Source organism: Misgurnus anguillicaudatus, unplaced genomic scaffold, assembly GCF_027580225.2.
Source record: "Misgurnus anguillicaudatus unplaced genomic scaffold, ASM2758022v2 HiC_scaffold_28, whole genome shotgun sequence".
In the NCBI taxonomy this organism is placed as follows: domain Eukaryota; kingdom Metazoa; phylum Chordata; class Actinopteri; order Cypriniformes; family Cobitidae; genus Misgurnus; species Misgurnus anguillicaudatus.
In genome coordinates this window covers 8,824,594-8,896,682 of record NW_027395278.1, presented here as the reverse complement: position 1 = coordinate 8,896,682, position 72,089 = coordinate 8,824,594, and the positions used below count along the sequence as shown (strand labels likewise).

General features: G+C 40.5%; 2 protein-coding genes across 8 annotated transcripts; one reads left to right on the top strand and one right to left on the bottom strand.

Annotated features, from left to right (window-relative positions):
- Positions 1–15,778: 15,778 nt before the first annotated feature.
- Positions 15,779–42,788, bottom strand: LOC141362596 (kanadaptin-like). The gene is made up of 14 exons (XM_073864885.1): positions 41,964–42,788; positions 38,213–38,414; positions 31,104–31,232; positions 30,960–31,020; positions 30,732–30,871; positions 30,346–30,506; positions 23,216–23,285; positions 22,846–23,038; positions 22,565–22,667; positions 18,934–19,168; positions 18,617–18,721; positions 18,391–18,467; positions 18,094–18,163; positions 15,779–16,540 (listed from the first exon to the last, which is right to left on the bottom strand). The coding sequence occupies exons 1-14, from the start codon at positions 42,786–42,788 to the stop codon at positions 16,491–16,493; spliced, it is 2,421 nt and encodes an 806-aa protein (XP_073720986.1). The 3' UTR covers positions 15,779–16,490.
- Positions 42,661–62,620, top strand: LOC129417159 (STAGA complex 65 subunit gamma). 7 transcript variants are annotated; one of them, XM_055171648.2, is made up of 6 exons: positions 42,661–42,793; positions 43,597–43,710; positions 43,811–44,264; positions 54,134–54,458; positions 56,913–57,129; positions 60,245–62,620. In XM_055171648.2, the coding sequence occupies exons 3-6, from the start codon at positions 43,828–43,830 to the stop codon at positions 60,505–60,507; spliced, it is 1,242 nt and encodes a 413-aa protein (XP_055027623.2). In that variant the 5' UTR covers positions 42,661–42,793; positions 43,597–43,710; positions 43,811–43,827; the 3' UTR covers positions 60,508–62,620. The 7 variants fall into 7 exon arrangements, with proteins under 7 accessions (XP_055027623.2, XP_055027620.2, XP_055027622.2 ...); XM_055171645.2 differs by having other exon boundaries at positions 43,803–44,264; XM_055171647.2 differs by having other exon boundaries at positions 43,791–44,264.
- The last annotated feature ends 9,469 nt before the right edge of the window (positions 62,621–72,089 follow it).

The following is a 72,089-nucleotide window of genomic DNA, read 5'->3' as shown; positions in this document are numbered from 1 at the left end:
GTGGTGGTAGTCTTAAAGGCAGGGTCCATGATCTCTAAAAGCCAATGTTGACCTTATAAATCACCTAAACCAGGGGTAGGCAAGTTCGGTCCTAGAGAGCCGCAGTCCTGCATATTTTAGCCTAAGCACTGATAATCTAACCTGATGTCTACATCCTAAAGACATTGATTAGCTTGTTCAGGTGTGTTTGATTAGGGTTGGAACTAAACTCTGCAGGACTGCGGCTCTGTAGGACCGAACTTGCCTACACCCGACCTAAACAAACACGCCCCTCCTAAACAAACATGCCCCTACCCCAATAGAATTTGGATCTTCTGTTGATAGAACCGCCCCACATATACGCAAACCAGAAAACAATGTTGGTTAGTAGACACAACCTTTCTGCTAAATGGCTACAAGTGTGTTTAACAATCGTGCACTGCGCCTTTAAGTACTGTAGCTCTGTTCTCTCTGCTCTGGGAAGAAAATAGTCATCTGGTATTCTATTTGCGGACTCTTGGACACACACTTTCCACGCTTTCCGCCAGTGGGTCAGTGTGTGAGAGAGGAGCCTACAAGGAAGGACGAGACGTACAAAATCGGTCCATAGAGTAGTGGGTGGTGTGGGCTGTGTGCAGATGGAAAGTCAATGCCATTCAGGAACAATAAGCTCAGAGCGCTTGTGTACAGCAATGAAGGTGTGAAGGTCACAACGCTCCACATGTCATCAGTATTTTTAGTGCATGTTGGTGCAATGGGAATCCACAGAAATATACTGACGTGACGTAGATGCAACAGATTTGTTTGGTGTTGTTGCTATTTATTCGACATGATGACTAATCAAGCTAAAAGTGAAATTTCCTTGCCAAATGGAAAATAAATAATGATATTATATTGTATTTGATCGTTTTGGAATTTTTTTCAGATCACACATTACATTTTTAAAACATTTTATTATTTTAAAACATCATCTATTCAGTTCTGCACATTGTAAAAGCAAATTGTTATTGTTGTGTGGATAAATTGCAAGTGCATTTATGCAGTTGATTATGTACAGTCCAATTGCGTATGTCATTGCCATCAAAATACATTAGATTGGTGTTCTGTTATATTGTCTTACACCTCAAAACATTTGGGAATTAGTTCATCGCATCATAACATGCAAAATGGTTGACCTTTTTCTCATAATGTTTTAAGCATGTTGCTTGGAGCATTTCTTGAATAAATTTCAAAATAAGTAATAAGCTAAATAATAAGTGCATTTCTCAAAACAATTCGTACAAACAGCACAACATCATGGATGTCTGGCAAAAGTGTATAACTTGTTCAAAATCCTTAGTTCATCTCTGAAAAGTACTTTTTTATGTCAGTGAACCTCAATGCCATCCAAATGACATTAAGTCCTCGGGCCCTATCATACACCTGGTGCAATGCAGCGCAAAGTGCGACCCAAGTGTTTTTTGCTAGTATGAGCCCGGCACAGTTGTCATTTTCATGTTCAACACCACCTTGTTTAAATAGCAAATGCATTTGTGCCAATTTTTGTGCCCATGGGTGTTCTGGTCTGAAAATGAGGTGTGTTCAGGCACATTGTTGGTGCATTGCTATTTTGAGGCAACTAAAATAGCCTACACCATTGATCAACTAAAACCTGGTCAATGGCACAATATTGTTTTATATTGTAATATTGCTCTTTAAAAAAAAACAGTACGTTGCGCCTTGCATTTCCAAGCGTTTAAAACACGTTTGGTGTGATTAGCCCCTTATACAATATTTAAAAGTGTGTTTAAACTACACCTGGGGAAACTCACTTGACTCAGTCGCTCCAGCCGAGAGTTCCAGAGCCACCGCGACAGACTCACTGTATGAGCTAAGCTGTTTCTCAATGTCAATGATACTTCCTTGGCAGGACTGGTCCTTACAAGTCACTTCCTTCAGAGGCTAGATGAGGCTCCTCTTAAGCATTCGGAGAACACGTAAATGGAACAGGCTAGCAAGTGTACGTCATTGCGTCTTTACGTCAGTGAAAAAGTGTGCTTTCAGCGCTGCGCACATAGGATTGTGGGTGATTTCAGAGCGCGAAGGCTACACTCATGCTTACTTTGCAGAATATGGAATATTTTTCGAACGAAGGACTCAGTCCTTAGTTGAAATTCCGAAGATCCTCGACATTAGAACAGTCCTTTGACGGATTTCGTTGACGTAACATCCTCGAAATTCTGGCTTCCGAGGATCCTTCCTTGACATTGAGAAACATCTCTAGACTCGATGCGAACACCGTTATACTAATGCTAATGCCGTTCACGCTATGCTAATGTTGTCGCTCACACTTTTTGCCACTCACTGGGTGTAACCGCAGTCACTTTCGCTGAAGGTGCTCTCATGTGCATACCCTCTATAAAGGCATATTCTCTATAAAAATTTAATTTAGTTGAACTTAAACCATATAATCTTTAATACTGCCCAAGTAAGGCCATCTGTATGGTGGCAATGCGTATGGTGGCAAATTTGAATCTGGATCATCTCTAATTGGATGATTTTGAACAGCGTTGCCTGATTGGATGATTCATATGCAGTCAAACACAACAAATATACAAACAAAAGTTTAAAACTTATTTATGTGGTTAAAATTGTCATGATTCTGCCCTCTTGTCCTTTGGTTAATCTAGTCTTGAGGCAGAATCATGACAGACCCATGTTTTGTGTGGGATCACGTGGTCTCAGTATAGTTTTTATTAGACCACGTGTTTCCCTTGTCCTGTCACTTTTACCCCGCTCCCTTGTCATCCTCTCATCCTGATTGTTTTATCATGGTCACCTGTCGTCCTCATTAATTTCTCCCCTATTGATAGTCCTTCTGATTTTGGGTTCATTGCGTGATCGTCTTGCCTTGTTCCTGTCTGTTGCTGTCATTATTCAGTCTAGTTAAGTCAAGTACTGTCTGTATTCTAAAGTCAAGTTTGTATTCTATATTTTGCTTAGTGTTTATTCTAGTCCTGCTTTTTGTTTTGTTACTTCAGTTTATTGTTCAGTCGCTCTTGCATACTCTGCCTTGTTTAGTGCTGTTTTGCCCCCTCGTGGGTTTTGTTTTTCAGTTTTCTGTAAATAAAGTTTCAGTGTTATCCTCACCTGTGTCTGTGCTTCTGTTCGTCTCCTGCACAACCCTGACAAAAATTAGATAATGTTTTTTATTTCAATTATGTTGTTGAAATATCTAATCTATATAATCTTTGTGATGAAAATGAATGTCAAATAATTAATAAAATAAGCATTTATTTGCAAAACAAGACTTTTATTCAATTTTATTTATATAGTGCTTTTCACAATTGTTTAATTCTTCCAAAGCAGCTTTACATTAATAAAAACAAGAGAAAACAGAAAAATCAGCAAACATAGTAAAGTACAGTAGCTAAAATTAAACTAGCAGAGTAATATTGTAACATATAGAAGTAAGTTCTAAGTTAAGCTATGTCAGACACACACACTGTCACGGTGTGTTTAACACCGAATAAAGAAAACTAAAGATGAACCCAAACGCAGACCAGGAGTACAAAAATAAACTATATATTTATTAAAACAGAACAGAAACACCCACGTGGGGGTAAAACAGAATATAAACTAAACACTGTGATGGAACACAAACTACAAACAGGAACAACGGAACAGATCTTCAACACGGAATACATGAACACAGGTCTACAACAATATCGACAACGCACGCACACACGACAGAGAACACGAGGGCATAATAAAGACACCACATCCAGGCCCGGATTGGCCATAGGGAGAACCGGGAGGATTCCCGGTGGGCCGGTCTGTGTTGTCATGCCACCGGGATGACGCGTATTTGCGGGTGAGAGATGTCCCCGCCGCTTTATGCACAAGTTGATTGTGTCCCGAGTCCCGACCACTTATTGGAAGAATTCTTGCATTAGGGTTCATTGACATCTAAAACGCATGGGAAACGCAGGACGTGCCGCTGTCTTCTGGTTTTCAAAGCGCTTACTTGAACACGAGTTTTGTTTCAGACGCGTCTATATTGATTGCGCTTGCCGGCCGCGCGTCTATATTTAAAATAAACTTGAGCGCGTCTTTTGAGTGCGCTTGCCGGCCGAACGTTTATTATAGTTTAAATAAACTTGAGCGCGTCTTTTGAGTGCGCTTGCCGGCCGCGCGTCTATATTTTAAATAAACTTGAGCACGTCTTTTGAGTGCGCTTGCCGGCCGCGCGTCTATTATATTTTAAATAAACTTGAGCGCGTCTTAATACAAAACGGGCTGGCCTCTAAACGTATTTTTTTTATCCAAGTCATAGATGAATTCTCTATGAATAGTCATTATTCATCGTTTATTGCAAGAGGAACAAAAATCTATTTGATGCAAAACTCATTAGTTTCAAAAGTATATCCATGATGTTTTCTTTTTTTTAACACAATGTAGGCCTACGTTATTTAGCAATAGACATGATCTAAGTACTAAAAAAAAAGATACAGATTATTTCCATTTGTTTCCAATGCATAGGCCTACTTGATAAATCTTGCTTGTGTATTGTATATCAGGGGTTTCCAAACGTTATCAACCCAACAGTTAATCTCAAGACTCACCATTTTTTAGAAATAGAAATATAGAGGAAAATACAAACACATTTGTTTCCTTTAGTTTTTGAATAAGTTTACTTTAGTAATATTATGGTCTTATGGTAGGGCTGCATAATTATGGCAAAAATTATAATTGTTTACTGCATTTGCACGGAATATGAAATTATATATTTGAAAAATACAGTGAATTGCAAGGCTGCAGAGAACAGTGCACTACTGCAGACTTATACTACTGAGGGTTTAAAGATATTATTTTAATAGTCAGTCGTGAACTAAAGTGGGCCGGTCTAAGGCATGAAACTCCAGGGCTGAAAATGAGTCCCACTCCGGCCCTGACCACATCAATGGGGAACAGGTGAACATAATTAATTACGTAAGACACGAGCACAATAAGGGAGTAGGGTGAAAGTGACAAGACACTGGGAACACGTGACACAAATACATAATATGAAAACACGTGTTCCCACACAGCACACAATGCTGCCATAATCTTGCCCTCTGAAATAAGACCTGAATCTACACAAAGGTCTGGCAAGACCATGACAGCGACAAGACACTGGGAACACGTGGAAGCCACACATACTATAAGACTCCACATGTTCCCACACAGAACATAGTACTGTCATGGTCTTGCCAGGTACTCAGACCTGAGTCTAGTACAAAAGATCTGGCAAGCCCATGACAGTACCCCCTTCTTTAAAGACGGATACTAGACGTCCAAAAAAAACCAAAAAACATTAAACACGAGGAACGAGAGACTGAACAACAGAAGACACCCATGACAACACAACAATAAACATCAAAGGCAAACAAACATAAGTAACAAAAGGGTTGGGATGGTTCAACAAAAACAATACATGATGAAGGGGTGGTGGGGCAGTAATAGGGGGAACAAAATGTCCAAAGTGATGAGAATGAGTCCCAAATCTCAATGGCTGAGATGCCGAGGGGTGACGTGGTCCGGGTCGCGGCTGCGCAGGCGCTGCGCCGGCAGGTGACGTGTCCGCGGCTGCACCGGCGGGTGACGTGTCCCCGGCTGCACCCGCGGGTGACGTGTCCCCGGCTGCACCGGCGGGTGACGTGTCCCCGGCTGCACCGGCGGGTGACGAGTCTCCGGCTGCGCCGGTTGCAACTGCTGCTCCGACGCCCCCTTCGTCCTCTTCCTCCTCCGTCTGGAGGCTGGGAGTACTGGACGGATCTCTAGTGCGGGCGTGGTCTCCGGTGCCGGAGAGACGGGAGGCGACCTCCCCAGTCTAATAGCCCCAGTCCTAATGCCCCTCGGGCTGGATGGAGTCAGGCGAGATCCGGCAGGCTCAGCTGGTCTCTGAGATTGCTGTTGGTTATCGAGACGGTCAACCAGGTCCCAATATGGAATGTGGAGTAATCCCTCTCTCTCCCTAAACGGTGGAGGCTCGTCCATTCCAGCTACCAAATACGCACTGGCGAGAACCTCCGGGTAACACCCCTTACTTCTCTCCACCGCCCGAGCATAATCCCTGAAGGGAAGACCCCTCTGCGGTGGAAATGGACTACTGCCCGAGAGTGTCTGTTGGGAGATGGATGACCACCACTCTGGGTCTGAAGCACACTTCATAGTCTAGTCCGCTGGGTTCAGTTTGGTGCGTGCGTTATGTCACGGTGTGTTTAACACCGAATAAAGAAAACTAAAGATGAACCCAAACGCAGACCAGGAGTACAAAAATAAACTATATATTTATTAAAACAGAACAGAAACACCCACGTGGGGGTAAAACAGAATATAAACTAAACACTGTGATGGAACACAAACTACAAACAGGAACAACGGAACAGATCTTCAACACGGAATACATGAACACAGGTCTACAACAATATCGACAATGCACGCACACACGACAGAGAACACGAGGGCATAATAAAGACACCACATCAATGGGGAACAGGTGAACATAATTAATTACGTAAGACACGAGCACAATAAGGGAGTAGGGTGAAAGTGACAAGACACTGGGAACACGTGACACAAATACATAATATGAAAACACGTGTTCCCACACAGCACACAATGCTGCCATAATCTTGCCCTCTGAAATAAGACCTGAATCTACACAAAGGTCTGGCAAGACCATGACAGCGACAAGACACTGGGAACACGTGGAAGCCACACATACTATAAGACTCCACATGTTCCCACACAGAACATAGTACTGTCATGGTCTTGCCAGGTACTCAGACCTGAGTCTAGTACAAAAGATCTGGCAAGCCCATGACACACACACGCAGATGAATGAATGCTGTTTTCTGACAGCGGAGGCGATAAAACCTTTGTGTTAAACAGGCAGATATAACCCTCTGTGCACTAACAACCTCTCCAGTGCAAAGAAATCAGTCAGAGCCGCAGGTATTAAGCTGATGTGCAAGGAAGAGTCAGAATCATGTGCATTACAAGTTCAGATAGAAGTACCCCATGCCGCGCAATTTCAGGCCAGGCGCCCCAGACACGCACGCACGCACGCACCCACGCACGCACGCACACACACACACACACACACACACAATGAAATACATTTTTTTTTCTATAAATGACAATATGACTAACAGTGAAATAGTACAACTAAATTATTTTATTTTGTATTAATTTGCACTATGTGTTTAACTTTTTGGTAACATGCAAAAGTAGCTTCCTTCTCTGGCCAACTTTAAGGGGGCGGTGCCCCAGCTGGGTAATTTGAGCTTCTATTTCATCCCTAATGACCGCCATATATGCCGTCAAGAGAAGCTCAAGCCCACCTAAGCCAATCACCGGCAGCGCTGGTGGTGACGCGGACCGGTTCTTCATGTTGGAGGGAGGAGTTGTTGCAGTAGGTGTTCGATGACGTCAAAGTACCGCGAGCGCGAGTTGAGGAATCACACATAGAGGTCTAATTTCGAATCGCTCTCGCTGTACTTTGACATCATCTGTCTGTCGGTTCTTGCAGCGCCGCATGAAGTCAAACACGCGTAAAAACTGACCTCCGAGCACTCGTCTCTGCCCCTCTACATAATGGAGCAGCTGTATTTGCAAATACAAACACACAAAACGAGTTTGCACATCTTGGAAGTGTTCAGGGTAGCAGTCACATGTAAACATAAGTTGCACTTTTGACGTAGGTGCGAGCTCTGGCGCATACTCTGTGACGTTGCCTGCTTAAACATCCGTTTGTCTCAGTTTACATGCAACCGTGCAACCGAAGATTTTCAAGATCTGCACTCTGGCCGGAGTTTTTAGAAACAATCGGTTTCAGAGGCAAGTTATCCATTTGCGTGTAAACGAGGGGCACAAACGAAGGTAAATCTCTCAGTTTTTTAAAATAACAATGTACGTGTAAACAGCGCCTTAATCTTCCGGTGACATCAGAGGATCTGTTCCTTTTCATCTTCTCGCTTCTTCTCGCTTCGTTGTATTTCCGCTCTATAGCCAAAGACTAAAGGATCTTGCTAACTGCTACGTGTTTCATTCATTCCCTACTGAAAAATCCAGCTAAGACCAGCATAAGCTGGTAGCTGGTTTTAGCTGGTATAAGGTGGCAGTAGCTGGTCTAAGCTGGTCCTCCCAGCATTAAAAAGCTGGTCATGCTGGTGGGTCAGCTGGTCTTCCAGCCTGACCAGCTAAGTCCAGCTAGACCAGCTTAAAAAGTGACCAAAACATAGCTAGACCAGCTTGCTACACCAGCAAAACCAGCTTCCTACACCAGCAAAACCAGCTAAAACCAAGCTGGAGACCAGCTAAAACCAGCTCACCAGCTTATGCTGGTCTTAGCTGGAATTTTCAGTAGGGTTGCTGGTGGCCTTGTGACATTTTTTGTCTGAGCTGTGATTTGCTCGCCCTCCAAAGGCCGCAACAGAATCCACAGAGAGGTGAGTAACATACTTTACATATAGCTAGTTGTTAATTTGCTTGACTATTGTTTCGGTGCATTTGTTGGTGACGGCTGTGTTTTCGTTCCCTTTCCCGACGTTTTTAACCTACCGTTTATATTATTGGATTAATCTGCGGGCGCTTGCCATCAATTTATTGTTTATTTCTTGTAACACGGATGTGTTTCTGGTTGATTGTTCAACTGCACTTGTATACTTCGTGCCAACTCGGTTGTGCCGGTTTATTATGTTCAATGTCTTTTTGTGCTTTAACTGTGCTTTGTGTATTTCGTACCAACTTGGTTGTGTCGTTTTTTTGTTAAACGTTCGGCGCTTTAACTGCGCTTGTGTATTTCGTACCAACTCGGATGTGCCGGGTTTTTTTGTTAACCGTTTCGGCGCTTAACTGCGCTTTGTGTATTCGTGCCAACTCGGTTGTGCCGTTTTTTTGTTACTAGCGCTTACCCTTAACTGGCTTCAGAGTATTTGCGGTGACGGTTGAGCTTTCGCTCCCGGAACCTGTACTGCGTTTAGTGTCTTCTTTTCATGGGATAGTTTACCCTTAGCTGATGAAGGCAGTGCTTTCGCTCCCCCTCCCAGCATATTTGTGCCTCAGTGACTAGATTGGTGGCAGCTTGAGGATGACCATGATTTATGTCCCTCATGTCTTGGCTTCAAACATTTAAAAGAGGGTCTTTCTGACGACCCCTGCATGAACTGTGGTATCATGCCTCGGGCAGTGAGGGCAGCTAGGCTGGCTGAGGTGGACCAACTGTTGGGCTCTACATTGTCACCTGGACATATGACCCCAGCCCAGCGACTGGCTCCAGATCAGACTGGGCAGTCTAAACGTCAGGCTGCTGAGACCGCAGGCCCCACTCCTGCAAAAAAGGCTAAGGGGCCCCGGCTTGCCTCCAAAGTGGACCAACTAACAGTGGAGCTTAATACTATGAAGTCCCTCTTCCTGGCCTTCCAGTCCAGGACTGGAGCAGAGCTGTCAGATGATTTTGTTCCTTCGGCAGCCTCCTTGGAATTGGAGGACGATGTGCTTTCCATGACAGCATCAGCTGGCCAGTTTAATGACTATGAGCCAGAGGTACTCCCACATATGGGAGCCTCCCAACCCTCTGTGGCCGGCTCCCGTACTTCAACCCATAGCTCTACTGGTGGTGTTGAGGACTGCTTTATGGGAGCCATCATTTGTATGGCTCTAGCCCGTCTCCAGTTATACGTGCCGCAGACTCAGCCGGCTCCAGCCAGTGCTTTTTTCAGACGTGTCCTAGTGCTCGATTCTTTATGTTCACCTCCCTTTGATCCCTTGGCTCAGGCAGAGTTGAAGTGGGTCTCTATTAAGACTCCCTTTCTTCTCGCTATCACGTCAGCAAAGCGTGTTGGGGAACTTCATGCTCTCTCTGTGAGTGACTCATGTCTGAGGTGGAACTCCAGTGGCTCGGGGGTTACCCTTTGGCCGAACTCCCGAAGGTTCTGTCATCGTCAAACCTTAACCAACCTATCCACCTGGCGCAATTTACTCCCCCAAATAGGGGAGGACAGATTACAACTGCTGTGTCCCGTACGGGCGCTTAGAACCTACGTGGTCGCGACTGCGTATAAGGCAGTCAGACCAGCTCTTCCTCTGCTATGGTGGTTCTAGGAAGGGCTGTGCTCTCTCCAAACAGTGGTTGTCTCATTGGGTGGTGGATGTCATCACCCAGGCATATAAACGAGGTGGTCACCCCCTGCCATCTGGGGTGAGGTGCCACTCTACCAGGGTGGTCTCAACTTCATGGGTGGCCCTGCATGGCGTGCCCCTGGAGCGCATCTGTGAGGCGACATCATGGGCATCACCAAGTACCTTCTCCAGGTTTTACCGGGTGAATTTTGCCACTCCCCATCCAACGGAGGTGGTCCTGTTGCCGGACTCTGCGCTCTCCTCTCAATAAGGTACGTGCTAAATTCCTCGTGACTTTTTTGGTATGAGTCATCCAGTGCTTAAGCACCGCCTCTGGCGGTCAGTAGGGATAAAATAGAACAAGAGTTAAGTATGTTACTACGGTTCTATGAATCCCGGATGACCGCCAGAGCGTTCTGTCACTCAGAATCTCGTGAGAAGATTCTGCAGGAACAGACCCTCTGATGTCACCGGAAGATATAGACTCTCTGTAGTCATCAGGGGTCACAGGTGACTTTGATGGTATAAACACTTGTCCTGCGCATGCGTGAGATGGATCATTTAGTGCTTAAGCACCACCTCTGGCGGTCATCCGGGATTCATAGAACCGTAGTTACATACGTAACTCTCGTTTTAAGTTTCTCATGCGATCCATCCACTGTAGTGGCCGTTTTCGAGCAGAAACTGTCTGCCAAGAATGTAGTATCGGAATATATGCAGAGCCATTCTAGGCATTGCTAGGCATTCTGTCTCCATTGTGGAGTATTTTACCTCTCCAAAAGATTTTACACACCAAAATTGTCATCTTACAAGATTTTCAAAATGTGATAGATCACAAACATGAGGATAAAAAAATCCTACGTTTTGCACCTATATTGTGTGGTGTGCCACACAATATTGGTCTCTCGACTGTGAGTCTCGACTGTGAACACAGGAAATCTCGCAAAATCTTGTGAGACTTCAGAATAAGCATGGCGGTATAGGTGAAGTCACAGAGACAGCAGGAACATGGTTTGTACAAGTTCACTTTGCATCAACTTCACTTTGTGCTGCGCCATGACTGCTTCCGTCTTTGATCATCTCGCTTTCTGATTAGATATTGTTTCGTTTCATGTGATAATCTCAAGAGCGTGCGTGCGTTTGTCCTTGGAGTTCCCCCCACACATCAGGATTTCTGATCGTAAATATTAAACATGTTTAATATGTATGATTCATGATCAGGGCAGCTCCGATGTTCTTCCAATCAGGTTCGGACACAATTCGAACCTGATTAAAAAGGAAAATCTGATAAAATAATCTGTGGAACCATCAAGATAATCGGGACATAGCTAGGATTGTCGGAATGGGGGAAATCCTCCCAAAATCAGCGCGATTATCTTTTGGCGTGTACCCAGCATTACATAGGCTATGGGATGCCTTTTTCCAAGCTCTCTTGGAAACAGCACAGCCCCTAGGCCTGTATTGGAAGCATCAGTCTGTAAAACAAAAAGTTATCTAAAATTTGGACAAGACAGTACTAGATAATTACATAGAGCATTTTTAATGTCCTGGAAGGCATTCTTAGCCTCCACAGTCCACTGAATTTGGATGGGATTGATCTTTCATGTCAAGTCTATCAAGGCTACAGCTCAAACAGCAAAATTGTAAACAAATTGTTTATACCACCCTGCCATACCTAGGAATGCTCTTACTTGAGTAAGAAGGGAGCGTTGATTGCCTGCAGCAGTGGTGGATGCAGAACGTGACATATGGGTGGGCCTGAATCTATGGGTGTCCTAAAATCAAAGCAGTTGTCCCGAATCCAGAGCTGGGTTTCGCGAAACCTTCTTAACGCTAAGTCGTTCGCTATGTTACTGTACCTTATCATATATGTGCATGTGTACATCACTTTTGAATAAGAAACGATAACATATCTATAAAATTCGTCAAAACTTCACGAATCACAAGCTTATTGGTGAGAACACTAATTTAAACAGCACACCCGCAGAGCGGTGCTGTGAGAAGCACTAGCAGAGGAGCTTGCATATCAGACGTGAACACAAAGGGTGTCACGGTTTCAGCTAAACTCATTGAGAACAGAGCACACATGCTGGGCTTGATTTGGTTGTTTTAAAGGTATGTAATTTTTTTTATTAATATGTCCTTTGGGGTTAATATGACCCCAATTGAAAATGGATAGGAAATGCAAAAAATATTTTTTTTCATTTGTCATAAAATAAATATCAATAAATCCAGCATAAATTTGAAAATTTTGACACAGAAATGAAGGCCTGGTACTTGTGCAAAAATGCAATGCAGAAAACACATGCTTACAGAAACACACACACAGATAAAGAGAAACAGAATGACAGAAAGACACACACTCACACACACAGACATACAGTAAAAAGAAAGATAGACACACTCACATAAGCCCTTTTCACACAGACATTCCGTAAAATACACGGGACAGGCATCCTGGATTTTTCCGGAATAGTTAGAGTTTTTGTTCATTCACACTGCCAAGATTACACGGCATCTGATGGTCCCGGAAAGACACGTGACCTGTTGAAAGTCCCGCCCTCTCTTCTACGCAGCATCTGAAGTTTGCAAAGTATTTATTATTCCTCTCTCCAGAAACATCTCGCGTGCATTTTTGTTTATAATAAGACTACAAAGGAGCGTGTGAACGCACAGTTCTATGCTGGTCAATGATTTCAGCTTCAGAGTAGATATTTGACGAGCTCCCTGATCTCTGCTTTAATACAGTTTTCAGACATTTCTCATCGTGATTGTTTATATGCATTTAAAACCCGCATTTTGAGGAACTAAACGATATATCTTGTTGGGATGACGCGCGGGTATTTTCGTTTATTATAGCTCAAATGAGCATGTGACGCGATATTCTTTTATGCTGCTTAATGATCTCCGTTTCAACACAGTAAATGACAAGCTAACTTACCTGATTCTGCTTCAGTCCAGTTTGCTGACATTTCCCGTCGTGAATGTTGTTAATTCCTTATTTTAAAGAGTTGAAACAACTTCATGTTGCCATGACACGCTCGTCCTCACTACGGCACGTGCGTCATTGTTTATGCGTCTCATTTATCATTTCCTGATAACTGCTTCAATCTAGTTTGCAACATTTCTCGTGGTGAATGTTTATATGCATGTTATCTCTCGTTGTAAGGAGCTGAACCATAACTTGTGTTGTGATGCCCATTACGGCATTCTTGCGGCTTCTTGTTCACACAGAGGGTTATCCGTGTATCTGACTAGGCCCTCTTTCCGGCAACGATCCCAGAAGATTAACGGGACGAGTTTGTGTTCACACAGACGCTTGTCTGGCAATTTTACGGGTATTTTCTGGGACCAAAGGTCTGTGTGAATGGGGTTTTACTCACTCACAAAGACAGAAGCCCTTTTCACACAGACATTCCGTAAAATACACGGGACAGGCATCCTGGATTTTTCCGGAATAGTTAGAGTTTTTGTTCATTCACACTGCCAAGATTACACGGCATCTGATGGTCCCGAAAGACATGTGACCTGTTGATATTTTCCACTAGCAGCACAACTAACATGGCAGGGCATCTCTGGGTTCAAGGTCACATAGCATTAGCACATGGCATAGCATTTTTTGCGCTTCATACAATATAATTACCTAACTAAATCTGAGAGAGTGCAAAAACATTAAAACATTTTCCTCCCTAAGATAGACCGGCGGGCAGGGCGCAGATAGGTTACATTTTGGTAGCCCGCCAGGAATTTGCAATAGCCCCAGGATGTCGGGCTAGCGATTTTGCGAGCCCTGCATAGGTTTGTTTTGTAGAAAGTGAATTTCGTTTTGTATAAATTGTATCTTAATTTTAACCAATGTTTAATTAAACAATTGCCTCGATTTTCTAAATAAGAAGCAAACCAAGAACGTCGGGTGTGGATTGAAGTGAACCCACTATATAGTTCCGCGACCTACATCGTTCTCCTTTTAATGCATTACTAGAATCATTCCTTTCCTTCTTTACCACTGTCTGCACATTATCCTTCTCATTGTTCTGTGGCTGTAAGAAATCATTTGCTTTCGTGTCTATGCCTTCTCTGGCCCTACTGCATCTAAAACCTTTTCTTTCTGTGTGGGTACCTCTACAAGCATCAACACAGGATAACAATTAAACATCATGAAATAAATACATGTCTGATATTTATTCTACCATAATTTACTTGATGTGCATAGTGTAAGAACACAAAATAAAAGAGGAAGTAATGACAAGCTAATAATATTTAAAGACAATATTAAAACTTAATAAACAATATTATAATTTCTGGGGGGGAAATGTTGTCTGACTACACCTTTTGGCTGACTGGGCTTACCTTCACTAACCATCTCATCACCTGCAGTAAGATTGTTTGAAGGTCCTTGTTCTATATGTGGCTGTTTCTGGAACAGAGCGTTCAATGTGCTTAATCTTTTAATTCACTGATAGTTTTGCAAGTTTACAAGTATATATACCATTTTAAATGTAAAATGTCACCACGTTCATAATGTTTTGATGCAAAAAACACACAATACACAAACATTGTTTTCTATATTAACATTTAATCTCTAAAGATACGTCTCACACTTTCTGTTTAGTAACTTAGTATGATAAGAACATTTAATCACAGGCTTGGAAACAAGTTGTATCTTGTATATGGAAATAGAGACTATTGTGCAGCAAGTATTTATTTTACAGGCTAGCACTGGCTAAAACGTTGTGTGCAGTGCTTGCCTCACTCAAATAATTTGGTTCTCACCTGCTCTCTTTCCTTCATTTTGTTTTCTTTTTCTCTCCTTTCTCCATCATGTCTTTCCTGATAGCCAGGTTTTTGTTTTGACATCAAAACAGCAACGAGTGGCGCATCTCTCAGAACCGAAACACCCACAAACTTCCCTGGCCCTGTCCCAAATGGCACACTCTGGACTTGTGGTCCTCCTCAGAGTCCGCACTTTGATGACATCATGTAGTGCAGACTTTAGGGACCCTTGATGCGAGTCCATGTGGGTGCACGGCACCAGAGTCTTATTTTGGGACAGACTCAAGCGTCACGTCAGAAGTTGCCCGTCAGTGTGAACTCCTCCCTTCCGTCGTCCGATTGGTCTGATTGCTCTTTCGCAAGGACTTCTGGGTTGGTAATGTGCGCAAAGCCTGCTGCAGCGTAAAAATAATATATGGGACACCCTACGGACTCGTAGACTAAGCGAGCACGCTCAACTTAAGGCCACGAGACCGAAAGTCCACATGAAGTGTGCAATTTGTGACAGGGCCCGTCTCATTCACTCAGTTCACACACTCTACTCTCCATCACAGCCAGTGCACGCTTTGCATTGATTCTAGACAACCAATAAAGTCATGTCCAGTGTGTTCATTGCTGCATGCTTCGCTCAGATATAAAATAATAACATTAATAATTATAAAATTATCGTCAAAGGGCCCCTCACATGCCAGGGCCCTATGTACTCAGTCACCCCCCCACACACTTCTGACGCCCCTGACTGTACTCAACCATGCGTTAAACAACCCCAACACACTAAACAACACATCCTTTTAAGTGTTTAATTAAACTAAGAATACAGATTGAACACATCAAACTTAAGGAGATTTCCAACCACTTAACACAAGACACACACACCAAAAAGTGCATACATGTTTATTTTACAAAAGACAAGTAACAAAATACACAATTTGTATGGAATCCTACTCTCCAGAAAATAGAGAATTAAGGAGCAATAGGTTTTGATAACTAGAGAGACTGGGCTACAGTGACGTATATGGAGGGACAGAATTCTTTCTTAAACACACCTTCACACAAATAACGTTTTTATAGTGAGTCACTCCTCATTAAGTTAAAATAAAATACTAATAGGTAAACTATACACTACGCTCACTCTCTTTTTCCTGAACATACAAAGACTGATTCAATAACAGCTTGCTCCTAACACCTAATCCCAAGCAAGAGTCCAGATTGCTGATAAAGCCCCCTATAAAGAGTTATCGTTAACAGTCAACAAAGGGGAGCTCAGTAGGACCTTGCCATATGGCATGTGGCACCACTGCCAAACTGAGGAGGAAGTCCAGGGTGGCTCTGATAGTGACTCAGAACAGAGCAATAGATGTACACAAAGCTCACTTAAGCATGTTAATTTTTGAGAAGGTAAGTTCAATTCAGAAAACAAACATGCTTAAAACCAGTTTCCATTAACAAGAGCTAGAAACATCTCAAGCTCATCTGAGCAACTTGTAAAAATGTGTTAATGTGAGGTATGAAGATCAATATGATGCATCCTTTCAGGGGTGAGATGAAGAGTTGACCTCCATTTTAGTGATGGGGGCCTTCCCTTTCTAAGCTCAGTAGCCATACTTTTCATTCAGATGTGTCCTACCATCACCAGTCTGATCTGTAAAAATCAGAAAAATATACAAAGGCAAAATTAAGACCGGAACTACAGTGGGCATCAAAATTAGAGAACAATTTTTAAACACCCTTTCTGAAATAATGTTATTCATTGCTCAAAATTCAAAGCAATAGCTGTGGGTACACCAATGTTCTAACTAGCGTGTTTTACAATATAACACATGTGGCCCTCCTCTTTATCTTGTGCAGCCAGCCACGTTTTAATAAGACCACTTTGTCGGAGAAGGTAGTTTATGTTAAAACAATTGCCTTGTTTGATCCATGCAATAGGCTGCAAACCAAATAATAACGGCAATTTAAAGGAATAATTTTTTTGCTGTTTAATATAGTGAAATATGTAGAAAATAACAACATCCCTCTCTCCCCCTCTCTCTCTATATATGTATATATTTTTTTTTTCGGTTCATCTTTATACAGGACCATAATAGTTTTCTAATGCTAACTTAGTCTGACAATGTCAATATGTAGCCTAGAGTATATATTGCAAGATGATATTATCTACTTAAACAGTAAACAAAATATATAATAGCTTAAAAATTTGCCTTATTGTTTGCAGCTTATTATTGCATGGATCACACAAGACTATTGTTTAACATAAATTACCTTCTCCGACATTATGATCATATTAAAACGTGTGTTCTCTACCTAGATTGACTAGAGACGGATTGTGGAACAGAAGATTATGTGTCAATGATTAAATCAAACAACCAATCACAGGTGCAAGGAAACCAGTCATTGTCCCGCCCCCACAGTCCCAAAGTCATCTTGATTTAGCAAGTGCATGTTGTGAGCGAGTGCTCATCCCAGCCTTTGCTCGCATGACTGAGTTTGTACGCACTGAGCAGAGGTGCGCTCTCGAAAGGATGTTTTTCTGCGTGCTATAGTGTTCTGCATGCTCGCGAAGATGCTTTTCCACATGTGGATAGTGCTCAGTGCTCGTATTGCGCGAGTTTCGTGTCTGAATTAACAGCATATAAATCTATTGATCATTTGAAAAATTAGGACCTCCGTGAAAAATTCAAGACTTTGATGTGAAATTCAATACCTTTTAAGGCCTTAATTTGGGAAAATGAAATGTAATACTTTTTTAATACTTTTAAGACTCTGAGGGGACCCTGAATTTAATGTGGGATTTCAGACTGAGATTAAAGGGCAAAGCTGCAAAAAGTGTTTGATTTCTGGGGTATGCTTTAAACTGCAATACATAATAATAATAATAATAATAATTATTATTATTATTAACTCTTTTCTGTAGCACTTTAGATATGAAAGGATGATTCTTCTCAACCACCACCAATGTGCAGCATCCACCTGGATGACAGCAGCCACATTGCTCCAGAACGCCCACCACATATCAGCTTGTTAGTGAAGGAGACAGAGTGATTAGCCAATTAGAATAAATGGGGATGATTAGCAGGCCAATGGACAAATTTGGCCAGTATACCAGGGCCACACCCCTAAACTTGATTTAAAAGATGAGACTCATTAAAATCAGAGCCCTCAGGGTAGCAATGGGCAAATTCCTGCTCAGTTTACCTGCTGGAGGAACCCAGACACAGTAGTCGGGATCATCTTCTGGGTAATCCTTGGACATGGTTGCAGGTGGCTAGAAAAAGGGGTATAAATATATAAAAATCAAGGAACAAGAAAACCTACATCCTGTATCTAGTTCAAATTATTTTTGTAGCACTGTAGCTCGAAATCACAAAGGACTAATTTGTTTGAGCAATCCTATTGACTTATGAACTTGTTTCTATTGCTGCAAGTATATTTTCTATAAATCCTGTATATGTAGAGCCTGTCAAGCACATTGTAGCTCTTAACAGCACTTACCCTGCTTGGGCCAAAGACTGTTTTCTTCATACTTGTCTTTGGACTCTTGACAATAGAACTGCTGTTGTCACATCCTTCTGTATAAGGGATAAATCATATTATCAATGAAGAATCGCATAACATTTTATATAACATTTATTTTATATTACATACATTATCATAGTTATGACTTAAAAAACGCAAGACAACCCAAGAAAGACACAAAAACACTATGTGATTTTTTTACCTTTTGATGGAGAGGCACTTTTGCTGTGAAGATCAAGAGATCTGGCCTTCTGTTTTTCATGAGATGACACTACTTCACCAGTCTGGCCTTCATTGTCTTTCATTTCTGAACACAGAAACAAAAAGGTGTTCAAAAACTACCCTCAAGTCAAAATTCTGTAACCATATCTTAAACGTGAAAAGCAAATTCACATTCTGTATATAAAGAGGCACAATGCTGCCTTCTTGTTTACAGCCATAGAATTACTTTGTGCACAAAATTACAATATCCATCTGCATTAGAGTAGTTGTGGGTAGTTATTTTGTTCAAGATCTAACCGTTAGGGCAGTGTGTGCGAGTTTCGGGGATATTGCCATTGGAGTGTTCTGTGTTGTCCATCTCTGCAGACTGAATAACCTCCATATTATTATCATCAGCGTCTGTGTCCTCTGTCTTCTCATATTTATTTTCTTCTTCCTCTTCCTCCTCCTCCTCCTCTTCTACACCACCAGAGGGAAGTTCCTTCATGTTGAAAAGCTCAGGGGGCAGACTGGCTCGCTTTGGGGGCAAATTCTGTTTTTGTGTGGGTGGGAGAAAAACAAGCCATATGAACCTCATTAATTGTCTAAAATTTGTAGAAAATTAGTAACTGTCGCTAACATGGTAAAGCTTTCTTACTATTGCTTGTGTGATCGTACTAGGTTAATTACTTCAGAAAGCATTCAAAGGGGTCATATGATGTTGCTAAAAAGAACATTACTTTGTATATTTGGTGTAATGCAGGGCTAGTCAAATACTGCCCTCTAATCATCTTTACATGGTCCGCTGGTCATCTTTGTCTAATTTAAAGAGTCACTAATTTGACCACAAAAAAGTTTATACATTTACTGTTGGGGTCTGCTGTGTGATTTAAGGTAAAAAAAAACATTTTTCTCAATGTATACCCCCACAAACGGCCACTAAAACTCTTCATTAAGCATGTATATATAGATGTTTAGTGTCTGTGATGTAAATCTGCTTTATGTCACACTTTAGAGTGAGTAAGAGCACAAGTGCAGCAGTCTAATGATCGTGGGCACTTTTAGTAAGAGAATAAAGGAACCGCATTTTCGGAAAAGCTATGCTTGCTATGTGTACTGAACCGTCTATGTGTAACGTCACCTGTTACTCTCATTCACTGGGTGAAAGTGTGACAGCAAACCATGGTGCAGAATTACTTTTTAATGTTAAACACAGTCGATCTCCAGACACCAAATATCTGCGCTAAAATGAAATACCATACACGCATTCTCCGCAGCCCAGCCCAAACTTTCTTGTAAACGCACTACATTTTTTTCCCGCCTGGGATTTAACACAACATGCAGATATATTTGTGCCTTCTTTTGTTGTACAACATCAAGTTTATTATGAAAGTAGCCAAATACTTTTTTTGGCAAAGGCAGCACAATGAATGCAAAGTAGTATTTTTTTTACTTCTCTTTGTAAAATAACTAGACTTTTCAGAATAATGTACCCACAAGATAATGCTTAAAGTATGTTAAAGATAAACATATAAAGATATAAACATGCATGTATGAAATATGGATCTGGAAAGATTGTTATCAACCAATTCAGCAATATTGCCATGGACAGCACCTGCTAACATCATACATATCAAGAAAGGTAGCATGCTAAGAGACAAGGCTATTGGAAATCGCAGCCTTTATTATAAATGTAAGAAGTCTTATGAGGTTTTAAGTAGCTCTATCTATCTCCACTTACCTCTAAGAATCGCACTTTTACTGCAGCGGCTTTACATGAGTTTCATTCGTTTTATACACCAACAATAGTATTGTTGCTGTTAATGCCGACATTTGCTTATAGAATTAAGAGTTACACAGTTTTAAACAGCGGTTCAGTTTAGTCATACGTTTAATGTGCGCGCACAAACTATTGTGAGGGAGACAATCTATTTTACAGTCTTCTGAAAAGACAAAGTTTACAATGTAACATTGTACTGCATGATTACAAGGTTTGTATGATTTACTGAATTCTGCACGCAACAAGATGTAAATAATAAAAAAATCTATTTGTTATGTTTTCCACAGCATCGCGTTAGTACACAACTCTAGCAATAAATCTACACATAATACTGTACACTAGTTGTGATCCTGAAGCACCAATTTCAACATAGTAGTAACACATCCATCCTTTAGGAGCAAACATTGTACAAGCCTTGAACTCTCCATCATTTAGGAAGCAGTCATCAATAAAATGACGAGAGCATTTCGAGAATAATCACTTGCATGTGCACACATTCCACTGCTTTCATGATCAACATGTGAGGGAGTAATGGCGCGGCGGCTGTAAACAAACATTGATGAGTTTATCACGCTTGTCCCTTGTGTTTCTACTATAATGATTACAAAAACACAAATAAGAGTCCAGACCACAATAGGCAGTTGTTCTTTTGAGCTTTTTACTGCACAAAAGTAAACCTCTCGCTGGCCAACCAAACACTAACCCTGTGTTTATTTTTACGATGGCCAAACAGTACCTTTACCATGATTACTATGGTTTTTAAAGGTATACTTGTGAAATATATAAAAAATATTTAAATAGAAAAAAACTATATTGGCTCATTATGCAACTGTTTTGTTTCCTGAGCTGTCAATCACTGATTATTCAGGAGCTTTACTGCCTCCTGGCATACGGCCTTTCCCACGAAAAATTGTCTTAAGCACTATTCGGACGGGATTAGTTTTCCAAACGACGTTTGAGTTTCAACGTGTCCCCCAGGATGTCTGTGATTCTATGTACCGATTCGGACGGGATTAAAATGATGCAGGCTATTCCAGAGATGGGAGTGTCTGTTTCATGCATTTGGGCGTTGCAGAAGGGCATGTGCTCTGGATACGCGTGTTTGTAATGTTTAATATTTTGCTTTAAATGTAAAATTATGACAGAACATGTAATTTATTAATTTAATTTTTACAAATCAAAATAAAATATACAAATCCTACTAAAGTAACGTTAGCCTCCATGTTTTATATTACTGTCTGCTTACAATAAACACAAAAGAAGAAAATGAGGAAATAATAATTAATGAAAATGTATTATCTTTATTAATTAACATTACCATTCCGGAATTAAACAACTTTGATCTGAGTTTCTTATAACGTTAATGATATTACAGTGGCCAGTCTTAACAGTGTATGATATTCAGCTCGTCTTGATTTAATTATTTTATTTTGCCAAATTCAAAAAAACATTCATATCTGAATGTATGGGACTCATACAATATACGCGCATTAGTAAGACCTTACGGCAGATCACGTTGGCCAAAACACGAAATGAACCGTGTTTTCAAAAGATATTGCGGGCAAACACAGACATTGCATTCGGACGGGATTAAATTTCTCAGAGGACCTCTGAGTTCGGCGAAAAACAGTAGGTAAATTGCCCTGGAATTCTTATGGAGGTCGTCAGAGAAAAACACAGACATGGCCGATTCGGATGGGATTAAAAACACAGAGGACCTCTGAGAAGCAGGATTTTCTCAGAGGTCCCCCTGTAAAACTAATCCTGTCCGAATAGGGCTTAAGAAATTGTAAATCAATATATTTTTTTATGTGAATGAGAAGGCCAAATGATTTTCACATCATTTTGAAGAAAAAAAACTCTATAGACTACTAGATCCTCTTTTAAAAAGTATTGGGAAAACATATTTAGAATGATTTTTGTTGACTTATATCAGTGACTTAAAAATTTTGCTTTTTCAAAAACCACGCAAAAAAAAATTCTCTCAAAAAAACAATTAATATTAATATGTTTTTAAGCAACTGAAAAAAGCACAAATGTCAGTGCATGTCAAAACTTCCCCTGGGCCCTAAAAACCCCTTAGACCCCAGAGGGTTAATCACACCCTGGTTGAGTTTGTCTTAAACGAAATTGTATTTTAAAAAGGAACATAAATAAATTCAGACTTACTCCTATAGTTCCAGTCTTCAATTTGAATCTACCTCCTCCCTTAATAGCTCCAAACATAGGTAAAGATAACTTCTTTACTTTTTCTGCAGACTCACTGCTAGATCTATAAGAGAGATCACAGTCTTACAAAAAATAGTATTAGTTCATTAATAATGCTGAGAATCACTGTTATGATTTTTAATTAGAGCTTTAGAGGTCTTTTGATAAGTTTATTAGTTGAAATTTGCAGAATTTTCAAATGCTAGACTAATTTGTAGAGGTACTTGAATCACTAAGCTCACCCACTGGGCTGCAGTGAAGGCAGTTGGGTAGGTCTGGTCAGCTCCACCAGTTTTCGTAGTCTCTGACCCTCCTTCTTCAGCTCAGCCACATGTAAATGTAGTTTTTTTCTTTCTACACCATCCAGAGCTACCGTGCTACGTACAACACTCATGAACGCATCAAGAGGGTCCTCTAAGGAAGAGCTGGAACTTCCTGACAGTAGAGAATAAACATAATGCAACCTTGTGATCTACTATTTTTTATTTTATTTTACACTGCAACAGGAACATACTGTCAAATTTTGGAATCGGAGTTCAAAATGACTCAGCTCTGGTGAGAAAACCATGTTGTTCCAATGGATTTGGTGTGAACAGGCTCTCTAATGTTTACCTTTATCAGAAGAACTTAGCCTCTTCTCCGTTTCAGCCAGCTCTTTCTCAACCTCAGTCAGTTTGGCCAGCTTAAAAAAACACACATAACATCAGTATAACATTTATATGCACCAAGAAGCTGATTGGAACATGGGTAACAATGCATTCATACGGCAACATTTCGGGAGTGACAACTGCATTTGCTTACTTAAAGGTAGGGTAACAGATTTGATCCTGAAACATTTTTAGTTATGCTGGTTAAAAGTCTCCTCACATCCTGATAGCAATCACTGTGTTAAGTTGTTTAAATGTATTTGTAGAAATGTATGTCATCTGTGAAAGGCGTAGGACCAAAAAATGTTCAACAAATCATAGATTTCGGTCCGAACGGACGTTTCCTTTTTTGTAAGCGTACTTTGAATTCCCACCGCGCAGTGAGTCCACGCAGACACCATACGTCATCGGCGCGTTCACGTGCGCTCACCTCCTGTCTGTAAACAGCGAGAACAGCAAACTTTTCTGCTAAATTGACAACCTACACAGGAGGCACAAAACTAAAGGCATCTTTTATAACAACAACAGTAAAAACTGCCTGGATCAGCAAGAGCAAAAACCCAAATTAACATCGGTAACTTTCCTGCTTTACCACGAGATGCAAACAGCTACAGGAGGCAAAGAGTCTGAAAGGGTCGTTGCACTGTTTATTTTGGTAAGGTAGGTACGCGATATGTTTGTATTGAGATGGATTCAGATATTCTACTTTGATGAAACATTGTGTTGCTTATGAAATTTGTGTTTGTTTACGGATTAGCATAACGATATAGTTACTACGTCTACACAACCGAACGTGTGCTTAAACTAATTCTGATGTAAACCAGTTGTTTATGTTGGTTATTTTGGAAGTGTTATTCACTTTGTACTGCAAAGTTTTCTCACTGTTGAATGAGACATGAGACGTGACCGTCTGATCTGTGCGTGTTCATGTGTTTTGAAAGAAGCGTGACTTTGGATGGCGATTTGACTTGAGGGTGGGATCGGGATTTCATTGCTAGGCGGCTACCATAAGCATTTTTCAAAATGTGTTACCCTACCTTTAAGTGTGAGTCTGAAAATGTCCTGTTCACACAGCAATTTACAGACACAAATAGAATGCTAGGCGGCTGCTGGTGACTTCTCTTCCGAGAAGAGCAAATTTAAAATATGTGTTCGGAATGTCATGTGTGTTGCTCGTCATTTCAAAATATCTGAAGAGTTTGGTTTCAAAATGCAGTAAATGCCATTTTTTTATTAGTAAACATCAAAATCAGTATTGTATCAGGTAAGTATTAAAAGGTAAATTCTAAATTTTACGCAAAATCCGATATCCGCCGTGATAAATCCGCTCAACAAATTACAGAATACTAGTTCCCTTTCAGTCGGTCACTACGACGTCACGTCGTGATCGACGAATTGGGAACTCGCTTAGAGAGACCAATCTGCTTCGTACTCTACTAAAACGCCAATGAACTTGGCATTGAGATATTTGCATAATGCTGGCACCGCCCCGCCAGGTGCGTATATAAGCCACAGGTGCAAATATGGAAATTAGCTTTTTCGCTTCGAAAGCCGGCATTATCTGCTACTGAGAAGCTACTTGCTCTTCTGGGAACGGTTGCTGAAGTTGATTGACAAGCAGTACTGACACAGCAGACGCTCGCAGTATTCCACTGCTCTGCATCTTTTTTGTTTTGAGTTTAGTGTGTGCGTTGTCTCTCCCTGTGCGCATCATCAGCTGAGCACCTAAAGAGTGATTTCCCTAAAGAGTGATACGTGAGAGCTCTGTGTCTTTTTAAAGACAGCCACTCTCTCGTATATTCGGAGATCAGCGTCCTTTTCAGGATAGCTTTTTCTCCGTGCGATCTTGGATGCGAGAAGTACAGGGATTCCAGTGACGGTCATGAGCGCTGTCTTCGTGCTTGGGCATCGAGCACTCCGAGGCTGCGTTCGTGGAGAGCTTTTGTTCTCTCTGTGAGAGCATAACCCTCTTGGATTGCGGAGACGACTGTCGTTTCTACGGGAATGCCGTCCGCGCCTTTGCAGTGCTGAACACCGCCATGGTGCGGCTGTCAAGCGCTCGCGCTACGCTGAGTAGGACGGAGGATGCATCCTTCACCTACCGGCCTTCTCATCCTCAGCCGGTTGAGGCTCCGGTGGAGACTGTAGAGTCGTGTTCTGCGATTTCTGCCGAATCCATTGGACCTCCTTCTGGTCCCGTCACTTCTGCAGCATCAGAGGGGTGCCTATTTTTTCCCTCCGAGGCGGAGTCGTCCCGGAGATGGCGGCCATGCCCGCTCGAGCGGCGGAAACGGTAGAGTTGGAGGGGTTAACCCCTCTCCGCCCGAACCGTCCCGCCCATATGATTGGTATTTCGGAGCTGCCCGGGCCTCTACGGTCCTCACCTCCTGCCTTTCCCGACGGCACGAAGAGCTGACGTGATTTGCGGCCGTCTCGGCCGTTCAGCTTTCACCCCTCACCTCCCTCATCAACGGAGCCGCTAAGGACGGGGATCCCTTCAGTAGAGCGGGGGGTTGCGATGCAGCTGCGTTCCTGGAGGGACCACCCAACCCTTCCCTCCCGTGTTTGTATAGACAGTCGTCCGGTTACGGGCGCTGCCCATCATACATGCAGAGACACGGCTTCAGCCCTGCACGCAATAACGTTGTTGCAGGTTCACCAAGCGAAGGCTTTAGAGATTTACGAGGGAGGCCGCGACCTTCAGTCGTGCGATGTCCACCACAGTGGTTCAAGATCGCCACCTTTGGCTATGTCTGGCTTACATGACGGACGCAGATGAGAACAACTTCCTGAATGCTCCTGTCTCACAGACCGGCCTCTTCGGCAAGCCCGGGGAGTCATACAGCTCCGCTGCGCAGACTGAGGCGATCTCCTAGGTCGTGCCCCGGCGGAAGAGAGCTGCCCTTGGTCCACCAACACCGGCTCCTCAGTCTGCCCTCTCGCCGTCGGCGTCCTGCGGCGGCCACCTCTGTTCCCCTCCTCGGACCCCATCTTGGCAGCGCAGGGGAACCGGTCGTCAGCAGCTCGCCCCTCCCGCTTCGCGTGAAAATCGGGAATTTGTGGCCAGAGACGGGCGACCCGGAGTGGCAGAGGATCACTCTTCAGGAGACGGTGATTCGCTCCTTCCCCCGGTAGAGGGTCGGGTGGAAAATCCTTGGTTTGCATCTGTTCCACCGGCTGTCCAGCCGGTACCCACTTAACCACACATAAGAGTGCATTCCTCTTCCCTCTCCAGGTCTCCGGAGGATTGAGAGAGCCGTGAGCGGGCACACCAGCTCACCCTACCTCTCCTCTATCGCCAGCGGGTGTTTTTCCGGAGTCTGCGCTCTCCGTGCAGGAGACTAGACGACCGTCACCCTCAGCGGGCTCAGGTCAGTGTCACACACACACATACTGTAGATGTTTATGCTGTCACAGCAGACGCACCGGCAGTCCTACCTGTCTCGCTTAGCTGCCCCACCGCGGGTACTTCGGTAGTGTTGTTAATTCTCCTCGTACGGTCCCTGGATGCTTCGCTTCAGTTCCCAGTCCGTCTCGTTGGGTTTTACGCACTATCCGCCTCGGTTACAAAATACAATTACCGGCACTCCCCCAAATTCTCGGGCATTCGTTTCACTATAGTGAAAGCGTCCGATGCACATGTACTGCGTGCAAAAGTCGATGTCCTGCTGGCAAAGGACGTTTCAAGCCGGTCCCTCTTACAGAGATGATGATAGGGTTTTTCCAGCCTTTATCTTATAGTACCCAAAATACGCGGTGGGTTATGACCGATTTATTTACGCACCGGCTCTACAAATGTGATCCTTTAGGATGATACGCCGAGGCTCGTATTTCAATATTCAGATCGGTTTGCAGCCTTAGACATGTAGGCGTGTACTTCATGTGTCCATCTCCCCTCGCCTTAGACCGTTTTTCGCTCTGCGTTCGTGGGGTGGGCATATTAATACTAAGTACACCATTCGAGCTGTCTCTCTCTCCCCGTGCCTCCATGAAAGTGCTAGTCATGGCATTAAAATCTCAGAGAGAGAGAGCGTTGTTCGCATTCTGCTTATATTTATGTCAACTTATATTAGCTCGTTCTTGGCAGACGTGCGTGAACACAGAGATTTAATGCTTCGACATCTCGCTCGTTTAAGTCATCAGGTCAACTGGGAAGAGAGCAACTTTGCCCCGTGCAGAGGATCTTTTTCTCAGTATGGAAATAGACTTGATCGATTTATTGGCGTGTTTTATAAGAGCGCAGACCCAGTCTATTCTGACTTGCCTCGGTTTAGTTAGAGGGAAGAACGCGGTCCCTCTGAAACAATTTCAGAAGCTCCTGGACATATGGCAGCAGCTGCGGCTGTGACACTGCTCGAGTTGCTTCATATGAGACCGCTTCAGCATTGGTTTTACGATCGAGTCTCGAGGAGAGCGTGGCGCAACGGCATACACCGTGTAACCATTACACCTCGTGTCATTTCTATTTTACCCCGTGGTCAGACCCAGCATTTCTGATAGCAAGATATGCCCCTGAGTCGGGTCTCCTGGCATTCTGTAGCACATGCGATGCCCCCAACATGGGATGAGCAAGCACGTATGACGGGCTTGCAGTCTCAGGAGTGTGCATAGCACCCCAACTGCCGCGAGCGGTGCGCTGTATATCTGGGACTTGTACGCTCCGCTATGGAGATGCGAGGGAAGGATGTATTAGGCGACACCGACAACATTGCGACTGTTGCGTTATTTACCGTTAAGGCGGTTTTTGCGCTCTTGTCACCTGTCGCATCTTGCTCGTCATCTCCTCCTTTGGAGTCAGAAGCATCTGAGGTCCCTTCGTGCCATTTACATCCCGGGTACGCTCAATACAGCGGCAGATGCGCTTCCCGAGCTGCGCGCCCCGGCGAATGGCGACTCCACCCCCAGACGGTTCAGCTAATTTGGAAGAAGTTTGGTCGTGCGCAGATATATCTGTTTGCGTCGCCGGACGATACCCACTGTCGCCGGTTTTTATTCACTAACCGAGGGCAGCCTCGGCGTGGATGCGTCGGCACACAGCTGGCCGCGGGGGACGCGCAAATACGCATTCCCTCCAGTGAGCTTTATGGCACAGACGCTGTGTAGGTCAGGCAGGATGAGTAGAGCCTTTTACTGGTCGCGCCTTACCGGACGATCAGGAATTGGTTTCCAGAGTTAATGCTCCTCTCGACAGCCCTCCCTGGCGGATTCCCCTGAGGAAGGACTTTCTTTCTCAAGGAGGGGGCACATTAGGCACCCGCGCCCCGACCGGTGGAATCTCCATGTATGGTCGTTGAGCGCGCGCAAGGTTTAATTGATTTATCGCAAGCGGTATCTAGCACCATCGACGCGCCACGAGCACCGTCCACAAGACGGGCTTACGCGCTTAAATGGAACCTTTTTCGTCACCTGGTGTTCTTCGCAACGCGAGGACCCCCGAGAATTAACATTGTGCTTTCATATCTTCTTCACCGTTTGGAGCGTAGGCTGTCCCTCCACCATTAAAGTTGATATCGCCGCTATTTCTGCTCATCACTCACTTATCAACGGCAGATCAGTGGTCAGCATGATTTGGTTATTAGATTTTAAGAGGCGCTCGCAGGCTAAACCCCTCGCGCCCTCCCTCTATTCCTCTATTTTGGTAGGGATTCCCAATTCGTCGGTCACGACGTGACGTCGTAGTGACCGACTGAAAGGGAACATCTCGGTTTCATATGTAACCCATGTTCCCTGAAGGAAGGGAACGGAGACGTCACGTCCCGTCGCCACAGGGCTGCTCCCTGCTGTTTATCGGCCAGTCACACTTTCCGGCTTTCTCAGCGAAACGAAGCTAATTTCCATATTTGCACCTGTGGCTTATATACGCACCTGGCGGGGGGGCGCCAGCATTATGCAAATATCTCAATGCCAAGTTCATTGGCGTTTTAGTAGAGTACGAGGCAGATTGGTCTCTCTAAGCGAGTTCCCAATTCGTCGGTCATGACGTGACGTCTCCGTTCCCTTCCTTCAGGGAACGTGGGTGACATACGTAACCGAGACGTTTTCCTCATCTACTTTGTACTTCATGATCAACAAACAAAAACTAATAAACTGCATCACTCTTCTGTCATGCTAACACATTGACCCCAGTGTATCTTATGAAAAACTTTCCATTATTTTACTCGAAGTGAACGAAAATCGTGCAGGACCAAAACATTTTACAGCTGATCGCTGACAAAAAAGTTCAGTGAAGATGTCCATACGACAAAGTAAGCATTTTGATTAATGCTATTAATGTTTTTTTTTTTATTAGTTTATACCACTAGTCAACTAAATGAATAGAACATGGCAAAGATGAATGCACATTTATATATTGATTCAATAGATTTATATCATTATGAAAATTATCGCAATCGCGATGTCAGCCTGTGCAATTATATGACAGCAAAATGTTGCAATTATATTAAATAAATAAATGTGTGGACTTGTTAACACAAACTTTCTGATAAAGAAAGAAAAATGAACAAAAAAGGCAGTGCACGTGTGGCATGCACGTGTGTGGTGTGCGTCGTCACTTATACCAGAGCGAAGATGAATGCAGAGGAGGTTGACAGTGATCTGGTAGCTAAAAAAACCCTCTATGTCTGTTGTATGGCGGTATTTTGGATTTAGGATTACTGACACTGAGCAGTTGCTACATCACGTGGCAATACGAAAACATTTCTAGTTTTACAAATACAAATTTTAGCTAAACTGTGTGTGGATTTTCCTTAAAACCCATCAAGTTGACTCATGATACCATTTAGTATAATCGCACATCGCAATTTTAGCATCAATAACCGCAATGGGAAAAATTACCCAAATCGTGCAGCCCTAATAAAAATGATGAGCTTCCATAGTCCAGTACGATTCTGTTCACAGCAAGGCTTCTCCCTAATGCGCGTTGTGAGACCCAAAAATTTAGCGGTGTGAGTTTGGTTATACAATGCATCTCTCACATCCATAAATAACCGAACTGCTTGTGAATGCAACCGTATTAAGCACTCAAATACGTGTTTGACAACCGTAATCTGGTACCGTCTGAACGTAGCCATAGATTATATGACATAAATTCTTTACCAGTGATTTATAGGTATCAGGCTGCTCCTGAATTTTTCCAGCCTTCTTCATACGCTCTGACCTCTTCCGTTCTACTGCACCAGTCCGGTCTAGGAACGTGTCATCATCACTGTCATAAAAATCTTCATCCTCCCAGTTCTTCTTCTTGCGCTTCCGAGAGACTGTCAGGGTCCACAAAAAAGGTTGCCTGTGACTGTATTGAAAAAATGCCTGCAAAGATTTTCTATACTGTAACTAGTACAGCAAACAGTAGTTACAACAGTGGGTCTAACTACATTAAAACTTGTAAGCCGTCATCAAATGAAAAATATATATATATATGTGATTACGTTCAATTATGGACTATTTTTTGTAAAAAAAAGCTCTCACAGTTGGCATGCACCTACCAGCCTCCTGTCTCAGAAGACCACGGGCCTCTAGGATGCGGCAGGCCTCTAAACAGCACTGGATAGCTGCTTCTTTCTTTTTCCCCGAGTGTGTCACCTCAGCCACTAGCTGCTTGCCCACTGCATCATCCACAGGCAATCTGGAAAAACATTATTTTGAGGAATATCTTCCTCAAAAAGATTTGCATGCTCTCTGCATGAAAATGGTATTAAAAAGCAAATGCTTACTTAATTCTGCAGAGCCAGGTGCCGTGTCCTTTTTCTTCATATTCAAACTCTAGTTCTTCTCCTGAAATCCACATAAATAGGTTTATTAAGCTTTTTTGGAATTTAACAAAATTTAAATGTCTGTTAAGTTCACATGATCATTACCTTCTCTGTCATAGAAGCCCTGTAGAGCTTTTTTAGGATCTTTAAGGTACGCTGCTTCCTGATCCTCGTGAAACTCAGCAGCAAAAGGATTCTCCTCATTTTCATCCTCTTCAGGCACTGCCTCTTCAGCTAAGAGAAGAAAAAAATAAGTTTGACTTTACTAAACATAGTCAGAATATTCAGCAAAACATTTATCAGAACATGAAAGACCTAGGGCATACATTTGGTTTACACATTACAGGGTTTAAACATCAACTGCCTGTGACCCTGCCTGTGCAAATCCAGCTGACCACATTTTTTGTATGACTTCCTGTAAAAATATAATCTTGATATCATCAACATCATCTGAATGAGCGGCCAATCACACCAAACACATTTTAAAAGACTTTATTTGGTAGCTTTAAAAAAAGAGCAGTGCGGCTTTTTACGTTGTTAGGCAACCACTGAGGCAGTTGTCCTGTCAATAAAATATTGCAGCGTGAGCGCTCTTGAAACTTTGATGTAAACTGTCATATTAGCAGAAACTTTGAAAAGAGGGCACATGCTCTGACCTTGATCGAGGGTGAGAGGTGCACAAACACGCAGGAGACAGTGAGTGAATACAGTCTTCTGCAGTGTTGCCAAATATTTTCAACGGAAAGTGGCTAAATGTTGCTAGATTACGTCATTACATAATTAGCATATCAGTGGCGTCATCATGTCATATTTACATTCTTACTGCATTGGCACTTCAAATTCTCTTACTTGCCGAACCGTCAAACTATATTTTAAAGGTCACGTTCTTCCTGATCCCATTTTTCAAACTTTAGGTAGTGTGTAATGTTGCTGTTAGAGCATAAATAATACCTGCAAAATGACAAAGCTCAAAGTTCACTGCCAGGCAATACATTTTCTTAAACAGAAGTCCCTTTTCAAAGCCAACAGCGAACAGCCGGTTTGGACCATAGCCCTCTACTTCCCAGTTGAATGACGTCAATATAAGAGTTTTTGATTAAACTCTGCCCACAGGAATACGTCAGTCAGCTCAAATGGCACTGCTAAGCTAAGCTGCTGTCGAATCACAACACAATAAACAAGCTACACAAACTCGTTATAACGATGTGTATCACGGTAGAGTTCTTTATGTTTTAATAAGGTTTTTGTGTTATTCAAATCTTAAATACCATAGAAATGTTCATAATTCTCACAAAAACCTTATACAAGCATAAAAAGAAGATGAAAACTAACAAAACTAAATAAAGGAATGATAATAAATGATTATCTATGTATGTATATATTTTAATTTAAGGTAGAAAAGTAATTTGGTCAAGAGCAGTGAGAGATTTTTTATAAACATGAGTGTCAGACAGGAGCAAAATTAGGTAACTTCCCCCTTAAAGGCATTCCATGCAGTTTGACGTTTTTGTCAAACAGCGACCCCTAGAGTCACTGGGGAAAACTTGCAACTGTCGTAATTTCGCACGCCCACTCTGTACGCAGTGTTGGGGGTAACGAGTTACAAAGTAACGGATTACAGTAACTACATTACTTTTTTGGGTAACGAAGTAAAGTAACGCATTACACTAATAATATTGGTAACTACACTACTTTACTAGACTATAGGAACGCGCTTTCCTGCGTTACCCAAGCAGTGTTTGCCTGGGTGTAAAGTTCTGTCTATTTAAGTGGTGCGTGCATGCGTGTCCCTGTACGTGTGCCGTTGCCATAGAGATTGATTTGACGGAGCTGCTGGTGCAAAGGGGAGCGGAAATGAAGACGGAGGGTTTCAGCCACTGGGGCGATATTCACATTACTTTCAGCGTATTGCTCGAAAGGACAAAAATATTCGTGTGAAATGCACACTATTCCCACACGACAAGTGTCTTTCAACTGCTGACAACGCGATGAGCAACCTGTCTGAGCATTTGTAAGCCCAGCATGGCAATTAGGGATGTCACGAGAACCGATACTTCGGTACCAAGTCGATACCAACATTTTTTTAAACATGACGGTACCTGCTTTCTCTGGTACCGGAGGTACCGAGGCTGCAATACTCTTCCGGGACTGATGGGGGCAGCATATACGCGCGTGTGTATTTGACGCTCCACAAGAGTTAAAGAAGAGGAAGAACGCCTCTTACGAGCACACGGGAATCTTTCTAAAGTTGTTTGTCGCTATCAAACATAGAATTTGGCAAAGCTCTTGAAAGACAGACACCCCAATCTCTTTAAAGAATTCGAGGTAAGTTTTAATTCACATTAACATTATATACAAACTGTAAAACTTTAATTTTATACTGAAACCCAGACCCTATATTATGTTTGTTTGAGGCAGCTGGCATTAATGCCGTGTAACCAGCTAACTTTATGCTAGATGTTAATGTATTGTGTAAGTCAGTTATTTGTTAATGACGCTGCATTTGCAACTTTAAAAACTATTTATAAATGGGCGACCATGCATCGCCATTTAGTCATCCTGTCAGCAAAAAGTAGCCTAATGTCACTGGATGAAGTATTAAAATGTTAAGGGTTTTTAATAACTATTTTCATCCTGCAACAATGTGAGTGATATTAAACTAATGGTTGCATTCAGAGTATGTGTATGTGCACGTGCGTGTGTTTATAAGTGCACCTTAGCACCTGTAGCTTTAGCTGATTTATTAGTCATTGTCAGACAGTATGTTAAATAAATAAAATGTATTTCTTATTCTCTCTCTTTTTAACAGTATCAGCCAGAGGAGGATGTACACCAAGAGAGTCAGGAGAAAAGTCAACAAACATTAACACAGACAACCTAAACAGAAGCTCTTAAAAGTTTTCTATAATGTTGAAATGTTTTAATAAAAAAAATAATGTTTAAGTATAATTGTTCTTTTTTTTTACACACTGTGGTACCGACTTAGGTACCGAGTACCGTGTACTTTTTGTGGTATTGGTACCGACTACTAGATTTTTGGTACCGTGACATCCCTAATGGCAATACAACACTTGTGGCGAAAGATCCTGCTTAACTTACCGGTCAGGGATCGAGAGGTCCGAACCCGAAGACGGAATTAGGTAATGAACCTCAATCGAGTTAGAGCATAATTCTTTTAAAGAAATTATTTGAACGTAACCCGAACAGCAATGTCGCGTGCGCTCAATTTATAGAAAAAAGCCAGGAGTCAGGACCGCTGTTTTCTTCATAATCTTACTTCCAAATCTAATCCTATAAACTTTTCGGTGTTTGCTGTAGCGCTGTTACCGCCCTGCCAGACTGTCTTAAATAGAGAAATAAGTTAATTCCTTGATTTGCGTTGTTGATTCATTTATAAATAATTCCCCCAAGGGTTTAGTTTATGCGCAAAAAGCATTAAAATGAATAGAATGTGATGATTACGTCTTTCTTTGGTGAAAAAATAATAAAATAAATAAGTCTATATGAAATGTGTTTCCCTTAAATAATTAGCAAATTAACAAAACGAATTCAAAAGTAGCCTATAGCCTATATGAGTTTATTTTTTTTGTGACGTGCTCCCAAACCGATGCAGCACAAAACACTTTTTACCTATTTAAAAAAGCACAATGTTTTGTTATTATTGCGAGTGTAACTTTACATAAATAAATTTACACATTACAGTTTTGAATGTTGTTTTACTTTTATTTGTATGACCATAATTTAAGGTAATTTAAGGTAATGCAAAATGCAAGCTCCTCACGCGTTTGCCATCACCCGCGTGGGTTTACACAGGGCAGCGTGAAAGAGACATTAAACTTTAAACATTTAACACTCTACTTGAGTTTTTTTGGACATCCCTTTGGAATCACTGCAATCATATCATCAGTTTATAAGGTAATAATAAATATAAGCGCAGCGCTTATGAGTGTTCAAACACTGCTGACCGCTCAGCTGTCAATCAGCCGACCCTCACAAAGTTTCACATTAAATGATAATATATTTGAACAAGCATGGTCCTGTGCTTATTTCTGTCAATGTTCTGCATGAAGATCTTTAAAGGTTTCTACTTACATCACGATTTGCGGTGCGGCCGGTCGCAGTCTTTATGTAAAACGGGTATGAAATAAATTGATGCTGATGTCGGATAATGAGTCAACTGTTATTTTAATCGCGCGGGTGCGGGTTATCAAACAGGACTGTGCATGACTCGTATAAGGAAAATGGAATGACAACATGAAAATTATAAAATAGCCTACATGTTTATATTCTGTATGAAACCACCATGGGCGCTAAACTTGCGGTGTTAAAGGGACAGTTCACCCAAAAATAAAAAATTCTGTCATCATTAACTCTCCCTCATTTTGTTACAAACCTGTATAAATTTCTTTGTTCTGGTGAACATGAATGAAAATATTTTGAGGAATGTTTGTAACCAAACCAAGCATGAGCCCCATTCACTTCTATAGTAGGAAAAAATAATACTATGGAAGTGAATGGGGCTCATGAATGGTTTGGTTACAAACATTCCTCAAAATATTTTCATTCATGTTCACCAGAACAAAGACATTTATACAGGTTTGTAACAACATGAGAGTTACAAACCTGATTTTCAAATAAATTATACAGAATTTTAATTTTTGGGCGAACTATAAATCCGATGGGGTCAAAAATTAGGGTGCACCTAACTTTTGTGCTTAGGCGCACCAGTGCAACCAGTGCAAAAAGTTAGTCTAGAGCCCTGGCCGGTCATTTAAAGTAGTCACTCATCATCAGCCGACCCCGCCTAAACATGTCCATGTATCTATGTGGTAAATTAAGAAAAAGGAAAAAAGTAAAGTAATAAGTAGTGAAGTTACTTTTCATATGCAGTAACTAGTAAAGTAATCTCATTACAATTTTAAGAAGTAACTAGTAACTAGTAACTAATTACATTTTTTGAGTAACTACCCCAACACTGTCTGTACGTACCTGGATAGTGTTGGGCGTGAATATGCAGAGATGGACTCAGACGATAATTACCAGGTAATGTTTCACAATTTCATACAGATATTAGGCTACTGCATGTCTACTAAACTATAGATGATGGTAATAGGATAATAAGAAGTTTATGCCAAGTGTAGAGTTGGCATATAATAATAAAGTAGCCTACCGCATTTGCTGGCTTATTACGTTTTTACAAGATTGCAGCTTAATCACAAGTAAACAGTCTATAGTCTAACGTTATGTCTACTGTATAATTTAATTAGTTTTTTAATTGTAATGTAAACATTACAAAATGCATTGACAAAGTTAATTGTATACGTTGCATTATTTCATAACATTGGCTGTTATTCGTTGGCCATAAGAAATCGAAATTAGACAAATGACTACGTACACATCACAACACAACACTTGAGTTTAGATGGCAAAAAAAAAACATGTAAGAGAAACGAGTGTTTGTTAGCAAGTCTGCTAAATGCTCTTATGATCGTAAGCTAGCTAGACCCTTGTTGAAGTTATTTTACTGGTCTAATTATCAACACTGGATGAATGAACAGCTTAGTAAAAAATACACACTACAAGCAAGCGCAACCACATACAACATAGACCGCAAACAAATTTACAAATAAGAGATTTACTTACTTGTCCATCAACAAGATCGCCAGATCAGCATCCCTTTTGCATCCAGTGCTGTCTATTAGCTCACGCCAACCAGTAAAAACCTGACCGAGTGGGACTCTTGTCCGGTTCCTAACTCGGTCAGATTATCTTTTTCTTCTACTCTCTTCCGAACGGGTTTTCTTAGCTGTTTCCCTCATCGAGCATCACGTCTCAAATGCGCGCGTGCAGTTTTTGTTACAGGCTTGTTTGACTTCATGCAGCGCTGCAGGAACCGACAGCCGGATGACGTCAAAGTGCCGTCTCGGATCATTCTCGCGGTACTTTTACGTCATCCGACTGCCGGTTCTTGCAGCGCTGCACGAAGTCGAACAAGCCTAACGTGTGTGACGTCGTTGCCGTAAACCAAGTCGTGATTCTCGCGAGATTTGTCAGGGGCGGTTCTCTCAAGCTTGCATTGCTGGTTTTGGTAGCGGCATCCTCCCCGAGCTTCAACAGGAGGATGATTCGCCATACTATGACTTCGTTTACCATCGAAGTGACTTTGAAGCTGTTATATTAAGGTAAAATAACTGCATAGTGTGTCTTTAAAATTATGTATGTGTGCTTAAACTGTTCTCAAAAAGTGTTGCGGAGGATGAGAACATCAGGCATGGACACAACATTTTCCTAATTTTTCTTCATTATTATTATACATGAATATTCAGTAAATAATTTTTCTGTCATCTAAAGTAGTCTAGCAAAACATCCATTTATTTTTTTTCTAAATATTTTTGTGTTAATTTGTTTGAATTACAACATAACGCATGTTCAAACATAGCCGGACGCATTGCGGTAATGAGAATTTCAGCAGAAAAGTAGATAAAATTGACAAATTGTAAATTCTTATGTTAAAATCACACATTGTGCAAGGTAGAACACAGTATTGTGTTAATTCTGATGCTTTTTAAAATTACTATATTACACATTTTATAGCTAAAATCATTAGTGCCGTGGTGTTTCAATGGTTTCGTGAGAATCACCCATATATCATAAAGAATGTTTAAATACTAATTAAAAACAATTGTCAACAGTCTGTGTTACACACCCCACCATGTCACGTCACGTCACGCAATGAAAAATACAGAGCGGCGCAGACACTGACAACGCGCTGACATACAGGAGAGACCAGGGCACTTTTTGGTTACTTTTGAGATTAAACATATTAAACAAAGTCTCACCTTTCAAATCATCTCTTCCTTCTATTTAATTTATAGAATCAAATAAACATGCATGACCATAAGTTTCTCAAAGTCATTACTGTTTAAAACACACTTGGCATCACATTCATGATTTTATGGTAAAATGACACTTTCGCGTTATGTGACGAACCGTCACATTTGACTCACGTCATAACCGTCATCACCAATTCTGAAACCGGCACAGCCCTAATCGCAACATGCAACGCACAGCATTGTATCGTGATACGTATCGTACCATGTACCGTGATACGTATCGTATCGGGAGGCCCTTGCCAATACCCAGTGCTAGTGACCACACATGAAAACTATAAATTGGAGGAGTGTGAAAGACTGAAAATCTGTTTTAAGTCTTACCCATTCCCCACAAGCAACCAGCATCTTCTGAAGAGCTTCTCCCTGAAGCACTGGCTTGAGTCTCCTCTTTCTCCTCCTCATCATCATTATCGGAGCCATCACCCATCATCCTTTTTTCAAGCTCTTCTCTGTGTTTCCTTGCCTGCTCTCTGAGCTCTGTTACCGTCAGTTCTGATTCTGCTTCTTCGTCAAACTCCGGACCCTGGAAAAAAACAGTGATAAATATAACGTTGGTATGATGACAAAATTTTCCAAAACCCCAAAGCTCAAAATTTATCACATGACTAGACAGAGCAGACATTTCCCTTTCAGGGCTCAGCATAAAGGACCATCGGTGGCCCGGGGCAAGCGTGAGAGACTTTCGGGCCAGTAAAAAGTATTGTCACTTGCCCAATCGGGCCAGTGCTTCACCCTCAGTCACTAAAGTATATTTTCATTTATGTATATTGAGTAAAACACGACGAAAGAAACAATGTTATATTTTGCACAGTTTGCTGTCAGTTTACAGGTAAAGCAGAAAAGTTGGGAGCCTTTTTTGTTGGAACATGTCTACTGTATATGTATTATTTTTAAATATGTGACACTGACTTTTTTTAATTCGGGCCAGTGAAAATTTTGGCTGGGCAAGTGAAAACCTGAACCACTGGCCCGACCAGGGGCCTCATTTATAAAGCTTGCAAGCCCATTCTTCCGTCAAGTTAGTTTTTTTATAGATCACAACCTTTGCGTGGCAACTGGCCAGTTCCCACGCAAAGGTTGTGAATGTGATTTATAAAAAAACAAACTTGACGGAAGAATGGGCTTGCAGGGTGGGATCTGAGGATGATTCATCTACGCACACTTGCAGGTGATCTGTGATTTATAAAGGGAACATTGCTTTGTTTTATAAGTCTTAACTCTTTCACTGCCATTGACGAGATATCTCGTCAATTAAGAGAAAACGCTTCTCCGCCAATGACGAGATTTTCCGTCTTTCCGCAATACTGCTATTATCCACCAGTATTCGCAACTTTTTAAACCCGGAATTATTGCCCTATGACAAGCTGCTGCATGTCCGTGTCTGTTTTAAAGATCGCTCTGAATGGCATCTCTATGAAAAGTCCATCACAAAAATGGAATTATCTCTGCTTTTTGCTCAAAATGTGGTGTTTTTGCAGAGACCTACCCATATTCAAAAGATGATTACAAAAGAACCACTGAAGGTAGGATGAAACGTTTTTTTTTTTTGAAAGCAGAGGGTCTGTTCTTTCATTTGGTATGTTGTATGTTTACATATTTAAAGAAGAACATTTTACACATGAAAATCATGAAAAACGCTGGCTGGCAACTTTTTAAAAAAATGCTGGCGGTGAAAGAGTTAATATTTTTTTGCTTATGCCATTTTTGCCTTTTGTGCGTACGTAGACTTTTAGGAAGGATCCTACGCACAGTTTTATAAATGAGACCCCAGGTCAGTATAAAAAATTATTTTGCGTTGAGCCCTGCCTTTACAAAGATACATGGATTGTAAAAATCCATTGAGGACTGAGAAAGTATAATATTAGAAATCAGAGGAAAAAGTTATATGTGGATGTCAATGGAAGCTTAGCTGTGTGACCGAAAATGCTGCTTATTCACATGTTTTTGCTTGTAACTTTCTCATTTTATCAGATATTTGCATAACATTTGAACAGAAGGTAGAATGTTGTTAGTTCTTTCAAATTAAATCATGAACATTCACTGTTTTAGTTGGAATGGGCATCAGACCCATTGTAACCATGGTTTTTAGAACGATCCCTGGAGTTCTGATGTTCTGACAGGACCTTCACTAATCTACCACCACAAATGTGACTACCAAATTTCCGCAATTTATTTAAATACCTTCTCCTCCATAGGTTTCGATAAAATTTCAACAGTACCAAGATTAAAGATATATATTTTGGTCCACCTACCTTTTATTAGAGTCCAGAGTTTAGTGTAAACACAGCGACCGGTTAAAAGTGACACAAATTTTCAAACAGTTGCTGCGAACTACAAACACGTCCGGGTTGAAAGCTCAAAATATCAAACGTTTCCGGTGGTTGGAATTGACATATTTATTATCGTATTTAGTAAAAACATAGCCTACTACAACTATGCAGCGAGTGGATATTGCATGACACACACTGTAACAGTCCCATTTAAGCGGAAGCAGATTTAATGCCTCAGAATTTCGACGCATGTGCCGTGATGTCAGCATTGCTATACAGTTTTATTTTTTCTTTGGCAGTGATGGTTAATATTAAAGGTGGGGTGCATGATCTCTGAAAGCCAATGTTGACATTTGAATCACCTAAACAAAAACGTCTCTACCCCAGCAGAACCTGGGGCCTCATTTATCAACATTGCGTAGAAAATGTTCTATATTTGTACCTACGAATGAAATTTAGAATGTGCCTAAGTACAAAAAAATCGGGATTTATCAAACGTGCGCACGTGGTTCGTACGCACATCAGTAAGTAATCATTGATGATAAATCCCACTTGTTCTTAAGCACCATGCTCGTGCACGTTCATAGTTATTTGCATTCCGAAACGCCTCCAATGAACCATATATGGTGACAACACCTCCCGTTATATGTCACGTGGTTGTGCTTTTTCCCCTCATCGCAATAATGACAAAGAGAACGTAAAAGAGGAATTTTACAGACACAGAAATTGAGTTACTGCTGGATGAGGTTAAATCCTAATAACACATCCTGTTTGGTTTACTTAGTGCGGGAGGAATGACTGACAAAAGAAAACAAATCTGCATGGGAACATGTTACCAGTGAGTTTAATTCCGTTGAATATGAGGAGAGAACACTTCCAGAAATAAAAAAATTGGTTTGACATTAAATTAGCAGCAAAAAAAAAAAAAAAACGCGTCGTCACAGCACACCGACGTGAAACGAGTGCAACTGGAGGAGGACAGACAACTTTCCACCTTGGACAGCAGCATAACCAGCATCATTAGCGCGATCTTTGAAAACGCGCTACTGGCGGAATGGATTATTTGCCAAGTCTTCCAATAACGCAAGATAAGCCATTGCACTGTGTCAAGCATTTGTCGGAGACTTCATTTATACAAATCACATGTAGAGCTTTTACAGTTACAGATACATATCACAAATAAATCATTATAATTATTTGATGTTACCATACTGACATTAATCATTTTTAACACCTGCTTGTGGATAAAAAATAGACACTTCTTTACTCACTGGAACAGGGTCCTATGTAGTATCGCTATTCTACCACTAGATGCTCTGCGTACGCATACTCATAGGTGTGCGTATATTTACACACATTTCTACGTATAAGTGCAATTTGATAAATTCCACACTTTGCGTAAAACTGTTCCTACGCACACTTTACGCACACTTCTGTGCGTCCGCACGTTTGATAAATGAGGCCCCTGGACCTTCTTTTTTGAAACCCACACATATTCATACACATATAGACACGCCTCTTACTGCTGATTGGCTACAAGTGTGTTTTGGTACTCGGCTGACTCCCTTTTCCAAAAATCATGCACCCCGCCTTTAACTTAAAAATTTACTGAAGTAGTAACGTTAGTATCTGTAAGCATTATCGTATTTGGCTTAAAGTCATTGTGGTAAATCTTCATAACGAATGCATTATATCACATGTTGTTAATGGCTAAACTGTGGCAAGCATTACTTAACTTATACCTGCTCTGATCTACGCTAGACGACCATATTTTACCAAATAACTTTTTGTTATAGGCCTACCTGCAGTATAAAGAGTCTGGTGCTTCCGCCAAACTTCAGCACGTGTCCCACGCGGAGCCTCATATATGTTTTAGGTGGTATCTTTCTCTTATTGACAAAGGTCCCATGAGTACTGCCCAGATCATAGACATAGAAGCCCCTCTCCTCTCCCACTTCCCCGTCTTGCCCCACTCGGCCCCGGTACTGCAGCACAGCATGATAGCGGGAAATGGACGGATGCTCCAAAGACACATCACACACCGGCAGACGACCCACCACAAAATAACTCCTTTGAGACAGATGCACCGTGTCTAAAATAGAGCCGTTTTTAAGCAGTTCAAACGAATAAGAGACGTCAGGAATAGATCCCCACGGTGGCTCCGTGTACGGCAATGGAGGGAATTTACCCGACTGGAGTAATCTGACAGGGATTTGGGGTCTGATGTCGTTGGGTTTGAGAGGAATGACGTTAGTTATCTTATCTACACCGAGCTTCGGTTTGTCTAAACTCTCGTCTGATGGAATATTAGTTTGGTCTGGTTTTGTGGATTTCCCATGTGAAGCTGATTGGGCATGTTCAATAACGCGATCGCTGTTTTTTGCTTTGGAGCTGTTTGGGTCTTTTGCTGGTCTCTTTACCGAATCTGACCCATCTGATTTCTTCATCGAGAAGGATGGGGGCACGGAAATAGCCGGTTTCTTGAAAGGATCGTTCGTGCTTTCATTACTGCTGGCGGTGTCCTCTTTCGTATTACATAGTTGACCATTCCCGGGATTCGAACTCTCCTCGTTCTCCATCGCAGAATGAATCTTTTCAGGCTGTACGACGCCTTCAGACTCCATCATGTTTGGTGTAACACTTTAATGATTACGTTCCTGTTATTACAGTAGTTGTTAAACATTGTGATTTGAATTTGTTTAGTTGATGGAAAGCAGTATTACAAAATATTTTTAATTTTAACGTATAATAATTATTCCAACCATTTATAGTGTATTTAGCCTTTTAATATCAGAATGTGGGGTTTCGATGTTGAAGGAACTATTATATTTTACACGGACACATGTTAGTGTTGCACCTGGTAACCGCGGTTCTCAACTAACGTTAAACATAAATGAAATAATTCACGTTATTCTGCCATTCTTCGCCCTTTACGGTCATCAGCTTATATTGGGTAAAGAAAATTGATTGTTTAATGTTATCTATACTTTATAAATTTCACTTTAAATATCAAAAATGGGCTCAAAATAGCTTTTAGTTTTGTTTAGGATTTGTACAGAAGTCTTGCTTTTTGGTAGCTAAACTATCACTATATACACACACAGTATGTTTATGTGGAATTTAACAAAGAACGTGTACAGGCCGTTAATGTCAAAATTATAATGACAAATATTGTGTAACATAAAGAAAGTATGGCTTGTTTTAGAAGTATTGAGATTTTTTAAAACTTTTTTGTGCTTATGATTTATTATTTATTATTGATGCTGTGTTTTAGTTTGTAATTGCTTTTAGTTTAGTTCGTAAATACACACAATTAAAGTTGATGCTACAATATTGTACCATAAATGCCTAAAACATTAGCAGTAGCTATAGGAAGAGTAATGTAAATTTACTTACCATCTTATCTTTTGATGTTTCTGTGAAATTTACCTACAGAGATTCACATGAATGGATTAGTTTTAACAGCTATAAGGAAAAGAAAGAGCAATATAGTCCTTATCTCCGTTAATTAATTGAAAATCCCCACACCTGCATTACAAGAGAGCTGAAGTAAGTTGTACTGTGGTTTACACTGTAATGTTGCTTTGATGGTTAAACAGTGCTGTCTTTGGTTTTCTGATTGTCATCAGGATTTGTGTCAGTGTTACAGAAACATCCCAATACTGAATGAAGATGATGCGCTATTGGGGTGAGCTTCCTGTAGCTTCAGCGCCTTCAGGTCGCAGTTCTTTTGACCTTCTGCAGCGTGAGTTTCGCCAGGTGGAAATGCAAGACCCTCCACTGCACCAGCCATCAGCACAGCGCCCACGTCCCACCACCATGCTGGATATCCCTTCTGAGCCCTGCAGCCTAACCATTCATACTGTGCAGCTGACCCAGCATGCCCGTCGTCTCCGGGGACTCATTGCTGCTGCACAGCAAAGCCAGCAACCCCTGTCCACTTTATCAGAAACCCCAGGTGCCTTCAAATCAGAAGACACAGACCTTCTACCTCCCCGGCCTGCCACACCAACCGTACCTGATGATCTTCTGCCTCTGGACAGCAAAGCCCCCCGGCAGCCATTCCAGTTACGTCACAGTGACCCAGAGAGTGACTTTTACAAGTGAGTTTATAGATCTTATTTATAAATAATCAAATACTATCAGGGCTCCAGACTGCCACCAAATGGGGGCATTTTGCCACCAAAATTTCAGAGTGTGCCACTGAATTTTACATCCAGTCGCACATGTGAGACCAGTAAATTTGACCTTTTTTTGAGATGTGACAATGAATTTGAAACAGCAAATTGTACTTTCTGCATCTGTCATTAAATTATTTATTAGTAATACAGTGGAAATTAGTAGAAATGTGAATATTTGGTTAGCATGTTGATTTACGTTGTGTGCACCTACATTTTCTTAGCCTGGGTGCCAGCCGATCTTAGCCCCGCCCACCACAATTTGAAAAACGGGGGAAGATCGGTCTGGGGACTCACCGTTGAGGAGCTACTATGCGAATACCGAAACCGGCCGACGAATCAAATTGTGAGGGCGGGCTTTATACGATGATGGACAGATGATCAACAGTAACGTATCAACCACGTCACCAAAGAGCGCGTGTGTTCAATCTGTTTACAATGAAATGGCTGCCGCTGGTGAATTCAGATGTGTGGATTCTGACATTGAGTCTGTTCTAAAAGATATCGACAGAGCATTGATTTAAAAAGAGAAACAGAGAAACGCGATCAAGGCATTTGTTTATGTTTTCGCCGTCCTTGCTATGGAAGACAAAGTTAAAGAAGCAACTGAAATGGGTATCACGGCGATGCAACTCGGCGTGCACGACGAGATGGATATAATTAGCGGTCGTTGCCAGCTTCTTTTCGGAAGCCTGGAATCGTGACTGCTGAATAAGTGGAGGGACATGCTAGGCTCCGATATTTTTCAAGCCAACGTATAGCTATCGTCGTGGATGAAGTTCACCTAACGTACAAATGGTAAGAGATAGTCTTACTGTATGACTTAGTAAATACTTAATGTTGTGATATAAATGAAATGTTGTAAACATAGTAGGTGTTGATGTACCTTCGCTAACTCAGACTTAGTATAATTACAATGATGTTAGTATCATTGTAGCGAAATTACTAGCAGTTCGGCCAGGCTGCTAAAGACGCCATTTCAACATCACACACTCCGTTGCTCTGATTGGTCGTATGTCTATCCAATTGAGTGCAGAGGCATTTTTCGGTTGAGACACGCCTCATAATTTTAGCTCAATGGAGCGGTATCAGACTCAAATTCTGACTAGAATTGAGTATGACAACGTCAGGCTAACATTTTCTGATTGCACACCTAAAATTTTCAGTTGGGGGCCACTGTGCTCCTAGTGAAAAAAGTTAGTCTGGAGCCCTGACTATACAGTTGTGCATCACAGAATTATCAGTAAAAAACCATGCACAGCTTCTCTGTGTTGAGATTATAAAATTTAGTATTAGGAAGAAAGTATATTACTTTACTATTTATGCCATTAAATTACTGCCATTTGGAGTTACTTAGATGAACAAAACTGTTTGCTAGTGCCCTAATGTAATCCGCACATTTTCTGGTTTAAAACATTATTTATAAAACGAGCAGTTCTGGTCCTTCATTTACTGTGTCACTGTTGCTACGTACTGATTTATGAAAATAAACACCACAGTATTTAATCATATTTTAAATTTTTCTACAATTGCACAATTATGCTGATATCCAGATAAATGTCAATACATATTGTTGAGTCATCCTGACAATAAAGAGAAAACGCTTTCCTGAGGAGTTCTTTAACCTCAAATTCATTTTTCTGCTATTATCCACTAGGTGGTGATCTTACCCAACTTAAACACTGACGCATTCACTCACCACAAAAAACACAGTGTACGTTTTGATCATGGCTCTGAATCTGATCTCTTACAAAAGTTCTTCACAAAAATTTAATTGTCTAAGCTTTTAGCTGAAATTTTGAGAGGTGATAAGAGAACAAATGAAGGTTTTTTTTAGGGAAGCGTTAAAGGCGGAGTCCATGATGTTTGAAAGCCAATGTTGATATTTGAAATCACCTAAACAAACACGCCCCTACCCCAATAGAATCTGGACCTTCTGTTGATAGACCCGCCCCACACATACGCAACCCGGCATTTGATTTGATTTGATTGGCTATAAGTGTGTTTTGGTAGACGGCCCGTCTAATTTTCCAAAGCGTTTTTCAAACATCGTGGACTCCGCCTTTAATGCTTATTTAAAGAAGATAATTTTTCTGGAAGCCATTAAACTAAAACTGTGTGGCAACTAGGGGTGGAACGGTACATGTATTCGTTTCGAACCGAATCGGTACGGGGGTCACGGTTTGGTGCATGAATTTAAACGGAGAATACACGGTATGAAAATAAAAAAAAACTTGCGTGCAAAATAATTAATGTAATGCGGAACTACTGTTAGATCCACGGGTTCTTTATGGACAGCTAATCTGTTGCCCCGTTTTAGCTCTGAAGCTCTGATTGGCGCCGATGCAGCCGAGTTCCGCCTATGTATGCGCTCTATCAGAGCCCGTCTACATTCTGGCACTCTGCAGTTTTTTGTCAGGTCGACGCCGGTCCAGTCAGTTAGTGAGCAGCGATAGCGAGGATGGCAAGTGGTGTTCCACAAGACGCTCCGCCAGCCTCTTTAAGATCGCAAGTTTGGCAAAACTTCAGTTTTCCAGTCAGTTACAATAGTACAGGCGAGAGAGTGGTGGAAAAGACGAGGACTTTGCGTCGGCGTTGTTCAGCAGTTGTTAGGTATGTGAGTGGAAATACATCTAATCGGGGCTCTCAAGTCTCACGCATTCACCTTGACACACACGCATTTCAGTCAGTTCACACGCTCACATGCCACACTTTGTATTTCTCATGCTGAGAAGTAGGAGATAAATTGTCCTGCTAATATACAATTAATGGACGAGGCGCAGTTCTGTGGAGTTCAGCTGCTTTTTTAAAGCCATCAGCGTCAGAGTACCGCGAGAAATCTTGCGGAGGAGGCTGATTTCAAATCGCTCTCGCGTTACTCTGACGTCATCCACTTGTCGTTTCTTGCAGCGCCTCGTGAAGTCGTACACGCCTATTAATTCATCCTACAAGCCTATTTTTTTATTCTTTAGTACATCTATATGAAATAAGGCCAAAATGTAATTTTAAAATGTATTTAGGTAACACTTGTAATACATTTGAACCCATATTTCTATTAAAGATGGGTACAAAATTACTTAAAGTGGTATACATTTTTGAAATACGAGATAGTATGTTAAATGCATTTCAGTTCATATTCATGACATCTCAAAATAACACTGATAAGGACACCTATGTTTTTAAGATTATCTTAAGTACTAAAAAAAATGCCTTCTTCATTTTTGTTTTGCTTTTCCCTCCATTGTACCGAAAGTGAATCGAACCGTGGCCCCTGAACCGAGGTACGAACCGAACCGGGACTTCTGTGTACCGTTCCACCCCTAGTGGCAACTTGTTAATGTATATTTTAGATTAATGTTGATTTACAATAATAAATGCCACAGTCTTTACTTACTATGCAAAAGACCGACTGAGCAAAACTTTGGGGCTGAAATAAACCATTTTCAGTTTCACCGTGAACCTGACTGGAAACTGATTTTAGCACCAGGGAAAATGTGCATTTGCGCACATGCGAAAGAACCAACCTAATTTTTTAAACTGAATTAAATTAATTGACATGACTTGGATTTAAAACACATGTAATTTGCATAAAACCTATTAATATATATTATTTAAAATCCAAACCTTAAATTAAATAGTTTAAACTAGCTAAATTGAATTTTGCTTCATTTAATTGGGGCCATAATAATTTTTTTTTCAGTGCAGGTCAATCACAACGTACTGGTAATCTGGCCAAACAGGGACACAGCACTTTTCAGATCGATGAGCTTTGTAAAAAATCTGGGACCGTATTCATAAAGAATCTTAATGCAAAAAGTAGCTCCTAGTGACGCAATTCTAAGAAAATTCTTAGAAATGTGGGCGTTTACTCTTAAAATTAAAGAAAAAATCCTAGTAAAGAAAAAAGTAATTCAGAAAGCATATTAACCCTTAAAAGAGGTCTTAAGGTCAAAATTGTTAGGAGCACAGACGAGGACTTTTAAGAGGCTTAAGAGTTTTTTTAGCAACCGGGAAAGTGGACAAAACACGAAGAGGGAGACAAAAAATGTTGCACACAATGCATGACAGTAAGTTAATAACATGCAACACATTATATCGTGCAGGGATCATGTTTGTGACCGATCTTATTAGAGACATAAGCCGTTTCTCAATACCAAGTACGCCAAGTTCGGACTTGTGTCCTTCCTAGTTCGGACTTGCAAGTTCAGACTCGGAAGAACGAACTTCTGACGCGAAATGCATTCTGGGAAACTTCGCTGTCATAAGTCCACACAAGTCTCCTCTGATGCATCCTCGATAAAATGGGCTTGGGCTTGATGCAAACTTTGAATTGGAACAGTACTTGGGCCGCGACTGATGACGTTTCATAAGTCCACAAGAACGCAAGTACAGACAAGAACGCATATTGAGAAACGGCTAATATAATATAATATAATATAGCACCAGAAATAAAAGTAATCACTACATTAACTAGAAAAAAATGCAACTATGCAGCAAATATGACTTAGGTCTGTTACAGACGTCTATAAAACAAAGTAATTACACAAACTTACAGAACATTGTGTTGCTGTTTATTTCCTATCTAATACGTTAAGTTTGAAATGAACAGCACGCAGGGCTTGACATTAACTTTTTGAGCAACTTGTCCTTCGAACAAGTATATTTGTGTTTCACTTGTCCATGCACAAATGTCACTTGTCCGGGTAAAGATTTATAATATAATGTATTTTTTGTGTTTTGCTAATCAGTGGCAGAGCAAGGGATTTTTCATAGGGGTGGCCAGGCAGGGGCCAGCAGTTACTCTGGTGGCACATAAAATATCTATCATCCAACCTTAAGATACTTTTAAGTATTATAGGTGTGTTAATCAGAATAATGTATAACATACAATTGCTACAATACTTTAATTTTAATTAAAATGAATTGATATTAACATACAATTTATAGTCATAATTCAACCTCATGTTTTTTTTTAAACTATTTAATAAAAAAAAACTTTTGAAATTTACTTTCCATTGCTGAAAAAACTATAGAGACCAGAAAATCATGTGAATTTAGGCCACTGAAATGTATTTTACTAAGATTCATTTGGCTGCTTCTTGCTACTCTTTCTGAAGAAGGATGCTATATCTGCTGCCTTTCTCTTCAGTTTTCCCACATTTCAATGATTGTCTGACATTAAAACAATAAAGCAAAACATTAAAACATTACTATGTTTTAAAAAACTTATTAGGACAACTGTATCTAGATTATCTGTTATATATAAAATCAATCTAAATACTAACATATACGCTGTAATGTTTTTTCAATGATTTTTAATGTACAGTGACGAACTCTGTCAGATTAAAATCAGCTGTCGCGCAGCACACACTCATATAGGCGCGCTGAAAGAGAGGTTCTCTTATAAAAAACATAAAAATACGGACTTAAATCGGCTTTTTTGACACACAGTGAAGTCATTTATATTCACGCCGGAGCCTGAAAAAACATCACTCTCCACTCCATGCCGTCCCGCGACTCCCGCCCCTCCGTGTTTGGCGATCAGGTTTAATGCGCGCGCAGCTTGTTTAGTAACAATAACAGTAATGTAAACGTGTGTGTGTCGGCGATCCGCGCTCTCTGTTCAATATTCCGCTCGGTGTTTGCGCTGCGTGTTCTGCTCTGTCGTTAATGGCACATAACGTGAAGTAACATTGTTTGAAATTTAACTTGTCCAGTCGGACAACTAATTTTCTCTTAGACTTGTCCTACAAAAAATCCACTTTTCCCGGACAAGCCTTAATGTCGAGCCCTCAGCACGTATTATATACACATACACATACACATATACATACACATCAGAGTATGTGAGCGGTGCGGAGTGGGAGCGGAGCGAGGAGTGGAGTGGCGTAATTTTCCAGGAGCGAGGAACGTTTTTTTTTTATGTCGAAGCGTTGTGATTTTCTCTCGCTCCGAAAACGCTCCACTATTGCTCGGTTACGAGTCACGACTCGTCAGACTCCGGACCAAACCACTGTGAGAAAACAGAGGGGAACCTAAAATGTTTCTTAACATATTTTGCATTCGTTTGCATTTGTATTGTTGTCTCACTAGTACTTTCACAAACATTTATATACAGGGCTTGACATTAACACCCGCCAAATGCGGGTAGATTTCGGCTGTGGCGGGTAAGACAGCCAATCCCACTAGCCACTTTGGCAGGTTGAATATAATTTTTTAATTGTAGTTTTCTTAAAAGATGCGAAATGATAAACAATACGCAATGCGACACTGGTAAAGTACAACTCCCATGAGCACTCTGCACCAAGCGCAACGCACAGAGACCGTTTGACGCGCGCGTGATCAGCGGAGCGTTTCGGACCAAAGCCCCACATTCCAGAGAGCGCGCGAGAGCTGATGGATTTGCGAATGCACAAGAGGACGCAGTCTGAGCGCATACACACTTCGGGAAATATAGAACAATTGCATGGAAGTGATTGAAGAGATATAAATTGTGTGAACACTCGTGCGTGCAAGAGCGGAGAGAAATTCAGCGCATGTGCTTGGCACCTGCCACTCTGCAAAAGCTCGTTTTTCTTAAAGTGAATGCGGCATTGGAGATATAGCTTTAATTAAAAATATGTTAAGCCAGCCAGCATTTGTTTTGTTCAGATTCAGAATATTTCTAGTATTAATATAAAAGTTGGCTTAAAGTAAAGGCAGTAGACTATCTATATTTTTTCGTTTGGCTATTTGTCTAAATTAATATTTTAGTTTTTGATTTATTTCTTTTATTTCATGTTATGTTTTTCGTTTAATTTATTTTATATGAGGTTTTTCATTTAATAATTTATTTAAAAGTAATAACCATTTAATCATTATTGTTTAAAAGTTATGTAAATGATAGGTTAATTTGAGCTAATATTAGCTACTATTTCCGTATGTGATGTTCTTCACTTAAAAACTGCGTATAAAATAAAAATATGTTCAACCAGCCAGCATTTTTTTTGTTCAGAATAGTTCTATAATTAAAGGCGGAGTCCACGATGTTTGAAAAACGCGTTGGAAAAGGAGACGGGCCGACTACCAAAACACACTTATAGCCAATCAAATCAAATCAAATGCCGGGTTGCGTATGTGTGGGGCGGGTCTATCAACAGAAGGTCCAGATTCTATTGGGGTAGGGGCGTGTTTGTTTGGGTGATTTCAAATATCAACATTGGCTTTCAAACATCGTGGACTCCGCCTTTAATAGCCTATAAAAGTTGGCATAAAGTGAAGGCAGTAGCCCTATATTTTTTCGTTTGGCTATTTGTTTAAATTAATATTTTAGTTTGTGATTTCTTTCTTTGATTTAATGTAATGTTTTTTGTTTGATCATTTATTTTATATGAGGTTTTTCATTTAATCATTTATTTAATTTTAACACATTTTTTGTTTTGCTTTGTTTAAACGTGAGCTAAATGATAGCCTAATTTGGGCTAATGTTAGCTACTGTTTCAAATTCTTCCAATAAAGTATATGATGTTCTTCTCTTAGTACTGCATATTCGTTTTTTTTTTTTTTTTTAATTGCCGTAGAGCGAAAACGGAGCGATACGTAAGTAAGAACGGCGCGGGGAGTGAGCGAGGAGCGGAAAATTGTATACCCAGAGCGGAGTTTGAGCGGAGTAATTATGAAATGCTTTGAGCGCGGAGCAATGAAATGGGTGCACTTTAATATTTGTCCAGTTCTTTACAATAGAAATGATACAGCCACTGTCATTCTTGAGCAAGAACATGCTGACATTAAATCATGTTAACTCAGAGTCAGGGTTTAATCTGCTGAGACACTTCACATCTAACACTGATCAACAGACAATCACAATGCTTCTCTGACTTTATATGAGTTTCCAAATTGACATTATTGGAAACCCAAACAAAAAAGCACACGCCGTAAAATGACGAATAAACGAATAAAATGCATGCACTGTAAAAGGTTTTGCCACAAACTCAACTTTATGCTAATATCAGGACACAGTGGCCGTTTTTTCAAACAGAAAGCTGCATCCTCTGGAGGTCACATATGCAGGCTACATACATCATCTAGCCTGGTTTATTTGAGATAACTGAGCATTACATTACGCAAGTCATAAGCATATTACAACAATGAACGATTAACTAAATATAATAGTAAACTTTATAATTGTTAATATTCTGTAATAAGACTGTTATGCAGTCAACAAATGCGACCTCCGAAGGATGCAGCCTTTTGTTAAAGAAATGGCCAGCATTTCACCTCTATGAGACATATTTAATTTATATTTTTAATATAATAATCTCGCATGAGATCTCGTCGCACCCCTATTATCCCTTAAACAGGCAAGAGTGGAAAACGATGAGCAAAAAATCATTTCATGACATTTTTTGTATCATCTGGACTTATGTAATAGATATTCATTGGAATTTTTAAAATATTTGATATATTCAGGATTTTATGAGTTGTATCTCCCGGGATACATTGCCCTATTAAGGTATAAAAAAAGGATTAAGTCATCAAAATTTATTTTTTATTTGCAGCAAAAATTATGTGATTCTGACTTCCTCTCTTGCTCTAAAACATGCCATATATATTTTTTCATCCATTTTAAACTGTGTAAACAACAGGTTTACTAGTAACATTGCATGTAAATAACACAACTAAATGTAAGTAGGCCTAACTAAGAATGAGCAGTTTTTAAATGTCTTCATTGGCTTCGTTGGTGCTTTTTCTGCTCCAACTGCAAAAAAAATATATTTTTTAGATAATACTAGTTTGGTCAATTATTTAAGAATTGATTAATTTTGCATACTACCTGAACTACCCCTCAATGTAAACTATATGTGTCTATATGTGTTTCATGCAGAGGCCTCTTATTGGCTGCAATTTAGAGGAATGCATGGCTAGCATGAGGAAAATGACCTACATTTCTTGGTTCTAATAAACTACTGCACTGTCACAAAAAATTTCATCTTCATCACTTTTCTCAAAATCTGAAGAATTCATTGGTATTGGCTCTATAACTCATATTCCCTATCATTCCTTATACCATAAAATTAGCTGTTGTGAAGCCGCGAAAGAAAATATCCAGTTAAAATGCTAAGATGCAGTCACCTAAATATACGAATATCAGTTTAACCTGCAAATTTAATCATTTATTACATTTTTTCAACTCAAAATACAATGATAGGCCATATTGTGGTTAATCCCTTTTTTATACCCTAATCAGGCAATGTATCTCAGGGGATACGTATATTTCAAAATGTGCCAAATAACAATATAAACAACATATAACCGAATTTTCTTCTTCAGCACCTTAAGACAATGTTCACAATTAATATTAGCAGTATTAATATTTTTTTTAAAGAAGAAAAGTAAGATTAATATTCATTTTCTTACCACAAAATCTGACTGTCCTGCAAAACCGGTGGCCATGTTGGATTTAGGTCGGGCTGACCAATCAATAAAAAAAAACTTGAAGCAAATAATGTTACCCACATATTCAAGACAGACCAAGGTTTGATAACTGATAGAAGGATTTGGTTGAAAAATCTTTTTTATGCCCCAAACAAGACACTGAAGAGAGCGTATCCCGTGGTGCACATTGCCTGTTTAAGGGTTAAACCTATTAACTTTTGTTCATTATTGATAGATTCATTTTTTTTAATGGGCAAGAAACTTGACTGCTTAAAAATAAAGGACTTTGAATAAAATAAGAAATAAAGTATGATATGACCCTTTTATAAATGCATTTTGCTGTTCTTTTCCACTTCTATATATTATTTATTTCCTTTCAGAGGCAAAGGTGAGCCGGTCACAGAGCTGAGCTGGCCATCTTGTCGTCAACTTCTGTATCAGTCAGTTGCCACAGTTCTTGCTCACGTTGGTTTTGAGTCAGCAAATGAGAGCGTGCTGGAGACTTTGACTGACCTGGTCCATGAGCACTATCTACGACTTACCAAGCTGCTGCGTGTGGCTGTGGATAGGGAGGCCTGCCAGGGCTCTACACCTTTCCCTGATGTGGTTGAACAGGTCTTTCATGAGGTGGGCATTGGTAGTGTATTGGCACTCAGGCGCTTCTGGCAGGTTCGAATCAAAGATTACCACAGCTACATGGTGCAGGTAAGACACTTCCAATGTTATTCCAGGCTTAATACTTGCAGTTAGTGATGCAATGATACCACTTTTTCCATTTCCGATCCGATTTTGATACCAAAAATCTGAGAATTGGCCAATACCAATCCTGATCCGATACTGCTATATCATTCAAAATGTTTTACAAGTTCAAAGAGTGTCACTTTTCTTAATGAATAATTAATTATGGCAGTGTTTTATAGGAAATATTATGGTTTGAAACAAATACATTTTCCTTAATTGTGCAAAAAATGTCACAGTAAAAAAAGGTTATTGTTGAGAACAATGAAAAATCCAAGGCTTAATTTGAGGAACAGGATCTGGGACCTCTCAGGTTTTGACTGTCTGTGTTCCAGTACCCATTTGTACAGATATATATAAAAAATAAAGTATATCATGCCCATTTTAAAGACATTTCACCTAATTATTAGATCATAGCAGTCAGCTGCTATGATCTAGCTGGGTTCACTGGATCATTAGGTGCTAAAGGAGGGCAGCACGTTGTCGCCACACTAGGATTGTGGTGTGCTTCTAATTTGGCAGTGCTTATCTAGTGCTTATTCACAGTTTGTAACACATTTGCCAGTACCAGTGGACAGGATAAAACAGAGCTTTAAACTCATCAGATCACATAATTTAATGGAAAATGAATAGAAAAGATGGATCTGTCTAATTAAATATGAAGTAAACGTGCGTCAGTGAAATTTTTTTGGGTTTTAAATGCAGTCAGTAAAGTAAGTTACTGTCATCACAGTGGTAGGGGTTGGTAGTGTTTTCCCTATATAACGCGACTCCTTAACAATTAGTTTACCAGTGACTAAAGTAATTTGCACTGCGATGCTCGTTTACTTTTTGGCTGCACATCACCCGCTGCTGCTAGTATCTCCTCCTCGAGTTGTACTCGCGTTGCTCACATGCTGTTCTTGCTCTCAGCTGTTGTTGCTGTGCGTGTTAGGGAACGTAAATGCACCATACGTCATCACGTCGCTATATCATTGATAAAAATTATACCTGTATTATCGTGAACGGTATGATATGGCACACCCATACTTCACACCTTTTGGGGCAGGGCCTGCTCCTCAGTGCTCGGGTCCTAATAAATAAATTCTAAGGAAAACAATAGGGCTTCGCACCTTTTGGTGCAGGCCATTCTGACTTGCTTCTCGGTGCTCGAGCCCTAATAAATTCTAAGAAAACAATAGGGCTTCACACCTTTCGGTGCAGGCCGGTCTGGCCTGCTCCTCAGCACTCGGGTCCTAATAAAAAAAATAAATATAGATGCAAGCAGCAATGCAGATGCCTTGCACGTCTACACTAAATATCAGTGGACTGTAGGTAAAAGTAACCCCACATTTTAGACAAATGGGGTTGCTAGTGAGGCACTAAAGAGACACCTTTGTCTGACCTTTTTGTCCACAGCCAACAACTGTGATGTGTGTGCCAAATCTCAAGGTAATCTAAGCACGCCAAGAGCCTTAAATATGCCTTAAATAAAAGTAAACTTTGTTGCGATGCCATGGTATTGCAAATGGATATCAAATAGTTCAATATCTCGTCATCATGTCCACAAAGTCCGCTGACAATCACATGAATCCCATAGGAAGAGTATTTAAAAGTTGACCGCATGCAACTGTTAGCCTTAAATATGCCAGAAAATAAAAGTCAAGTTTAACGCAGTGCAATTGCAACAGAACAGATATCAAAATCCCTTCATAATTCTACAAGTCCCAAGCCCCCTGCCACGCCAATTCTTTTTGTGAGTTTAGCTTGAGTTTACTCAATTACAGTAAAATTAATAAATATAATTTGTTACTTTCAACCTCTGACCGTAAGTTGCAAAAGCTTGAGAACCCCTGCTGTAGTCCCTTTCCGTTATAAACACAGAGTAATGTGCAACGGCAATCAATCAGAGCAGAGTAGCTTCACACAAAGCAGGGGGTTGATAAAATTAATCTTTATTATGAGTCGTTGGGAAATAAGGAAAAATGAAATGCATATTATAAAACACTTTTTTTTACCTTACATGCATGTAAACCTTTACCTTTCAAATAGAAAACATGAATCTTTCAAATATCTGCTCTTTAATAAACTAATTTTGGGGAAGTAAATTGCAATATCTGACTACACAATACATAAAAAAACATGGCGGTTAAAAATAATTTTGTTATTAAGAATGTTTAGTGAATCCAGCCCCAGGTTGATACAATTAAATTAAACTTATATAGCCTAATTGGTAGAACAATCATTAATATGTAATTTTTTTGCAGATTCAAGGAAATTGTGATTACCTTAAAGATACTAACAAATACCAATTTTGATTTAAATGCTGTTTGTGTTATTCTATATTTTCGATAAGTTCACTATTATTTAAAAAAAAATGTCTAGTAATTTCCACATTTTGTTGTTTTGGAATTAATTGGCTAGTATGTTTGTATCCTGTAGGTCAGTAAGGAGCTCTCAGAAGAGTATGAAAGGCTGGTAAATCCAGAAAGCGCTCTGGAGGAATCCAAACCCCTGAAAGTTAAAGAGGAGCCGGTGAGTGACATCACATTCCCTCTGAGTGAGGAACTGGAAGTGGACCTGCCTTCAGGTGACCAGACACTGCCCACTGGTGTCATAGGTACCTCCAGTGAGAGACTGCCTGGAGGATTGGATGAAGGTCAGTCACCTCATATATCAGGTTCACATTAAAATTTAGAAAAAAATTTGTCATTTTAGAACATCAATTAATGTATTAATTCAATTTTCCAATGTATACAACAACTTGTATAACACTTTTGCAGCTTTATAATTTTTCTTTGCAGTCTCCCTAAGTGTTAAGGCCATATTTTAACAATCTAATTGCATGGTCTAAAGTGATGTAAGTTCACTTAGGGCGTGTCCGAAAAATGGTCTCAAAGAATTGTCCCTATTTTCTTAATGATTAATGGGTGTGTTTAGGGCGTAATGTGCAATAAACCAATGATAGTCTCCTCACTATCCCATTTTTAAAGCTAGTTAGAGTTACACTTAACACTACCACCAGGTTGCTGTAAAAATTGTATTGTGTTTTATTTTTTTCTGAATGGTTATTTTCGTAATTACTAGGGATGTCAATTTATGCAATTCCCCATATTTGATGATTGTTTAAATTAACGATCAGTCAATGAAATAATCGTTCACTGTAATAGTTCAATAAGCCTTTACTGCAGTGGAATACAGCCAGTGGCAATCAAAACTCCAGCTTCCTTATGCAAATAAAAAAATTGTCTAAATAACATGCTAGTTGGATTGTAAAATAAGTGTGTAGTTTGAGTTTTCAAAAAAACTATCAATTTAAACTTATCGTAGGGCTGGGCAATATTGCAAAAAAAATGTATCACAACATTTTTTTCGTAGTAGCCAATATCAATAATTATCATGGTAAATGGAAATTTGTAAAACTAGGGGTGCACCGGATCACATTACGGTTTTTGAGGCATGAACCGTATCATTTTTCAGATCAGCAAAAAAAATGGTGGGAAAATCTTAAAGGGATCGTTCACCCCAAAAAAATGAACATTCTGTCATCATTTCCTCACTCTCATGTTGTTACAAACCTGTATACATTTCTTTGTTCTGATAAACATAAAGGAAGATACTTTGAGAAATGTTTGTAACCAAACCATTTGTGGACCCCATTTACTTCATAGTATTATTTTTTCGTACAATGGAAGTCAATGGGGTCCACGAACGGTTTGGTTAAAAACATTTCTCAAAATATCTTTCTTTGTGTTTATCAGAACAAAGAAATTTATGCGGGTTTGTAACAAAATGAGAGTGAGGAAATGATGACAGAATTTTTATTTTTGGGTGAACTATCCCTTTAAAGAAAGAACAAATAAAGAAATTACAAATATTTATAAATAAGAAGAAAGTTGCACATTAAGTAAGGTCTAAAATTAGCATTTGGTACAGAAATCGAATCAAATAAATAATAACCGTCTTCATTGTATTAATTAAATGTAATTATAATTTTTATCTGTGTTGGGTTGTTTGATTAACATGACACAGACTTAAAGGAATAGTCAATTTTCTTAAAAGAAAAATCCAGATAATTTACTCACCACCATGTCATCCAAAATGTTGATGTCTTTCTTTGTTCAGTCGAGAAGAAATTATGTTTTTTGAGGAAAACATTGCAGGATTTTTCTCATTTTTAATGGACTTTAATAGAGCCCAACACTTAACACTTAACTCAACATCTAACAGTTTTTTCAACGAAGTTTCAAAGGACTATAAACAATCCCAAACGAGGCATAAGGGTCTTATCTAGCAATGACGGTTGTCATTTTTGACAAGAAAAATAAAAAATATGCACTTTTAAACCACAATTTCTCGTCTAGATCCGGTCCAGCGCAACCTAACGTAAATGCGTAGTAACGTAGGGAGGTCACGTGATACATATATAAACGCAATTTGCGGACCATTGTAAACAATAAACTGACACAAAGACATTAATTAGTATAATTCCACATACAACAACGTGGGAACGGTCCTCTTTCAACACACTTGTAAACACTGGGGCGGAGTTTCGCTTTCGTCCTCTGTGACCTCTTGACATCATGACGTATTGCGTAAGGTCGCGCTGCGCTTTGAGGACCGGATCTAGACGAGAAATTGTGGTTTAAAAGTGTATATTTGTTATTTTTATTGTCAAAAATGACAATCGTTTTGCTAGATAAGACCCTTATGCCTCATTTGGGATCGTTTAGAGTCCTTTGAAACTTCGTTGAAAAAACTGTTAAGTGTTGAGTTAAGTATTAAGGGCCAATCTCATTTCTCTGTCTTACCCCTTCCCCTTCGTCTTCCCCTTACCCCTCGAAACCAAGTAAAGGGGAAAGGGGTAAGACAGATCGTTCGTCTAAAAAATGAGACACCACTCGATTACCGTTTGCGTCATCTTCCCTTGCCGCTAACTGGCTGCTACGTAAACAGACAAGTGTTGACAAACAAAGAAGATGCCGTTGTCTCAGGTTGTGGTATCGATTGCCTGAGCGGAGCTCAACAAATAGCGCATAACTTAGCTGCTAGCTAGCGCCTTAACTAGCGATTCAAAACAAAAACATTACAATTAAAACCGCTTGAACATTTTATTAAAAGTATCATAAAACATGAGTGTCATAATATAATCTCAATTAAACTGCAGAAAATAACGTTACTTTCATTTGTGCGACTCCTTGACAGTCGTCTTGATGCCGGCTCTCCTGAGATAACGTTTACCCCTCTCTTTCAAGTGTGGTCCTTATCACACTTCGTTTCAAGGGCTATGTATCCCTACACCTTGGCCCTAGCCCTTGATCAAACTGAGAATTGAGACACCACTTCGCCTCACATGAACGCGCAAAACCGGGGTAAGGGGTAAGACAGAGAAATGAGACGCATCCTAAGTGTTGGGCTCTATTAAAGTCCATTAAAATGAGAAAAATCCTGCAATGTTTTCCTCAAAAAACATAATTTCTTCTCGACTAAACAGAGAAAGATATCAACATTAATTATGCCATAATTCTTTCTAATATAGCAGCGCACAACATTTTTGATGACACTGGCTAAACTTTCCCTACACTTGCCTGACCACAGTGACAGTGCTTATGTACTGCATTGAGTCTGTATTTACAATAAAAAGCACTGCTACTATACTACCAATTATATAAATCCATCTATTAAATTTTTTTAAGGAAATAGCAGCAAGGATTGTTGAAGCCAAACACAATTCATAAAGTCTGAATAAAATGTTTGTTGATTGTTTTCACCAGAGACAGCAGTGAACAGCTCTCCCCTGTGGCATCTAACCCATGTGAAGATGGAACCCCAGGACAGTGAAGAAGCCCAGGTTTCAGGTCATGGTGTTCTGGCAAGTGACGTTTTTGAAGAAGGCCCCATGTCCGCTATGACTGAGGCTGGCATCCCTCCATCTCCTGGTGGCTCAGAAGGCAGTTATGTGTCTCATTCACCTGACTCGCTCGTGGGCACGTCACCTTTTACCCAGCGCCCTAAGAAACGAATGAGAAAAGTATAACACAGTTTTGTCATCCAAAAGACATTAAGCACTTTCATTCTTATTTTGATAAACAGTACTGTTGAAACTAGATGTCATGGCTTTAATGGTATATTTCAGTGGAATTAAACAAAAGAGATCAATATTGTGTGCGTTTGAATTGCTTCTCTCGGCAAATAGCAGCTGCTCACTGTTTTACCCAATTATTGAGGTGGACAATTACGTGTTTTTTGTATGAAACAATGCAGGGAGCACAACATGGGGAGTAATTATAGCCTGATGTCTGCTTTAAAACACACAGGGACATCAATCAAGGAAAATTGGCAAATTAATTACACCATGCATAAATCTGCATGTTAAATAAGCAGGCCATTTCATTATCTGTTCACATTCCCAGGTGTCTCAGAGGAGGTATTATCTCTTATTCACCTCCACCAAAAACAGATTTGCTAAACACACTGGTTGACAGTAAATGTAGCTCTTTTCCAGGTACCCAAGCATTATGGCTCTCAATCAAGATGAAGAGACACTGTAAAGCGCATAGGTTTTGGAGTGGGCTTTCAGTTTCTGCTTCACGGGCAGTCTTATTTCAGCAAGACAAAATAACTGAAACTTGACCTTACCTTTTAAGCTAACATTTCAGTTCGCTTTGCTCAAGACACCTCAGTCACAGCCTGCCAGTCATGAGAATCAAACCAGCAACTCTTGGGTTACAATAACTGACCTTCTAGCCATCAGGCTACGACTGCCTTAAATGTATTTTGTTACAAAGAGTTTGCAACCATCTACAACAAGTACACAGAGGCTATTTTAAATATTTTGATATACATTCTTTTCTTTGTTTTCATAATTAATAAAACATTTTTGTATCTTTTTATGTAAAATATATGTTTTGGTACAGAAAAGGACAGGTATTTGCTGCTTTTCCGTTTCTGTATGTACTTTGTCTTTTGCTTTGCTTCATAAACTAGTCTTTAGTAAACTAAAACAGTTTGTACTCATTATGTTTGTCTCCAAAGACTTCTTCCCTGTACAACTCAAATTTAATTAGATGTTGTTTCAGAGTTCTAGGTGCTCAGGGTGTTTGATCATAGCAACAGTAGAGGGCAGTATGGCGTCACACTATCGTATCAACATGAACAGCGATATTAAAACCTGATTCCAGATGTTCAATATTCTGTATATCTCAGTCTCATTTTATTGAGCACCCCAGCATTCTGAACAAGCTGCATTTGGGTGGTTAGAGGAAGTCACAAATGCTATTGGAGATGTTTAAAATGGATAACTCTAGTACTTCTTACTAAATTAAACATGTTCAGAAAATATACACAAGACCATGCATATATATTTACATTTATTTGCTACTGAATAAAGTGTAGACTAACTCTTTTTTTAAAGGAAATAAAGGCAGTTTCAGTTTTGTGGAAGAACTCCCCTACCACCAGATATACTTTTACACATACCAGACATGAATATTCCTTCTTTGATGATGCCATCCATGTAAATCGAAGTGCGCTATTTGAGTGTAAAGAGCCGAATAGCCTAAAAAACATCCTTTGTATGCACATATAACAAGTATAATATAATAATAATAATATAATAAGTATTTACTTGTACGCATGTGCATGGGTAATTTTCTAAATGCTTAAATAAAAATTAAGTATTTTAACTCTAGTAATAGTGAAATTCCAAATATTTTATTTGTGTAATATTTTTGTATGTCCCTACCCCTGTGTTTTTGAAAAAGTTTGAAATAGCAGTATTTCTCTTACACTGACCTATTTCATCTTTTACATTTATTAACTTTTTAAATTGTTGCAGTTACTTTGCACAACATTCATGTTAACAAGTTATTCATTGACTTACCCGTTAACCAAGGTCTGTATAGGTTACACATTTGTTTATTGTGGTGTGTAAGCATACTTTTATTACATATTAACTAGTGATGCACCGATGTATCGGCCACCGATATTTATCGGCCGATTTTTGATGAATTTGAAACCATCGGCATATCGGCAATAGCACGAGAAAGGCCGATACTGATTGTTTATTAATTAACTGCATAAAGAAATCCATTATATGTAAAAAATGAGTTGATGTTGTTAATAAAATAAATGCTGAATAGCAAAAACCACCTTTGAAGGTTGTCATGTTGTCTTATTATATTTGTTTTAGCTTAATTTGTGCCTCTCTTATTATGTTGGTCAGTTGAATGTTAATTAGATCCAATCCATGTTCAGTAAAAATAATTTGATGCAGAAATAAATTAGCTAATAGACCAACTGTATAGTATTGTATACAAGTGTTTAATATCGGTATCGGTATTGGCCAGAAGTTGTCTGTTTAAATCGGAATCGGTATCGGCCCAAAAAAATCTTATCGGTGCATCCCTAATATTAACACTACTTTACAAATCATTTATTAAATATTTGTTCATATATAATTACTTAACATAAAAGTAAACTTATATGCTTGCTACAGACAATAACATACAATATTTTTTGTGTAAAAACGGTTTATTACTTAAACACAGAGACTGTCTTCCAAAATCAATGACCTAATAGTTCATCATTTGCAAGCAGCTTTATTACGAAGTACAGTTAAGCCTACATGTTGGGTTAGTGCCCTCTAGAGGTGGGCAGCTTATTACAACCTCCAGTACCCAATCTGAAGTTGAAACTAGCCATCATTTGCAAATGTTTATAAATGCTTACTATTGGTCTATAAAACTTAGTTATATGCTTGCTACAGACATTAACATACTGATGATCTTAACAATACTGTATTACTGTATAAACGGGAGAGAGCATCAGGGTTTATATTTTTCGAGCCGGGCCGGTACGAGAGTGTGAAGTTAAAACGATCAAAGAAAGGTGCCCAGTGAGCCTGTCTGGATGTTAACCTCCTGGCCGAATGGATATATTCAATTCAATTAAATTTTATTTATATAGAGCTTTTCACAATAGTTCATTGTTTCAAAGCAGCTTTACATTAATAGATGTATAAAACAGAGAAAAATGATCATAGTAATAATGTAACGTATACAGTAAAGTAGTAAGTTAAGCCAAAGGTAGCGGACTCTCCAGGGGATGAAAAAACCCTCCTGGCTAGTCCAGAAGGAAAACTCCTAGGAGGGAAAAAACTCTTGAGAGAGATACATATATATTTATATATATATAAATACTATCGGGTATGTGAACGGCTAAGCAAATTAAACTGGTTCCGCCGGTGGTCGCTGGTCAGGCATTGGCTGGGCATCTTGTAGAAGGACGGTCAGTAGATCAGCGGTGTGATGACCTTCACGGTTGCAGGAACTGGGTCTGTATGTCTCATTGTCCTCAGGGTCGAGGACGAGACAGGGAGAGAGAAACAGAATCCTATTAGCGTAGGGGCTGTTCACAAGTAATGCAAGTGTCATACAGTATAGTGGTTTAAGGCAGCTCGGTTCCAGACAGGCTACCTATTTCTGGTGAAACGCCAGTAAAAATTTGCGAAACCCAGAAATCAGCGAACGCTTTGACTTTAGCGGAGTCGGTAGGTATTTCCCCACCGGCGATAACAAAACCCAGGAACGAGACCGACTCCTTGTGGAACTCACACTTCTCCGCCTTAACAAAAAGCTGATTTCCCAAAGCCATTGTAGAAATAGGCGAACATGTTGGGTGTGCATCTGCATGGAAGGAGAAAAGATGAGAATGTCATTGAGATACACAAAGACAAATTTGTTAATCATGTCTCCTAACACTTCATTAACCATAGTTTGAAAGACAGCTGGATCGTTTGAGAGACCGAATGGTAACACAGAGTATTCATAGTGCCCTGAAGGAGTGTTGAATGTGGTCTTCCACTCATCGCCCTCCTTAATACGCACCAAGTGATAAGTGTTGCACAGATCTAACTTGGTGAACACACAAGCTCCCTGTAATAGTTCAAAGGCTGAAGACATTAATGGCAAGGGGTATTTATTTTGAACAGTAATGTCATTTAATCCTCTGTAATCAATGCATGGACGTAGGGAACCGTCTTTCTTCTTAACAAAAAAAACCCCAGCCACAGCTGGAGAGGTGGAGCGGCGAATGAGACCGGCACTAAGCGCTTCGTTAATGTATTTATCCATAGCTTCTCTTTCAGGAACAGATAGGGAATAAACGTGACCCTTAGGCGGAGAAGTACCTGGGAGGAGATTGATAGTGCAATTATACAACCGATGAACACTAATCTGCCAATCAACGTGAGTATTATGTTTAACCAGCCAATCGTGCTCCAAAACAAGAGGCGATTGTGATGATTGTAAAAGGTATAGTTCAATATCCTCACGATGATTGCCAGAAACAAATAGACTTACAGAGGGTGTGCGGTGAGTGATCAGTGCCATGTGTTGCCCCTTTAACGTCAAAGCAGACAGTGGTTCAGCTAAAGGCACTGTGGGAATACCCCAAGATTTAGCGAGGGAAACATCCAAAAAAACTTGCCTCGGCACCAGTAAGGTTTGGGAATGGAAAACACTGTTACCAAAGTGTAGAGTGACGGACAACAGGGTGCGGGATCCGGAAGATGTGTTGATTGAAGATGCACTCGGATGTACTCCCGGATCCCAGACTCCATGACGTGGCATACTGTGAGGGATGAGTCAGAGAAGAATTCTGATGCAAGTAAAATTTATTAATAATGCAGGAGAAACAGTGGGCGCAAACCCGATCACAGATGGGGGGGAGAGAGAGTAAACAACAGTGGTAATCGCAATGGAAGTAGTTAAACAAATGCCCATCGATGTACTGCCTGAAGACGAGACAAACTGATGATTGATCCAGAGAGAGAGTCAACGACCAATGAGACAATAATCCACTGAGAAAAGTTCCCGGAAGTAATCCACAGAGACGAGAGGCTGGAAACAGACTGGGTGATACACACCAATCTCAGCTAAATCCTGAGAGCAAACCACATTGAGTAAACAATGAAACAGGCATGACAATGTCACAGGTCGGAGTGGACCACCACTGTCGTGAGCCATGCCCCTTCCTGAGTCCCACCTCGAGGAGGTCCCAAGAGCACCCCAATGACCAGACACACGAGAAAGGGTAAGTATAAATAAACAAACTTTATTTAAATTAATTAAAATCAGTTCAGGGAGGGGGAAAGGGAATCTAAAATGATGTCTCTTCTTCTTCAGGGAGAGACTGGGTCTGAGAAAGGGGGAGGGGCTGGACAGCAAGGGTAGGTGCCCACAGGGAAAGGACAGTACGGAGCTCCTTTGTCCCGTTCACAAGGCTCTGTTCCACTCTTAAGGGACCTTTGATTCTCCTCCTCAGGGTTTGTTGTTCTTGTGGCGCCCTTCTCTTCTCTTGAAGGCAGATCAGAAACACGCAATGAATAATGGGGAAGACGGGGAGCAACTACTGATGAGTAATTGGTTCCTCTGGCCCGGCTCCACGGGGCCCCTGAACAACACCTCCACTCCAGTGGACTCCTCGGCGCAGGCAGCCCGCTATACAGGGCTCCTGAGGATGCAGGTAAGTAGCAGAGGTCAGTGTAATTCCACCTGAGCGCAGCGGGCCACGTCACCTTACAGGGTGGACCGATGCTTTCCCGGACGTCTAGACCTGTACAGAGGTAAGTTAGCTTGAGCTCGGTTAACAGGTAGGTCATGGATGTTGTTGCTGCTTCCTCACTCTAGGTTTACAGGGCGTCCGAGGTAAGTACTCGCCAATGTCGCTGGTGTTTTGCTCTAAGCTTACAGGGCGTACAAGGTAAGTACTCGGCAATGTCGCTGGTGTTTTGCTCTAAGCTTACAGGGCTTACGAGGTAAGTACTTGGCAATGTCGCTGGTGTTTCGCTCTAAGCTTACAGGGCTTACGAGGTAGGTTTGGCTTTAGCTCGGACTACAGGTGAGTATCAAAGGACGTCAATGGCTCTTTACTCTGGGCTTACAGGACTCACACAGTGAGTCTAGCTTTAGCTTGGTATACAGGTAGGTTCCAAACAATGTCAATGGTTCTTTACTCAGGGCTTACAGAATTCACAAGGTGAGTTTAGCTTTAGCTCGGCGTGCAGGTAAGTATCAAATGACGTCACTGGCTCTTTACTCTGGGCTTACAGAATTCACAAGTTGAGTTTAGCTTTAGCTCTGCATGCAGGTAAGTATCAAACGACGTCACTGGCTCTTTACTCTGGGCTTACAGAATTCACAAGGTGAGTCTGGCTTTAGAGAGACGCAAGAGAGAGACGCAAGAGAGAGACGCAAGAGAGAGTGGAGTGGCAACACTGTTATCGGAGCTCCGTCGAGTTCATCATCCAAATCCTATTTTCTTACTATCTTGTTACTATCTATATAATATAACTTACTAGTTCATCTTAGGAATACTTTAGCGTGACGATTATTCAACAGTATTTATAACTAAATCGATTTATCACTGGTAAACACTTAGTGTTAGCATATAGCCCGCTAGCTTCAACAAACGTGCCGGCTGAAGTTTGTTTACCGTTTCCTCACTGTTTGTTTACTGTAAATCTGCCTTCCTTTTCGATCTAATGGCGGACTCATCCGATGTATGTTTTTCAGACCTTTCCTCACCAGAGCGGGAAGCTGTGGAGGAGTTGTGTCCGGGCATTAGCACCAGGCGGTACAGCATGCCTCACATCACCCTGGCTCCTGACACCCGGAGACGTACGAGGCAGCCAGCGAGCGAGCACCGGTCTCGATGCAGCTTCACGGACCGCGTTCAGGCGAACAGAGACGCCATCGCCCAAAATGAAAACGGTAAGACTCCGCTTGTCATTGTAACCTGCACTGTTTGCCACATGTACAGTTTAGCTTCTTCCGTCAGCACAGAGGGGTTTACATGTGTTAAGTGTATTGAAGTAGTAAGGCTGACGGAGAAGGTTGCAGAACTAGAAGCGCACATCCGAACGCTCGTTGAGGACAGTAAGACCGCTAATGCTAATGTTAATGTTTCAAACACTGTTTCGGGTGCGCCTACGGCAACGCGTAGTACACATAGCTCGGTTCCGGCAACTGATTTAACACGGCCGACTAACTGGGTGACTGTCAGGCGGCGTAGTCATATTCGATGCCCATCGAAGACACCGGCTGAGACATCTGTTAAAGGTGCCCTTGTTATTGGAGACTCGATACTTAAGAACGTGAACATTGAGGCACCAGCCACCATAGTTGACTGTATACCGGGAGCCAGATCGTCTGACATTAGATCCAAACTTAAAGTACTGGCTAATGCTAAGCGTAAGTTTTCTAAAATTGTTATTCATGCCGGCGCAAATGACACCAGACTCCGCCAGTCAGAGATCACTAAAGATACTATTAAAGAGGTGTGTGAAATTGCAAAAACAATGTCAGATAATGTAATTTGCTCTGGTCCCCTCCCCGCCTACCGGGGTGATGAAACTTATAGCAGATTAGTGTCTCTTCACCACTGGATGTCAAAATGGTGCCCTCAGCATAACGTAGGGTTTATAGATAATTGGAAACACTTCAGGGGGAGACCTGACCTGCTAAAGAGAGATGGCCTTCATCCGTCATCGGAAGGAAATGCTATACTCTCTAGAAATCTGACCAATACTCTAAATTCTAATACAGTTTGACTACCCAGGGCCCAGGTCAGGAAACAGATAGATCGGCCTACCCGTCCATCTGTTAGTAGCTCTGACATGTCAAGATCACATATATCCCAGAACTTAGAGTCTATCTTACCAGAGTATCAACACATTTCAACTGTGTGCGTTCCTCGAACAAACGAATACAGAGCACCGTTTACCTCGTCTCGTACAAATCTTACTAACATAAAATTAGAAAACAATACGTTTACAGATGAACCTTGAATGTTAAAATTCGGCCTTCTTAACATTAGATCGCTTACCAATAAAGAACCTATTGTCAATGAAATAATTACTGACCAAAACTTAGATGCACTCTCTTTAACAGAAACCTGGCTTAAAGCAGACGATTACATTAGTTTAAACGAATCCACCCCACAAGACTACTATTATAAACATGAACCGCGTTTAAAGGGGAGAGGGGGTGGTGTAGCTACAATATACAAAAATGTTTTTAAAGTAAACCATAAATCCAAACTAAAATTTAATTCATTTGAAATAATGCTATTAAATATGGAAATAACTGATCGTAACCATAAACAGCTCTCTTTTGTCCTTGCTACAATCTATAGACCTCCGGGCCATCATGTAGATTTTCTTAAAGAAATATCAAATTTCCTGTCTGACCTCGTAGTCACTGTAGATAAAGCTCTTATCGTTGGTGACTTTAATATACATGTTGATAACCCAACAGATACATTAGGATTAGCATTTATGGATATTCTAAATTCTCTCAATATTAGACAAAACGTGACAGGGCCCACGCATACTCATAGGCACACATTAGACTTAATTCTGTCACTCGGGCTCAATATTAATGAAATCGAGATATTACCTCAGAGCGATGCAGTTTCAGACCATTGCCTTGTCTCATACACGGTACTTCTAGATATGATCACTCGATCCACAATACGCTACCGACTAGCCAGAACAATAATTTCCACCACTAAAGATAACTTTATTAGCACTCTTCCAGACCTGTCCCAAATGAAACATGTAGCAGATAACCCTGAAGATCTAGATATTGTAATAGAAAACCTGAACAGTATTTGTTCTAACACATTGGATGCCGTAGCTCCAATTCGAAAAAAGAGAATCAAAGAAAAAACGCCAGCTCCATGGTATGATCATCACACAGCAGCACTCAAAAAGGCAACTAGGAAAATGGAAAGAAATTATAGAAGCACAAAGTTAGAGGTATGGCGTGCAGCATGGAAAGAGAGTGTTAAACACTACAGACAGGCTATAAAAATCGCCAGATCTACGTATCTCAGCAATCTTATTAAAGAAAATCATAATAACCCTCGCTTCCTCTTTAGCACAGTTGCGAAACTGACTAGAAATAAAGAACAAACAGAACCCACTAATAAACTCCCACACAATAGTAACGACTTCATGAACTTCTTTACTAAGAAAATTATGATTATTAGGGAAAACATTGTAGGTACCCAAGCAGCCACCACTCTACCCAGTAATACATTTAATGCTTGCCTACCATACGAACATCTTGAGTCATTTAAACCTACTACAATAGATGAGCTATCTAAATTAGTAGCATCATCCAAATCATCGTCCTGTATATTGGACCCTGTTCCCACAAAATTACTCAAAGAGGTATTCCCTATAGTGTCTAACCCAGTACTAAATGTCTTTAACTCATCATTAGAATTAGGCTACGTTCCTACAGCTTTCAAACTAGCAGTTATTAGACCGCTCATTAAAAAACCAAACCTTGACCAGGGAGATCTAAATAACTTTAGACCAATCTCAAATCTCCCTTTTCTTTCCAAAATATTAGAAAAGGTAGTGGCAAGCCCGCTACGCACATTCTTAGCAAATAATAGTACGTATGAAAAGTTCCAATCAGGATTCAGGCCCCACCATAGCACAGAGACAGCGCTGCTTAGAGTTACAAATGACCTTCTCCTAACATCCGACCGTGGTGAAATATCACTCCTTATATTATTAGACCTTAGTGCAGCCTTTGACACAATAGATCACACAATCTTACTTAATAGGCTAGAAAACTATGTTGGCATCAGTGGTCAGGCGCTAGCTTGGTTCAGATCGTATCTAACCAATCGCTATCACTTTGTTTATGTAAATGAGGAGGAGTCACATCACTCCCTGGTTAAATACGGCGTACCGCAGGGATCAGTTTTAGGTCCTATCCTGTTCTCGTTATATATGTTACCTCTGGGAGATATTATCAGAAATCATAACATACAGTTTCACTGCTATGCAGATGACACACAGCTTTACATCTCCTCGCATCCTAGCGAAACACAAAATTTTTCTAAGCTATCAGACTGCATCAGCGATATAAGTGACTGGATGTCACATAATTTTCTTATGCTAAACTCCAATAAGACAGAGATACTTGTTATCGAACCGAATCGCTACAAATATAATATGACAGATTACAAGTTGCCCATAAATGGCTGCACTGTGGTGCCAACCTCCACGGTTAAGAATTTAGGTGTGATGTTCGACAGCAGTTTATCCTTCGACAGCCATATCTCCAATGTCTGCCGCACAGCATTCTTCCACCTTAGAAATATCTCAAAAATACGCCATATGTTGTCTGCATCAGATGCAGAGAAGCTTATCCACGCTTTTATGACCTCTAGAATAGACTATTGTAACTCGTTACTCGGAGGATGCCATGCAAAACAGGTCAACAAGCTTCAGCTAGTTCAAAACGCTTCTGCAAGAGTTCTTACTCGATCTAAGAAGTATGACCGCATAAGCCCAATTCTGGCATCTTTACACTGGCTACCAGTTAAATATCGTATACAATTTAAAATATTACTAATCACCTACAAAGCCTTAAATGGCCTAGCACCCTCATATCTTAGAGAATTATTATCAGAATACAATCCATCACGTGCATTGCGGTCACAAAATTCTGGCCTCTTAATTATCCCTAAAATATCAAAAGTGTCTAAAGGTGGCAGATCCTTTTCCTACTTAGCCCCTAAGCTATGGAATGATTTACCAACCGACGTCCGAAAATCAGAGACAGTAGATAACTTTAAATCTAGACTTAAAACTTTTCTCTTTAACAAGGCTTTCAAATAGTTGTTTTAACAATGGTACTTATCTCCTAATAGCTAGCTTGTACAACCTAATAAATAAATAAATAAATTAATGAATAAATTAAAACCTTTTTTTTCGTCAACACTTCAAAGCATGGTAAATCTCATTAATACTCTTTAGTAATATGCTGAAACTTTGAATTGGTTTTCGACTGAGTCTTAACTGCCAAATATGGCCGGCTTGCAATTTTGGCCTTTTCCCATGACCTTAAAATAGTATGTCATACAGAACCGTTTGCCACTGTACGTTAGCATTAACGACGGCAGTGGGGCCTCTGGCCTTAGTCAAACGAGTTCTGTTTCCGTTTCTAAAATCATTAACTATATGTAATACACTTAACCAGCAATAGTTAGCCTGTCCGGAACCGAGCTGACTAAAACCACATTACTGTGTGACACTTGTTTTCTATGTGAACGGCCCCTACGCTAATAAGATTTTGTGTCTCTCTCCCTGTCTCGTCCTTGATCCCGAGGACGAGACAAACAGATCCAGTTCCGGTACATGTGAAAGTCGGCACACAACTGATCTACTAGCTGTTCTTCAACGTGATGTCCAGCTGATGCCTGACCAAAGACCACCGGCAGAACCCGCTTAATCTCCGCTTAATCTCCGCTCAATCTCCTTCCGTTTCAATGTGTATATATATATATATATACCTCCCAAGGGTTTTTTCCTCCTATGACTTTTTTTACTTCCCCGGCTAAAATTCCGGGGTTTTTTTCTCCTAGGGGGTTTTTCAACCCGGGGAGGCAGCCTTTTTGGGCTTAACTTCTATACGTTACATTAGTAATACGTTTGTTTATAATGTTGATTTATAGCCGTAGCAAATTTAGCTGCTTGTGCTATCGTGTATTATGTTGTGCTATCTGTCGATTTTCTGTGCTTTTCACTGCATC

What these genes read in the sequence shown, in the direction of transcription:
- LOC129417159 (XM_055171648.2), top strand. Translation starts at nt 43,828, where the DNA reads ATGAAGATGATGCGCTATTGGGGTGAGCTTCCTGTAGCTTCAGCGCCT. An exon ending in ACCACAGCTACATGGTGCAG is followed by an intron (nt 54,459 to 56,912) that starts GTAAGACACTTC and finishes TGTATCCTGTAG; the next exon opens with GTCAGTAAGGAGCTCTCAGA. An exon ending in GCCTGGAGGATTGGATGAAG is followed by an intron (nt 57,130 to 60,244) that starts GTCAGTCACCTC and finishes TGTTTTCACCAG; the next exon opens with AGACAGCAGTGAACAGCTCT.
- LOC141362596 (XM_073864885.1), bottom strand. Translation starts at nt 42,788, where the DNA reads ATGATGGAGTCTGAAGGCGTCGTACAGCCTGAAAAGATTCATTCTGCG. An exon ending in TGAAGACTGGAACTATAGGA is followed by an intron (nt 19,169 to 22,564) that starts GTAAGTCTGAAT and finishes ACACAAAAACAG; the next exon opens with AATTTGCCCCCAAAGCGAGC. An exon ending in AAGTGCCTCTCCATCAAAAG is followed by an intron (nt 18,468 to 18,616) that starts GTAAAAAAATCA and finishes TCCCTTATACAG; the next exon opens with AAGGATGTGACAACAGCAGT.